Source organism: Coffea eugenioides, chromosome 2, assembly GCF_003713205.1.
Source record: "Coffea eugenioides isolate CCC68of chromosome 2, Ceug_1.0, whole genome shotgun sequence".
NCBI classification, from domain to species: domain Eukaryota; kingdom Viridiplantae; phylum Streptophyta; class Magnoliopsida; order Gentianales; family Rubiaceae; genus Coffea; species Coffea eugenioides.
This window is the reverse complement of record NC_040036.1, coordinates 64,026,025-64,092,299: the sequence shown is the minus strand read 5'-3', so window position 1 is coordinate 64,092,299 and position 66,275 is coordinate 64,026,025. Positions and strand designations below refer to the sequence as shown.

Here is a 66,275-nt window from a genome sequence, read left to right as displayed (position 1 = left end):
TCAACAAACATAGCATGACTGGTTGTCATCTTTACTCCAAGCCGTTAGAGCTTAATCTCAAAGAGACCAAGCTCTGATACCAATTGTAAGTCCCAAAGACAACCAAGAGGGGGGGTGAATTGGGTTATTCAAAATCTTAATCAGATTTAGACAATTTTTGCTAAATGAAAAATTCCTTCTTTTCTAGTAATGATCAACCAAGTAGATTAGAAGACAAGAGCAATATTGATCAGAAACACAAGTATAAACAAGCAATGAGAATTTTATTAAACAGAAAAGTAAATTGGGGAATCAAACCAAGTGTCTACCAAGCTATCCTCAAACTTGAAGACCACACACTAGGAAGAGCAACTTCTCTTTGATGGAAGACGATCAACTAGATGTACAATGGAGGGAGCACTTCCTCCTTGCCCCAAGCCTCACTTAGTCAAGCTAAGAAGTTTTACAATCACTCAGAAAACCCTCAACAAAGCTACACTAAAGATCCTTTCAATCACAAAAGAAATGCTCACCAGAAATTCACACCACTTTAAAACAAATCTAGCTTTGGAGACTATTTTCTAGCTAAAATATCTCTTGAGATCTTGTAAACAAAGTGTGCAAAAGTCCTTCCTTCGTTCAGAACAGTTTATTTTTAAAGGGGAACAGAAATGAGCTTCATTAAAGCTTCCAACGGATAGAAGGCAGATGAAGGGTCAGCTAGCCGTTGGGGCTTTCGGACGTCCGACGATCAAATCATCGTCCGAACCAATCGTCCGAAAATAGCCAAGTTGAAGTTCGGACGTCCGATGAGATTTTTGTCGTCCGACAGCACAGCGTCCGATCGTAGGCCGAGAGCTAGCAAGTTATCTTGGAATTTTTCGGACGTCCGATCTGGTTGATATGCGTCCGAGGTGTGCGTCCGATCCTTCCGGACGTCCGACAGTTTCCTTTCGGCCGTCCGACCTGATTGTCCTGTTTTTGCTTCTCATTTTGGTTGTCTTGCATTTCATGACATATTTGAACCTGATTCTTGGATAGACAAAAACACTTGTATTTGAAGGAGGTTAGATAAACATTTCAAAGTACCAAGAATGACAAACTAGACATACTTAAAAGACAGTATCTTTGATCGGAACAAAACAATGACTAAATTCATTTATATTATTTCAATCTTGTTTGCCACATCCAAAGCATCGTAGACTGGAGTCAATCAAACATATGCTTTCCTTGTTCCATCAGGCCTAATCAATCTTGGTCAGTATAAACGAACTTTTGTGATCATCAAAACCAAGAATAACATGGCCGACCGCGGCGTAGCCCGATAGGACTACAGGACACTAGGGAGTTCTTCTACCCATGATGATCCAACTTGGTGTAGTCGGGTTTTAAAACCATGCAAGAGAGTTCGATTGAAGTTTTCTGCTTGACCGTTGGCCTGGGGGTGACCTACCGAAGTGAAGTGCTGCTTGATGCTGAGGTTCTCGCACCAACTTTTAAATGGATTCTCAGCAAACTGCCTCCCATTATCTAAACTGATAACCTGAGATATGCCGAAGCGGCAAACGATGCATTTTCAAAAGAATTTTTGAACCGCCAGCCCTGTGATGGTCCTTAGAGCCTCGGCCTCAACCCACTTGGAGAAATAATCCATGGCGGTTACAAGGAAGGTATGCCCTCCGACAGCTTTAGGGAAGACCTGACATGTCTGTCCCCCAATACTCGAACGGCCAGGGTGAAGTGATAGGGACCATGAGATTTGAGGGCTAGTGGTGCTTGGGGGCATAGACCTGACAGGAAAGGCAGCCGAGGACAAGGTCTTGGACATCTTGTCAGACAGAAGGCCAGAAATACCTGAGAAGTAGAGTCTTCGTGGCCAACATCCTGTGGCCGACGTGAGCCCCATAGAGGCCTTCGTGTATCTCGTGGAGGACTTGGCGTTCTTCCTTAGGTGTAATGCATCTCAGCCACGGACCAAGGTAGGATCGTTTATACAGCTCTCCATTGCGAAGTACGTACCGAGCAGATTTGAGTTGGATCCTTCTTGCCTCGGCTCAGTCCTCGGGGAGGATTCCCTGGTCTAAGAAGATGATGAATGGGCTCATCCATGTATCTCCTAGGTGTACGGTGTAGGCCGTCCCTTCCATGTATCCTGATTCGTTCAGCACTTTCACTAGAACCATCTTGTTGAGGTCAAAAAATGATGTGGAAGCCAGCCGGGATAAGGCGTCGGCCCGCCTGTGCTGCGATCGGAGTATTTTTTGGATTTCGAAGGACTCGAAATATGCCATGAGTTGGTGAACTTTGGAGAGATACCATTGCATGGTCTCATCCTTGGCTTCATATTCACTAAGAATTTGGCAAACAATAAGCTGGGAGTCGCTGTGGACATGGATCCGCTGAGCACCAAGTTTGCGGGTTAGCTGAAATCCCGCAATCAAGGTCTCGTATTTGGCTTCATTATTGGTGGTCGGGAAGTCAAAGCGGAGAGCATATGAGCACACTTCTCCATGGGAGCCCTCCAGGAGTAATCCTGAGCCGCTGCCATCTCCATTAGAGGATCCGTCCACATACAACGTCCATAAGTGCGGGTTAGACACTTCGGCAGTAGCGAAAGTGGATTCTTGGTTCTTCGAGAAGGTGAGTTCGGCCAGAAAATCTGCTAATGCTTGAGCTTTGATGGCAGTGCGCGGCTCATACGGCAGATCGTACTCTCCTAGTTCGACAACCCACTTGGTGAGGCGCCCGGAAGCCTCGAGACGCATCAATATCTGTCCTAACGGAGATGGGGTGAGTTAGAAAATAAGGTTTCAACCGTCGAGTTGCATGAACTAATCCTAGCACGAGCTTCTCCACCTGAGTGTACCGAATTTCTGGCCCGCGGAGAGCTCGGCTGACATAGTAAATGGACACTTGAGTTCCCTCATCTCGGATGAGTACGGCGCCGACAGTTTCGTCGGCCGCGGAGAGGTAGAGGTACAGTTTCTCCTCGGTCCGAGGTGAAGCGAGAGTAGGAAGGTGGTGCAGATATTGTTTCAATTGGTCGAAGGCTTGCTGGCACTCTTCGGTCCAGGCGAACTGGTCAGCCTTCTTCAGCACCTTAAAGAAGGGTAAGGCCTTCTCAGCTGATTGAGACAGGAAGCAGTTCATTGCGGCCAAGCGTCCGTTTAGCCTCTGAACTTCTCGGAAGTTCCGAGGTGGGGACATGTCCTGGATGACCTTGACCTTGTCGGGGTTAGTTTCGATTTCCCGACGGGAAATCAGATACCCCAAAAATTTTTCTGAGATAACGCCGAAAATGCACTTTTTAGGATTTAACTTCATCCTTGAATCTCGCAGAACGCCAAAGACCTCCCTCACATCTGACGAGAAGGTCAAAGTGGTTAGACTTTTGACAAGGATGTCGTCCACATAGGCCTCCACATTGCGGCTGATCTGATCTTTGAAGAGGCGGTTGACCAGCCTTTGATAGGTCACCCCGGCGTTCTTTAACTCGAACGGCATCGTGGTGTAACAATAGATACCTCGATCGGTGTAGAATGTTGTCTTCTCTTGGTTTTCCTCACTCATTCCTATTTGATGGTACCCCTTGAAGACATCTAGGAAACAGAGGATCTCCTGTCCCATCGTCGAGTCGACGAGGGCGTCTATCCTCGGCAGTGGGTAGCAATTTTGGGGCAGGCCTTATTAAGGTCGGTGAAATCCACACACATTTTTCACCCACTGATGTCCTTTTTGACCATGACAGGGTTGGACAATCAGGTGAAATATTGGATTTCATGGATCATCTTGACAGGCAAGAGCTTATCGACCTCATTGGATATGGCCTTGCTGCGTTCGGGGCCGAAATGCCTACTTTTTTGTCTCACAGGATGGGCCTGTGGATTGATGTTAAGCTGGTGAATCATGAGTTCGGGGGACACTCCGACCACTTCATCAGCGAACCACGCGAAGACGTCTCGGTGGTCTTTTATCAGGTGGATCATCTCTTCTTTTAGGGGCGAGGGAAGACTCGCCCCCACTTGGACCATTTGGTCAGGTCTCGTCTCGTCTAAGACCACCTCCTCCAGTTCGTCCCCGGGCTCAAGCCTGTCGAGCTCAAGCCTGTCGGGCTTTCCGGTCTTCTGAGGATCAATACTGTTTATGGAGAGGACAGTTGGCCTCTTTTCCTTAGCCTTTGACGCAGCACGGGGAGTGACCGCGGCCTGGATGGTGGCGAGGTAGCATTCTCGGTCGGCGTTCACGTCGCTGCTCACCTTGGCCACCCCCGCAGGTGTCGAGAATTTGAAACTCATATGGTAGGTGGAGTACACGGCTCTCAAGGCGTTGAGTGTGGGCTGACCTATTAACATGTTGTAAGGGAATCTACTTTGATAACCGCAAAACTAATAGGTACAGTTCGATAGCGGGGGTGACGTCCGATAGTCACCATCAGGGATACCATTCCCTCTGGGTAGACCACATGTCCCCTGAAGCCGACGAGGGGGGTCCTGACAGGAGTAAGCTGCTCTCTTATCAGTTTTAAATTTTCAAAAGTTCGGTAGTACAAGACGTCTACCGAGCTACCGGGATCGACGTAGACCTTCTTGACTATGTAATTATTGGTGAGAACTTCAATCACGAGAGTTTCGTGGTTGCTGAAGGCGACAGGGACAGGGTCGCCGGGACCATAGGTAATCACCTCGGATAGCCGGGAGCTCGGCTTGGCTAACTCCAGACCGGTTTGACTGTAGGTCCGTTTCCGGGAGTTCTGGTTGTCTCCTCCCGTCGGGCCACTCGCAATTGTATTAATGACTCCTACGATGTTAGGACCGTAGCCCGGGGACCCGTCTCGTGGAGGCTGCTAGTCCTCCCTATGGTCCTCGAGCCCACGGCAGTGACTCTTGGTGTCCTGCCTGTCTTCTCGACGAGATCCTCGGTTATCTCGATGGGAGGCACTTCGGTTGAAACCTCCATCCTTGCGGATGAATTGCTTCAAGTATTCCTGTCTGATCAGGTTCTCGATCTCTCTCTTCAGATCGTTGCAGTCCTCGGTCTCGTGCCCTACATCTCGGTGGTAGGCACAATAGAGGCTGGAGTTCTTCTTCTCCCTCCTTCCCAGAATCTCAGGAGGGGCTCAGCCGAGGTGGTTCTGTCTCATTACCGCTAGAATGTGAGACCGACTGGAATTGAGTGGCGTCCGAGGTGGACGACCTCCCCTTCACGATCCGGTCACAGACACTCCGGCGATGGCGGAATTGATTCGACGAGCCACTAGGGTCTTGTTCGATTCGGCAGGATTCTTTTTTCCTCCGGGACTCTTGCGCAGTACGGGCTGCTTGGGCTTTCCGCTTCATGCGGTTCAGGTCCTCACTTCTGATTCCTTGGTCTACCTGTTCCCAGAGTTCCCGAAATGAACGGGGGTAATTCCGATGTATTTCGGTGTGGAAAATTCTTGCGATCAACCCGTTGGTGAAGGCAGCTATGGTTACCTGCTCATTTTGATCAGGTATCTGCACATTTTCCTCATTGAACCTCTGCACATACGAGCGCAATGACTCCCCGGGAGCCTGTTGTAGGTTCAAGAGGTATGCCGAAATCTTCGTGACTGGGCGAGACGATACAACGCGGTGAATAAACCTGTCCACCAACTCGTCCAGTGAGGAAATGCTCCTTGGTTCTAAACCCCATAACCATTTTCGGGCTGTTCCTTGTAGAAAAATGAGAAAAATTCGACAAATCATGGCGTCGGGGACGCAGTAGAGGCGGAATGCTGAGATGAATGCGCTGAGGTGATTCTCGGGATCACCTCGGCCATCATAGGGTTGTATTACTGGGAGTTTGAAATTAGGGGGAACCATTTCCCCATTGATGTCATCGGTAAAGGGCGGAACCCTTATGTAATCGGCTGCTAGCCTCCCAGGGCGCCGTGGTGCGTCCTCAGCTCGTCTTTCCAGTAGACCCCGGAAAAATGCCCGAGAAATAGAGGCAATCTTGGAGGTCGCCTTGGAAGAGGCGTATCTTGAGGTACTCCGGGAGAGATGCCCATCATCAGAGTCCTCACCTGTAGGTACTTCAGGTGACTTCGTCGATCTCCTCTTGGAGGATTCGGCTTTTTCTTTTCCCTGCCTCTTGAAGTACCTCTCTAGTTCTTCGAAAATGTTGAGATTGTCCGCTACGAACTCTGCCATCCTGGCGATGGCATCTTCGTTGGCGGGTTGGGTCCTCGGGGATTCTTGTTCCTCTGAGATGTGACCTTGCTGGGCTCCAGAGACTTGCCTAGCCTCGGTTGAGGGAACTCTCCTGCTTCTGGAGCGCGTGGATCTCATTTAGCAGTAATCTCGTTCCCACAGACGGCGCCAATTGAGGAGGTGATTTCTGGTGGGTAATAGAACCGACTTGAATCAGTTCTCTCTCGAGTGAGGTGTGGTGAATTCGCTTGTCCGAAGTGAATGGCGGGGCTTCTCCCCTAGGATCACTCCGACGATCAAGTTAGTATATAGGAAGAATAAAGAGTAATGAACAGTAAGGATGTGATAGTAGTCTTACTTGTTGAGAGTGAGTAGGGGGTATTTATAGGGCAGGAGTGGAAGATAGGACGGAGGGCTTATGCTAGTGGGATCCACGTCCTGGCCATTACGGCTCTGTCCCCTACCAGGAGGTCTGACTCTGACACTATAGTAGTCTGGACATGCTGACGGGGAGTCTTGTGCAGTATCCATTAAGAGCATCCAGTGCTTTTCAGATAAAGCACTGGTTCTGTATCGTGTCAGGTGGGTTGACATCATCAGCGTTCAGCCGAAGTGGTATGCCTAAGATGCAGGTCATCCACGCCGGGGACCTGAGCTCTGGCCGGAACCAGGGGTCATGTCTAGGAGACATCAGCTCGGCCTATACGAGGATGACGTGAGATGACCTCGGCCTCTACGACGGCCGAGGTGAGCATCCTCAAGAAGTTATTGTAGTCTTTAAATTTTATGGCGAGAGTATTGTGGGAAAGAAAATCTAATGCACTAATCTACTAATTCAAAAAAAAAACTAAGGAAATTTACCTGAATAAGAACTACCTTACTAAAGTAATTTCTCATCATTGGTATTATATAAAAAGCCTCAATAACCATTAAAGAGGCACTCAACTTTGAGAAGTTATTGTAGTCATTAAATTTTATGGTGAGAATACTATGAAAAAGAAGATCTAATGCACTAATCCACTAATTCAAACTCGTGCTTTCAATATAGTATAGATAGATATAGGTTATGAGCCTACATTCCATAGACCAAAAATTATATGCAATTCCTAAAGATGGCTTTCTTCTAGGAAACAATCCAAGACCAAAATCCCTCTATTTGATTTTGTCTAGTAGAGATTGAAAAATATAAGAAGTTTAAAAAATTGCAGCGGGTTAAACATGCAGATGAACAATGCTCGTATACATGTATTGATATCAACATTTTTTAGTTTAGTTTCTAAACATGTAATTTTCGTAGCTAAATTGTTTCACTAAGAATTTTTAATGCACCGGAATTGCATGTCCTACATCATAATAAAAGATTTTTCAGAATGTATGCTTAACCCTTTATCTCTTTCTAAATCTTAGCTCGACAAAAATCAGGGACAAAGTCAAGAGTTAGCCAGATTAGCCTTTAAAAAAATGAGTTGAGTTTGAGTTTGACTAGGATAAAATTTCTAGTGCATGCACTAACTGATTAGCATTTATTTTACCTATTTTTAGTTATGTTTTAGGATAAGTTTTTGGTGTGTTTTAAGTTAAAATGTAAAAATTGAATTCCTTTATAAGTTACTTTTCATACAATTAGTATTTCTTAATCAAAACATGCACAAATGTGGGTTAATATGCAAATTTGCGTTATTTTTGTCCGTTTTGGTATCTTTTGAATTAATTCAAATTAAAAAGATTTTGACAATTTTGATACACTTTAGTATTATGGATATATCTTGAGTTACAAGTATCAGATTGAGGTGATTCTTAAGCCATTTTGAAGCTAAGACATAACTCTACAATTTTTGTGAGACATCGAAATCCATTTCACTAATTTTCCTGGTCAAAAATTCGAAATACAGTCTGAAAAATATCTGTCAAAAACTGAAACATAGCATAGACTAGTCGGAGGTATTTTGATTATTTCTCAACCTACAGAGTTTCAAATGAGATGATTCTTAATGAATTGGAAAGCTAACTCAAAAAATGACAACTTTCATGCTTTGTACAAGAGTTAATTAAGCTTCCATCATCAAGAAAATTGCAATTAAAATTGGTCCAAAAATATAACAAGATTGAGATTTGAGCAGAAAGTTCAAAACTGTATGACATGAAGATCCATGAGACGATCCGCAAGGTATACCTTGCGGATCCACCTCGTGAATCCCTGAGCAACTTTTGCAAATTGATTATGCAATTTGTACTCGTTTCACACTGCTTTGTGGACCAATTTTTCTGATAAAATCCAGTTGGATCTGACTAAATTTGAGTTGGAAAAGTGAAGAACAATTTCATGACCACAATATAAATACATTTTCTCATCCAAAAACATCTATAAATACCTCTTATATCTCATTTATTTGATCATCTTGAAATATCTTTTAGCAATCTTTTATTATCTTTTAGCATTTTGTAGTGTGAAGCAGAGTAGAAATAGAAGTAGTTTAACTCTAGTTTCATATTGAGAGTTTCTTTCTTAGATTAAGAGCTTGTGAGAATACTCTTGTACCAAGATTATTTGAGAGATCAACTTGTGAAGTAATTTAAGCATTCAAGTTTCAAAACATTGAATAAGAATTCTGATAGGGAGAAACATCTCGAGAGAGTCCATTAAAAAATCCAATATGTAAATTAGAAACCCAACTCTGACCCATAAACTTAAACCGTTAGGTCTCGGACCTTTACTTACATATTAATCGCTCTTTCTCTATCTCTCGGATCAATGTGGGACATAATTCTTTACTTATGAACCTAATAAATCTCTTTCTTCATGAGTAACTCCTTACATTAAACCCAAATTTACAAGCCCTTTTTTTATTCCACCTTATCACCTAAAGTCACCTTATCACCTTATCACCTCAAGTCACATCTTCTTTCAATCATGGACCCACTCTTCTTCAACATTTAAACTACATTCTGGACCCTTACCAACTTTTGACTCATTGGTCTAATACCAACCGGATTCCCTGCTAAACCCATACTACACTTAGTCCAACACTAGCCAAACTCCTTAGCACTTTGGCATTTCGGTCCACCATCAAGAAGAGAATTTTCTCCAGTCCAACTCCTAGAAGAATCTACTTGCCCATAAGTAGTCCAATCTCGCAACCTGAATCTCTGATACCAATTTCATAGGGAGAAACATCTCAAAAAAGTTCACCAAAGAGGCCAATATGTAAGTTAAAAATCCAACTCTAATCCAAAAACTTAACTCGTTAGGTCTCGGACCCTTACTTATATATTAACCACTCTTTTTATATCTCTTGGACTAATATGGGATATAATCCTTTACTCATGAATCTAACAAATTTTTCTTCCTAAATTTTGTCTCTTGTTCTCATTTGTCATACTTTGTTGCAAGTTTGTTCCATGTTTAAATGTTCTTAATATGATATCTAGCTAAACTTTTCATATCTTAGGATAAAAATGAACTTGTTATAGTTTTGATTTGAAATAGTTAGGGCATGATTATGCTTTTTCATGATTTGTTAGTTTGAGAACTTATACTTATGTTTTATAGTTATTTGGGCATCAACTATGAATGATTTAAATATTTGTTGAGCAATGAGGGTTGCTTTCAAATGTATCTAAATTCTTAAACATTAGTCTTATTTTCACGAACGTAGTGAATAAAAATTGGTTTGATTCATATAATCATTTCATTGAGTGTATTTAACTTGTTTCTTATCTTTTCTCTGTGGACATAAGTGAAGGATGATTCAAGGAATTAAAGAAATTGGCGAAAGCAATTTTTAGAGAAATTAGTCAAGGCGATTTTACTTAACAATGTCCATTGGCGAAAGTAAGGACATACATTTGGAAGATATTTGTTGACATTCATGGAAGCATAAGTATAATCATCTTAATTAACTTTTAATCTTGACATAACAAGATATTCTAATCCTTAGTGTAGACACCAAAATTTTACTCGTTTTTGTTTTAATTATCTCAAAATTTTATCTTAGACATTTTTTTAAGCATTTTGGACATCAAATCTTTTAATTTTATTCATTTTTGCTTATTTGTCTGTTAATTTTAAGATTTTTTGAAAAAAAAAGAGAATTGCTCACAAAAAAACATTCTTTAAATTTTTAGATTCAAATTAGGAAGGTTTGTTGTTTATTTTGTTAAAAAAAAAAAAAAAGGGGAACCCGAGAGCGGGTTTTAGGCATTTTAAGAGATTCTGATTTAAAAAAAAAAAAAAAGACGCGGAACTAACAGCATGCAAGAAACAAGAAAATGCAGTTTTTCCAGTGGGTCTTCCGGTCATTTTCGCTGTGTTTTCTGGCTCCGTTGGATTAGGCAAGTACCGGCCATTTGGCTCCATCTAGGAGCTCCAATTCAAGGCCATGATCGATGGCTAGGAGGGGGGCTGGGGTGCTGAAATCCTTTGTGAGCCGCCCAGATGATTTTGAGGGTTTTAGGGACCTGGTGTTCCCATATAAAAAGAAAACAGAGGGCAAGAAAGGAAAAGAGAGCAGAGTGACGGCGGAAAAATCTAGAGCAAGAGAGAGAGATAAGACGTGACGGAAAGAAAATCTGGAAAAAGGGCCGCGGGTTGGAGAAAACTTGGGAGAACCAGAAAGAGAGGAAGAAGAGTTTTGGGCTGATTAAGAAGGCTGGAGAGGAAACCAGAAAAGAAACGAAGCAAAAAGGTCTTGAGGGCTGAGATAGGGGCAGGGAACTAAGAGAGTAAGAAAAAGAGAGGGCCAAGAGATCTAGAGAGCCTGAAGAGAGGTCTGAGAGCAACGGAGAGGAAAGCGACGGGCTGGAAAAGATGAACCTCGCGGGAGATTGAGTAATAGGAGAAGCTGAGGAGAGAAAAGAAATCCGACAGAAGGATTTCAACCGAGCAAAGATCCTTTCTTTCGACCCTTTCAGACCTCGATTTGCCTTTCAAAAGGCTAAAGGTAACATCTTCTAATCTGGTTGTTCTTCCTGTGCATCCTGTTTGTTTAAATCTGTTTGAGATAGAAAATCAGTGAGTAGCGGATAGGGACCTTGGATTTCTTCGTGAGGTTATATCATGAATTCGTGACTGACCCACATGTGTTTAAATCAGCAAAATCAGAAGATGACATGAAATTTCGGCAGTATTTCCTGTTTGACTTGCAGTAGTTTTGGAGGTCCTTGTTTCACTTACCAGTTTTATTTTTGAGCATTTGGTTGGTTGTCGCAGTTGGACCTTAGAATGTTTTTTGAAATGTTGAGTTAGAGGTCAGTAGATATTCATGTTAGTTTTTGCACTGCCGCCAAATCTGGTTGGGTTTGGGAGAATAAGGAGAAGGGACTTGGGGTTTTGACATTTTCCCTGTTTGTTTTGTATTCATTATGCTTAAGCCACCAGGTTTAGTTTGTCTCAAGCGGATAGATACATGTCTTTGGTGTGGTCTAAATTCATTAGAATGATTTGATCTTTACATAACCTACTTGGCTCATAATAAAATGGATAATGCTGATTTTCTGTGCTTGATTAAGAATACCGAGGAAATGGCAGAAAGCCTCCTTGACTTGCATGACCTTTGTTTCTGTTTTGGTTCCCCTGGTTCGCTTCTATTTGTATTGAAGTCTGTCACCGGGTTGATGACTGTTTCCTCATGTTAGCTTCCAGTTCTTCGAGTGCACGAAATAAAAAGGAGACTTTTCGCTGTTTTCTTGCACTTCATTTGCATTTTCCAGTCCGAATCTGTCTTGTGCTTGTAATACTCTATCCAACACTTTCGACTTCACGCCTGTTTCTGCATTCGAAGAGGGTTGAATTTTATTTCTGTTGGGTTGAGCTTCGTGTATAAAATCTGCTGCAATAAACTTAAAGCAATCGACTTGTTGCAACAGCTGTTCTTTTCCTTTGATTGTTTGCTGTTTATGTGAAGCAACCTGAACAATGTTTGTTTTTTTGTTTTGTTAAAGTTTGCATTTAGAAAAGCTATTAGCTTTGAACTAAGGGCACGCAATCTCTTCTTCCCAATCCTTCGCTGTTTGTGCGAGTGTTTTCCAGCAGCAAATGTTTGTTCCAAGCTGTCTTTGGTGTGTCAACATTATACATTCATGAGGAGCTCATGGCTTGGCTTAGGATTGGGATGCTTTCTTGAATGTTGTAGCTTAATGTTTTCAAGCAAAAATAATAAGATTTCTTGCTGCGTATTGGTTGTGTTTTGATAAGCTGCAATTTCGCAGCAGAAGGTGCGAAGTTGCAGAGAAGCTCTCGCTGCATTTTTTCTTTTTCCTTCTTTTTCTTTCTTTTGCTGTTGGTCAGACCAGATTTGCGTGTTTCTTGTTCTGGAATTCTGTTTATCAGATTTGGGGTAGTCGATTCTTTGGTTAGAAGGTTTGTTTCGTTAAAATGGCATGCCATAGTTTCCTACTTTTGCTCTGTTGATGTTGCCATGGATCCGAAAGGTGCACAACTGAAAGTTGTTGAATTGCATGCGAATGTTTGCTAGAGTAAAGCTCCTTCGTGGATTGCATGAGCTGCATGGAAACTTTCAGAAAAATTACATTCCAACCCCTTAAGTCTCCTCTTGTTTCACCATGGCCCCAATAATTAAAAGATCAATCAAATTGGCCCTTCCAATTCCTTTAGCTTTCGCGAACGAGCCATTACTTGTTTTAATTTTTACATGGGTTGGTCACCTTCTCCTTAAACGCCTTGGATTGATTCCATTTCATGCTTATTCATTTTTTCATGAGATTATTTCTTGATTAAAGTGATGCCTTGACCCTTTTATTATTTTGGAGGGTACAATAAGCAATTTCGCTTCGTTTAGGATCTCAATGCAAGGGAGGTACCCTCTAATCCTTATTTTTGCCTTATTTGACCCTATATGCGCACTTACGTGACTTTACGTGCTTGATTGCATGTCTTGTAAATGTTTTCATTTTATTTGTTTAGTTATTTGTTCGCTCGATTTGTTTTAATTTAGTATATTTACTTTATTTTATTTACTTTATTTTATTTTTAAGTTTTTTATCATTTAAAAGGCACTTGAATGCCAATTTGTAATAGTTAGGTATTTCTTGCAACTGTTTATTTTATTTTCCCCCTTTTAGATTGTAGTAGGCTTCCCTCCTAAAAATGTAATAGTTAGGGCCTTAATTTGCCTTATGTGTTTTGCATGTCTATGTGCTATGTGTTTAATCGCTTTCTTAGGTTTTGACATCTAGTCGAGCATGCTAAGTGTTATGTGCTACGTGTTTATGGGTGATTGGCATGTCTACTTGCTTTCTATAGTCATAGATGAATGTGTGACGTCACTGTGGCTAGTCCAACGCTGGCCATGGTCCTTTCCCTCGAGCTCTCGCTAGTCCAATGCTTGCGAGAGAATTTTAGAAAAGAGCTAGTCCAATGCTAGACCCAATAGGCCGTCCCCTCTCGTTAGCACATACTTGCATGTCTCACTACATTTCATACATTTTCCTTAGTTTTCTAGCATTTGGCATGCCCCTCCAATCCTTTCCCCTTCATTTTAGGTTTTTGCATCTTCATGCTAGTTATAGGGTACATTTGCTTGAGAGTCCCCTTTAAGTAAGGGAAACGAGCGAGTGTGGCTATAAAATAGCCTTAGCACGCTAGTTCTTCCTTCTAATCAAAGGAAAAATTAAAATCATGAAGATAGAAGTCATTCCCGTACCCGACTTGATGCATTCCTCTAGGATCATGCACCTCCATTTTACCATATCATTTTTTCATCTACATTTTCTCACTACTTATATTTTTTACTACGCATACCATGTTCACACACTTTCTCTTCTTTCCCTATCACTTATTTATTTTCTACCTCACAAATTGCACCCAATTGTACTTAGATGCATTTACTACTATTATACCATATTTTGATCCACTTGCACACATACACCTTCATTTTCTCAATTGGCACACATGCACTTTTCTTACATTTGCACACATGCACTTTTCTTACATTTGCACACATGCACTTTTATTACATTTGCACACTTGCACTTACATTTGTATTTTTATTTTATTTTATTTTGCATTCCTCTTACATTTTCACACTTGCACTCATATTTGGGTCTTCATTTGCATTACCCGTGACCTCTATGAGAGTTTTCCTTATTGGCCATCACAACTCATGTGATTGGGACCAAAAAGCCTCATAAGAGACATTTTAGATTTAGGATTGCATTTTTTTTCATATCCATTAGTCACATCCAACATGCAACACATATTTTGGGTAGAAGAATTAAGAAAAGAAGGGCTAAGTCACGCAACTAGCTTTGGCTAGGGTAAGGGAGTGCCTTAGGCTTTGCCTTTGCCTTCTCCCTTATCAAATGTGACCCCCGATCCCTTTCTTTGGTTACGTAGACCTAAGAGTTCTTTAAAAAGGGTTTGTTTACTTTTCTTTTCAAAAAATCACTTTTTGGGTGACTTGGTATACCCTACCTCTATACCAAGTGGCGACTCCATTTTCCATTCAAAAACCCTTTTTGAACTTTGTTTGGCCAAACCGTCGCATTTCACAATCCCATGGCCTTTTATTTTCATTTTCACACACGTTCACATACATATCCCACACACTACTTTCACATCTCAAAAAGTGGGGCGCGACACTTAGGACTCTCTCACTTAATTTTTAAACAATTCTAATCTAATTTGTCTTTATTTTTATTTATTTTCTTGCAACATACCGCCTAAATGGTTAGTTTTACCACCTGATGGCCGATTTTATATTTATTGCTTATGTATTATGGCTGATTGTACTGTCTAATCTAACATATTTTATGACCGATTGTACCGTCTAAACTAACATTTTTTATGACTGGTTTTACCATCTAGTTAACTTTCCTTATTTTTACTTCTTTAATTCTGATTGACTAGATAATAAAGTAAGTAATTAAACTCAAATGATTATCACATTCTAAGTTCCTATGGAATTGATACCTATTTTTCCTATATTCAAGAAACGAACCGTACACTTGTGAAAATAGGATAATAAAATTTTAAAATTTGTAATGTGTAATAAGACCCTATCAAGAACTATTCAAGTGAGTTTGGACTTTGGAGTTTTGTAATTTTAACCAGTCTAGAGCGTGTCTATGTATGGCAGAAGGAATATGAAAACATTGAGCCCACCACCACAAACCATTTAACGATGAAATTTCTTTTCTCGAATCTTTTGGTTACTTTCTTGGATCTATTGCTGTAAGAAGCAAAGGACTATCATGGTAAGTTCCTTTTAAATCCCACCAAGGGTGCATTATTGAAATGGCCCAATAAGTGCATTATTGCTTCAGACTTTTGGGCATAGACCTAGTCAATCTGAGATGATAAATGAGCTGGCCACCACAAAAATGAACAATAAATGGATACATTGATAATGGAAAAGGACATCTTTTGTTTTGCAGTCTGCAATGCTTTACTTTTGTCAAGTCTTTTACACTTTTCATTTTCTGCATTGTCTTTTCTTTATTGATTCCTACTTTTTTGCAAATGCTCCTTTGCAAGTCTCTCTACTCGCCGAAAGAAAGCAGAGACAATTACCAAACAACGAATGAGTGTAATTCTTTTTCAATGCTAGCCCGGAGAGTGAATTCAAGCTATTCTTTTTCAGGATTAGATAATGAGAAATTGAATTTCAGCTTTCTTTTTAAATTTTTTCCTTTTTTGATGGAATTGAATTCCATCCTAGACAACCAATCTGTATATCTTGATCTTTAGTAGGCATTTGGATTCTGATTTTCTACTCGTACTCGTAGTAAGATGAATCAAATTTTCTAATCAAAGATAAAATAATAAACGATTTTATCTTAGGTTGGAAAATTAAATACATTTTCCTATGAGAGTAGGATTAGAAAATCATATGCCAATTGTCACATATGACTCATTATCTCTTTCATTTGGATTATTTAGCTTCAAGGAGTTAAATGAAACAGCAGAACATGTCTTGATTTAGTGGTTAAGTTTGAAACTTCACAATTTAAAGGTCTGAGTTCAAATTAAGCTCCCTTTCTCTCTCCCCACTTCTTAAATTTCATTCATTCTCTTTTGGGAAAAAAATTTAGAAAAAAATGCTAAATGAGCCCCATTTAGCCATCTTCTGTGGGATGCAAATCTATTACTTCGTAAAATGAAGTTCAAAGAACTCTGGGATGTAAATCTATTGCTTCTTGAACTCTGGTTCAAAGAAAAAGAACTACCAAAGTAAAATGGAAATTTTGGTGACTATGAATTTTATAAGGGTTTTTTCATGTAAATCACGTGTTTGGTGGAATATTAAATAGCAGAGATTTTATCTACAATTGACAATTTTTCCTTTTTTTTTTTTGTAATTTCAAAAGTACTCAAAAGATTTTCTTTTGATTCAAGAGATAAATGAATCACTTGTAATCCCAAGACTGTGTGCATATTTTCAACCAACTGCTTCTTCTATTTGCTAGATGTTGTTAAAGTGAGCTATCACGAAATAGAGAGAAAAAATCTCAAATTTGACAATCCAATTTTTTTAAAAAAACTCAAATTTAATAAAAGTTATAGATGAATTAGAGAAAACTGTCACTAGAAATCCCTAGGAAAGAGCACTAAGAAATCTAAGAAGAAAAAAAACTCTTACCAGCAAATCTTGGGTGAAAAGAAACTTTCATTAAGAAAATCTTTGGGGGGATTTATCACAAACACAAAAAAGAAAGCTAGGAAAAACTTTTGTACAAACACAAAGAAGAAAGAGAAAAAGACTTAGGAGAAATGGAGACCAAGAAAGGGACCAGAGAAGAAGTTTTGTTTGCAAGAGAAGGAAAAAAATTTAGACACAAAGGGGAGAATTTAAATTTAGATGGAAGAAGAAAATGTTTTCGCTCCTCTCCCCTTGACAATGTTTCCTTTTGACATATTTTTAGTCAATAAGGGTAAAATGCTATTTCTACACCAGATACTCAGTTTTGACAACGATGTAGACCTCAATAGTTTTTTGTTTTATAAATTAACTTGAGAAAATTTTGGTTCTTTTGGTTCTATATAGGAATTTGAGTAATTGAATGTTTTTTCAAATGATTTAATTAACCCATAATTCCAGTTCCATAAAGTATCCAAATCCAAATAGTAGAATTCAAGTCTAATCCTCCTAAAGAATTAAACATTACACAAATGGATTTATAGTTCTACACATACCATACGTCAAAGTAGCAAAAAACCCCCAGATTTAGATTTTCAAAACAACTGGTATTTAATAAGACCTCTCAAGTAAAATGCTATTAAATAGCTAGAATAGCTTTCCAATTTATTTACTTTTCAGATGCTTCAAAGGATGTACTAGAATAAATTAAAATCATTAAAATGACATGCAACCCATTGATGGTAAAACAGTTATAATGTATTGTTAAATAGTTGAGGTTGTTGGTTAAAAAGATTTATTGTTAAAACTATTTAACAATACCTGTCTCAAGATATAATGTATTGTTAAAACTGTTTAACAATACATTATATTTAACAATACATCCTTCGTCCTCAACTATTTAACAGTACGTTATATCTTTTATTTTTTTGGAGTGGGGGGCTTAAAGATCAATTTGTTATATCTTGAGTGTCAAGCTCTCAGCGCTACCAGCTAATTGTAGCTAATGCAAATAGGGATTCGGGTCTGTTGTTCCAGGTCCAACCGGTTTGTGCAGTGTGATGAGCAACCCTAGGGGAAGACCCTCCTAGAACCTCCCAACCTTGTAATTATCAGAGTTGGATCTTTTCTCCCAACAGAAATTGAACTCGATTGTTCTCATGAACTCAAGACCTCTGACACACAAACGTAATCAGCAACCTTAAGCAAATAAGGATGGATGAAGCGACACCACGATTAGGGAACAAGCTAATCGATAAAGTCTGATTTGAATCCTAAGTTATGAACTCAAGAATTCAAGAGTAAGTTCGATTAAGAACTTGAAGGAAAATTCCTCACGATTTCTGGTTGTAATAATCTATCCTTTCGCTCATACAATAGGTGCCTTTTATAGGCTAAAAACTAGGGCAAATCCGGCCCACATAAACCTGGAATAGGAATTCGGTCCGCATAAAGAGCTAGCTCTTTAGGGCTTGCCAATAAGGCCCAATAAGTAATAAAATACTCGACGACTAACAACTACTAAATTAGGCAGTCTTAAAACAACTACTAACTAAGCTAACAAGTATGACATCATTCTTTCACTTCAAACGTACAAGTGAACAAGGTAATTTCATGGGCCATCAAATCTTCAAACTTAGTTTGCTCCTAGCTTGTATGGTGAATGATCAAGGCTTGTAAAGCTTCTTTCACCCTCTTGGATCTTGATCTTGTCATCGGACTGCCAATGTGGACCAAAGGATCCTTGACCCAAGGTTGAAGTTGTTGCGCACCCATATCCGCATCATTCCCTCTTTTCTCAAAAAGATTCGTCCTCGAATCTTCAAGGTCTCCTCTTGAAAGTGATTTGTCCACAAATCGACGGTGCGCTTAAAGGACAGTAATGTTGGAAATAGATGAATGACTACGAGCCATGTTGCATGTCGTTGGGCAGTTTCAGGAAGCTCGCAAACAAGGACATGCGCCAAGGTAGGAAAGAGCTTGTGTAAGGCATGTTAAAATCTCAAGTGGCAATCCAAAACTTTCTAATATAAGGTAGCAAACAATTGAATTCCACTTCATGAGGGTTACTCGAACTAGCTCAAGTTGAAGTTGACAAATTGAGCACTTGGCCACCAGCTTTTGGCGGAGTGAATAAACATGAAAGATCACCACCTTTAGTTGGAATAAGCACAAAATCAGGTTGTAAGTCTTGAATCAAAACTGGAAAATTGTGGACAGCTTTACAACCTACGAAAACAAAATAAACTTCAACTTGAAACAAATTTGAAATCGGGTAAAGAAGTAATTGTACATTATCAACTAAATGGTAAGAAGGTATAGAACAAGTTTTAAGTGTGAAAACTCCCTTTAACACTTCATCATTCCTTTCAACAATTGATTCAATTTGAGAAGGTATTGCTAGCCTTTTACACTTTTCTTCAAAATCTGCATAAGAAATACAAGTGTTAGGATGGAAATTATACTCAAAAGAAGGTAAAGATGATGAATGAACCATAGGTAGCAAATGAGAGTCAAAATTTGGAATTCTCCCTTCATGGTGGATTTGACTTGATTCCCCTTTGGTATGGACAGATTTGAATTGAAATTGTTCTATGAGATGATTCCAAATAGATTCAATTCCTAAAAGACAAACTCCATGGAAGCTAGTGAATTGTACAAGTGACTTTGGAATGGAGCATAGCATGACTAACTTCACTTGACTTTGCTTAATCTGCACAAACGAAGAAACACTAAATAAAGCAAAGGTAAGTTCGTTAGGAAAACAATAAGCCCTCACATTTTTGCTCAAAATCGTCTCACTTTCTCTCTTTTCTTCCTTTTTACCACTCATCTCATCAGATTTTTCCATCTCTTTATCTAGTTTAACGCCCTCGATTGTTTTCTCATCATCAACCTCCTCAACAAATGGTTCAATAGGATGAGATACTCCTTTGTTGGGAATAGGGTCAGCTATCTCCTTCTTAGAAAACTCACTTTGATAGCATCCATTTGACTCCATTTGTTTTTGGTGTAGAAGACGTTGATATGTCTCCCAAAATGACTCCGCATGAGGTGGTTCAACTCTAAGTTTAGTCTTAGAAAATGTTGAATGAACCTTCTTATCACCTCTTGCATAAACCGGCTTTAAAGAGAGAGATTGCATGGAACCCCTCCTTTTGAGAGATTCATTCTCTCACTTGGGTGTATGTTTGTGTTCCCTTGCTTTTCTTTGGCTTTTCTGTGACCAAAATGAGGTGTTGGAATGATATCCCTCATCATCCGCATCATGATCAGCATTCTGAACACTTGAAACCCTATTGTGTGTATCTCCGGTACCTCGCATCTCAATGGCAGCCAACCTGTCGGATAATTGTGAAATCACAAATTCATGTCTCTCCACTTGTTTTCGAAGAGCTTGGAGTACCAATTTGAGTGACACGTCGGTCTCAGACTGCTCGGGTATGTTCTTCTCTTGAGACATATTGTCAAACCTGCAAAACAAGTGTATCCTAGTCTACCTTGCAAAGCACTCGTGTATCACTCATGGAAAAAAATACACTCACTCTCATTTTTCCTTCTCGTAGTTCTTAAAACAACTCAACTCTCAAAAATTCCAAAATTAATTACCCTATAAGCAAGTAACAAGACACAAAGCAGAATTTTGCAAATCTTAGAAAAACTCTACCCGAAGCTGAAACTTTTTTTTTTGAGCTGTTGTTTTGCTGAGTTTCCGGTCAGTACTTTGGAGGGTAAATGGTGCTTTTGGGGTGCTCAAATAATGTAAGAACCAGTCCTCAAATTTCAGTCAAATCGGCTCGCAAAAACTAGCTCAACCGATTTTAGAAATTCAAGAATTCAAAGGCGATTTGGCTAAGGTGTTTGTGGCAGTTTAGGTTTGGTTTTGGAAACTGATTTGGGTGTGTTTAGGGCTGGTTAGGTCGTTTGGGGTCGTTGAAATTCAATTAAGATTGGGAACTCAAGAATTGGAAACCAATCAAGATTTGGCGACTCAAGTTTTGGGAAACCAATCAAGATTTGGAAACTAATCAAGAATTGGAAACCAATCAAGAATTGGAAACCAATCAAGAATTGGAAACCAATCAAGAATTGGAAACTCAAGATTTGGGATACTTGATTTCCTTTGTGTGAGAGCCGATTCCTTCTCTTCTTCATTTTTTTTTTCGTTCTCTTTTTTTTTTTTTTTTTGCTTCGGCTCTTCAAGGAACACAAATTCAGGTCACACCAACAAGTTCAAGAAAACGGATGAAAGGTTATGCAAATTCCAAGAAGACCCTAGTTCTTGATTTATTGTTCAAGAACGTTCAAAACAAGACTTCGTGGTCCAAGAACTTCAAGAATTTGTTCAAGAAGCTCAAGAACTTTCCCAAATTACGTTGTGGTGTTTAGGGTTTGCAAGAACAACAACCAATACTCAAGAAATAGGCAAAACAGAATTTCAGCAATACTCAAAAGAAAATTCCAGCAATACTCTAGCAACTTGGACACTAAAACAATATAAGGTACGTGACTCTTTTTTTTTTTTGTCTTTAAACCCTAACAACCCAAACACAAGTACAACAAACCCAAGAACTTGGACAGAAAACAAAAAAAACAACACCCAAATAGATTTTTTTTTTTACTCGGGTGAACAGTAACGTGAACAGTATGCTACAGTATGATGAACAGTAATTCGATACAAGTAACGATGAACAGTAATCGCTACAGTATTTTTTTTTTTTTACTAAAGACACAAACTAACAAGATATGAACAACTTCAATTAAAAGAGAATTAACCTGATGCTCTGATTACCAACTGATGAGCAACCCTAGGGGAAGACCCTCCTAGAACCTCCCAACTTTGTAATTATCAGAGTTGGATCTTTTCTCCCAACAGAAATTGAATTCGATTGTTCTCATGAACTCAAGACCTCTGACACACAAACGTAATCAGCAACCTTAAGCAAATAAGGATGGATGAAGCGACACCACGATTAGGGAACAAGCTAATCGATAAAGTCTGATTTGAATCCTAAGTTATGAACTCAAGAATTCAAGAGTAAGTTCGATTAAGAACTTGAAGGAAAATTCCTCACGATTTCTGGTTGTAATAATCTATCCTTTCGCTCATACAATAGGTGCCTTTTATAGGCTAAAAACTAAGGCAAATCCGGCCCACATAAACCTGGAATAGGAATTCGGTCCGCATAAAGAGCTAGCTCTTTAGGGCTTGCCAATAAGGCCCAATAAGTAATAAAATACTCGACGACTAACAACTACTAAACTAGGCAGTCTTAAAACAACTACTAACTAAGCTAACAAGTATGAGATCATTCTTTCACTTCAAACGTACAAGTGAACAAGGTAATTTCATGGTCCATCAAATCTTCAAACTTAGTTTGCTCCTTGCTTGTATGGTGAATGATCAAGGCTTGTAAAGCTTCTTTCACCCTCTTGGATCTTGATCTTTTCATCGGACTGCCAATGTGGACCAAAGGATCCTTGACCCAAGGTTGAAGTTGTTGCGCACCCATATCCGCATCACAGTGAGTGATCCAAGATCGAGCGAATAAGCTCTGGCTCAATTAGAGTCGTTTATTTCAAAATTAATGAATTTTGAAATGAATGACCTAGATCAAGTCAAGTCTCGTTGGCCTAATCTTGGGCCACTCACATTATGATGCCTATACCTGGCAATTGGACGGGTTGGGCGGGTTTTGGGTGGGTTAATATTGGGTTTTCATTTAAATGGGTTATACCCAATCCGCTCAACTTAAATTTGGGTTAATTTTGGATTGGGTCATATTGGGTCATCACAAAATCATGACCCAAATATGACCCAATATATTAATTTAATAGATTTTGATACATAAACTCTCTCAAATACATTTTCACATACAACAAAAAAATTTCACACACATAAACACATTTTTATATAAATAGACATATTTTCACACACTAAAACACTCACGATACAAACACACACTCACTTCTTAAATTCATTTGAAATACATTAGTGTGTTTGGATAGTAAATTATTTGAGATAATTTTGTGAAAAAAATACTGTAACATTTTTTTGATGTGATGTATGTGACATAGAAAGGTGATTGAAAAATGTGTAAATGATACAAGCAAATCAGTATGTGTAAATAAGGTGTAAATAATATGCATTTCAAACACACTATTTTTACGCATACAAACACACTAAAATACATCCTAATATACTTTTACAAATAGACGCACATACTAACTGTTTAAACTCTAAAAAGGTTAGTGAAATTGTTAGAAATCTCATCTCAGGAGAGGTTTCTGGAATTACGCCATATAAAAACGATGGCAAATTGGACCAAAAGCAACAGCATAGCCTGCTTCCATACATTGACCGCTTCCAAACTTTGAAATTTTTTTTCTTTTTTTCCCTTTTTTTTTAAGAATATACGGGACCAATTCCCCCGCAATGACAGTAGTACTTCGTAAAAACAGGAAACGAGTAGACATTAATTAATTATTTGGCTATGAAATACTAGATTTAGCAACTAACAAACAAATAATAAGAAACTAGATTTAAATTCTACAGGTCGACAACTTCCTAATGACCTTCATTGAGCAAAAAAATTAAAATTTTTTTTTAACTTAAGTTGGGTAATGGATGCCCAACACAAATACCCAAATCGCCCAAAATATATGTGGGCATTTATTACCCAACCCAAATTTGACCCAACACCCAATCTCTCAAATTAGTGGGTGGGTTATGGGTTTTGGGTATAATTGCCAGCTCTATGCCGATCGCACAGCCTCCAATTCCGCAAATAGGAACTTGAGACAGGTATTTTTCTGTATAACTCGTACCTATTATGGAGACACTATACCAAAATGGACCCTAAAATTTCAGTGAAAACAAATTTAGTGTCTAATTCGCGTGTGAAAACAAATTTAGTGTCTAATTCGCGTTTCTAATTTTGCCTGAGAAAAAGCGGTGACAATACTTGATTGGGAATGTTTTCAATTTCAACATTTAAGCAATCTGTAAGGGAGTAGAGAGGCCTTAATTGCGAGGCCCCTCGTCCTACATAAAAAATGTGGAAAGAAAAGGAGTTCTATAAAAATCTAGATTTGCAAATTCCATAATAACTTGGCTTAACCATTTTGAGCTCTTGATTCGCTCAAAAGTTATCTGGGCCAATCTGTGGATTCGAGATGTAACATATGGTATTATAGTGAACCTCACCTGTTCTTTTGCGGGGCTGAGTTTGGAGCTAGTGAGGTTATGGTCCTGATTACACAAAGGAGTACAAAAAAGTTAAGTATTATGCAGGATTAAATGCAACGTTCAGCTCTTTATAGGATGCAAAGTTCTAGGGGTGAATATGAGAACCCTCGTCTCACATTGAAAATATGGAATAGAAAGAAATTGTACAACAATCTAGGCCTATGAGTTACTTAATAATTTGGATTAACCATTTTGAACTCATGATTCCGTTCAAAAAGTTGCTTGGGTGAACCCATGAATGTAGAGCATTACATCAATATCATGGTTAAAGTTCATATTTCAAGAATTAGATGTCCCAAGTTCGAATCCGTCTTCCCGCTTTCGACTTTTTTAAAAATCAGATTTACATCACTTCCATACTATCATTTGTTGCAGTTTTAATTTGCAAACTTTTTAATAGTATTGTGAGAAATGAAAAATAATTTTTGTAGACAAATTTAATTATTTAAATTATCATTTTAACTAGCATCAATATACTAGTAAAAATTAGTCAAAATCTATCAATTGTCAATTTTTTAGTCTAAATAGAGAAATTAGGTATCATATTATTTTGATTGAATCTGGCTACCAATGTGATCAAGTATAGAAAATAAGAGAACATGTTCGTTTTTGTTGAAATTTGGGGGATTATTTTGGTGAAGTGCCAAGACTGTAAATTTCCCTTTTTTAAGAGAAAGATGAAAGTAAATGTTAGGATATTGCAGAGGGTTACAACAATAGAAGAATGAGTTGAAGTTATCTTTTTCTATTGTCGTCCAATATTTACTTGTTTTGGAAAAACTATGCAAAATTAGGACTTTTGTTTTGCATTAAATTATAATTTCATCTAAAAAAGTAGAAATGAAAATTTAAACGTCAGTGCATAATGTGTAGCATTGTTTTACTCACCTGTGTTAAAGGGACCACGAGCAGGAACGGTTGCAGGGTGCAACCGTTCCTAACGGTTTTGTGCATTTTGCATACCGCGTAACTTTGTTTACACATGGCATAACTTTGTTTGCACAACGTGTAACTTTAGAACAAATTTTTGTAAACCCCACACACGTTGTTAAAAATGAGGTACAAAAAATTATCTGGACCGCACATTTTTTTTGGATCAAATCCTGGCCGTGCACTGTTCAAGGACGGTCCTTCTGATGACCGTTCCTGCCCCGTCTCCTGTGTTAAAGCTTTCTGCAAAATCACTAGTTCAAATCCTCCATTACGATCACACCATCCGCATCAATATGGAGTTGACACGTTTAGTAGATCACATGCACTAGGCGATACAAAGGGGTGGTTGACCAATGTAACAGGGAGAGTCGGGAGGGAGGGGGAGGAGAATACAAGTGGGGATGGGGCTAGCGGAAAGGGTGGACAGGAAAAAGAAAATTTTTAAAATATATTAATAAAATTTTATATTTTAAAAACACCCTATAAGGTACACTTAAGTCTTTACCATACAAATCTATAAAAACACATCTAAAAACACCTAATTCGTAAGCATCCTTAATTTTTGCTTTGAAGTTTTGTATTTCTAATTTGCACTGTATAGCATGGTTTGTCTGACATAGTGTGAGACTCCCCCTCCACATGGGAACTGGGAAGGGAAAGGAATTAATATGAGCCTGTGGCTGTGTCTATGAACTACTAAATAACTTGGATTAATTATTTGAGTAAATATTATATACATTAATAATGTATGTATTATTATGATTGAATATACGATACATATATAAAATTTGAATTTTAAATTCAAATTCGAATTATATGTCACGTATTTAATGATGAAAAAGTACACACAATTACTGTATAAAAAATTAATCCTAATTATTTTGAACCTATAGTTTTCGTTCAAAAGTTATTTGAGCCAGCATGTAGATCCAGTGTGTTACAGTTGGTACTAAAGCAAATCTTGTGTAATCTCCATACAGGATAAGTTTGGGGCAAGTAGTATTATGCTTCCAACGACCTAAAAAAGTGTAAGAAATTACGTGTGTGTTACGTTCGACCTCTAGAATCTACGGAATTTAGTAGCACATTGGACGAGGCCACCCTAACACCTGTACAATGCACTTCGAGAGTTTATGCAGAATGAGCAGATAATTTGAATCATTGTGGATTTCGCGTGAACACGAAAATCTTAAGACGGTGACCCCCGTCCTAGGTTAGAAGTGAGAAAAGAAAAGGAATTAATATATGAGTGTGAGCCCATGGGTTACTAAAACTATTTGATAATTCCATTCAACAGTTATATTTAATATATTTAGAATTTAATATATTTAAACATGTTTAATAATAAAAAAATAAAATATATGAATTAATTAAATGATATTAAGTTTTCTATGTAAATTTGCTTTTAAAAATAATTTATAAATTATTTATTTATCATTTAATGTGATATATATTCAAATATAATTTAATGAATTTAAATTTTAGATTTTAGTTTTATCAAATGCAACATGAGTATTATGGGTTATATAAGAATTCCAAATTTAGAATTGTTTTAACAAAAATTGATTAAAGGAATTTTAAAAAAATAAGAATTATTCTATTCTAAAGCTGATGATCAAAATTTTGCAAAGAATATCTCAAAAATGTCATATTTTGAATTAATACACAATTACGTGTAAGCACGTGGGGTCTAAAAAGCATTGAACCCCACCGCCATTGCTCAAACATAATTGCCATTCATTGGTAGTAGTACCAATCTTGCAACAAATCTCTTCCACCGTAGAGAAATCTTTCTCACATACTCTCCGTCTTTGCAAAGGAAGACCCAATGGCGGATGCATTTCTTGGTGCCACTATACAGTTTCTAGAGGGGAAAGCAATAACCTTGGCTTCCCAGCAGATTAGCCTTTCTTTAGCCTTTAAGAGAGATTTGCCGAAGCTGAAGAAAACACCCAAGATCCAAGCTGTTTTTCATGATGCAGAGCAAAAGAAAGTCACCCTCGAGTACGCGAGGCTTTGGCTGAAGGAACTTGAAGACGTGGCTTTTGATGCTAATAATTTGTTGGATGATCTCAATTATGAAATGATTCTGCGCAAAGTTGAGATTCAGAAACAGGTGAAGAGGAAGGTATACTTCTCCTTGTCACTCTTCAATCCCATCACATTTCGTTTCAAAATGGCAAATAGAATTCGAACAGTCACTATGGAATTGAAAAGAATTAATGAAGAAGCAAAGGGCTTTGGCCTCCAGTCACAAAATGGAGAATTTATGAAGAACAGAGAGACTAACTATGTTACTATTGATTCAAGCTTTGTTGGAAGAGATGATGACCTCTCGATGTTAGTGACAGGGTTGACTGCTGCGAGTAAAAATGAAATAGTCCTGGTTCTTCCTATAGTTGGCATGGGCGGGATTGGTAAGATCACCTTGGCTCGAAAAGCTTTTAATGATCTAAAGATTGAAAATCAAATTTTGACAAGAGAATATGGGTACATGGGTACGTGTATCAAAAGATTTTGATGTCAATAGGCTTTTTAGTTTGATTATATAATCATTGCAAGTCCAAAACCTGAAGCTGAGGGTCAAGAAGCCAGAATCAAGCTACTAAAAGAATTATTGGATGGCAAAAAGTATCTACTGGTCTTGATGATGTGTGGAATGAGCAAGCCACACCATGGAATGATTTTCTTGGGTCTTTGAAAGGTATCAGCTCATCCAAGGGGAATTCCATTCTTCTGACCACCCGTCAGCAACAAGGGGCAGCCATGACAAGAATTTCTTCTCCATGTTCTTTGAAAAAATTGCCAGATGATGAATGCTGGCTCATTCTCAAAGAAAATGCATTTGGTGCTGGGGAAGTGCCGGATGGACTGCAAGACATAGGATACGAGATTGCAAAAAAATGCCATGGTGTACCATCAGCTGCAAATGTACTCGGCAGGATATTGCGCAACAAGGGAAGTGATGAAAGGCTTTCAATTTTGGAGACTGGCCTTCAAAATTTAGGTGGAGATGAGAAATTGAGCGTTCATCATCTTCCATCTCCATTGCTGAAAAAGTGCTTTGCGTATTGTTTAATTTTTCCCAAAGACATTGAAATAAATAGGAGTCAGCTACTTCCAACTTTGGGCAGCAGAAAGATTTCTTCATTCAAATCCAAGAAACAATATGGAGATGGAGGAAGTTGGAGAAATGTTTTTTTCGATTTTGTTGGAAACTAACTTGTTGCAAGATGCTGTGAAGGATGAGTACAGGAATGTCTTGAATTGCAAAATGCATGATCTTGTGCATGATTTGGCATTATCCATCTTCAATTATAAAGCCTTAAGGTTGAAAGGAACTAGAACATATTACGACGAGACCCTTTCTATTCGGTATCTTGCAACGGAGAAAAGTGACGAAGAAATATCATTTCCTTTGCATGAGAGTTTCAGGTACATTACGACATTATTCTTGTCTGAAAGCAGATTAATCACTTGAGCATCTCATTTTATCAAACATTTTGAATCTAATGGAATGGATGGAAGCAGCATTTCATGATGAAAAAGATTCTTGAGAAGTTAGAGATTAAGAATTGTACGCAATTAGCCATTGCTCCAAGTCATTTTCTGATTCTCAAGGAATTCAATCATGGATAAACCATAATAGCAAATATTTGCAGTCGAATCAGCGGTTTTACCGGTCTATCAATTTGGAATGTCAAAGAGCTCACCAAGCTACCAAATGGGTTATTCCAAAATAATCCGAATCTTGCATTTTTCAAGTTGTACAATTGCCATGAGTTGGAGCAGTTGTTAGTTTATGCCCCTTCCTGAAGTCGATTTCAATCCCTAGGGGAGCCCAATATCTCACTGCCTTTCGAGAATTATGTATTCACAGCTACAGTGGGTTAACCCATTTGTCAATCCCTAAAATATGGGGGGCTAGACTCTGAGTCCTGCTCTTCTTCATCCTCCAATGCTTGTTCTTTTCTTGAGCCATTTTAAAACTAACACATAGTTTTATATTCCGTATGAAAACATTGAACTATATAGTTCACGAGTCTTCTTAGTAAAAAAGGAGGAAATATCCGTATTCTAGTACTCCAATTTTATATCCTTTCCAGTCGATTTAGACCGAACACCTTCCTTCTCTATTCTAGACATACTATTGGAAATTAGTTTGTAGTATGAAAATTGATCAAGATTTGTAACATCATTTTTCTTATCATGTCTAGGAGGTTGATTCATGAATTTCCTATAAAGTTCATTAGTATTTTGATGTATCTTCTCAAGTTCATTAGGTCATTTATGGAACCACTTAATTCACGTATTTTGTGTACTAAATTCATAAATGGTTATTAAGTGAAGATACATCTTCACATTGATGTATCTTCTTATGTTCATTAGTTCATGAAACTGCTCAATTAATGTATTTAAAGTATTCAATTCATGAATGGACATTAAGGGTCTGTTTGGTTGGAAGTAAAATGTTTTCCTTGGGAAAATATTTTCCGTGGAAGTAATTTTCCATGAAAATCATTTCCCTTTCATCATTTTCAGGTGTTTGGTTAGCTTATTGAAAATATTTTCTTACTTCATTTTTCTGGTGTTTGTTTAACTTTTGAAATATTTTTACTTTTATCTCTATCTTTACTTTCTACACATTATAACTACATACTTCTTCCCATGCAAAATTAGAAAATTTATCTCATTGTTTAACTTTAAAAAATCTTGGAGAAATGTATATATGAATAAAAAATATCTCCTTAAGCAATAAACAAATTGTTGGCCATTTAGTGTCAAATATCAATCACATGCAATGCTTATTGTGACATATATCTTGCACTCTCACTGCTGAAAGTTTCTCTAGAAAAGAATGTCTCTATTATATATAATTAATTACTAGCATAGGATGAGTATGACGAGGTTTTTTTTTATTTTGAATATACTAGGGGGAGGGTTGGGTGGTACGGGGGAGGGAGTGTAATGAAGAGGTTTTGGGTTCGAGTCCTCCTATTTACACTTAAAAAATATATATATATATACTACAAGATGTTTTCAGTAAGTTTGGAACATACTACAGGCGGAATGCATGCATTTCGGAAAACAACTTCAGTAAGTTTGGAAGGGAAGTTGTTTTCCATAAGATGAGTGAAAATATTTTACATAGGAAAATGTTTTCAGTAACTTTTGTGCAACCAAACACGGGAAATTAGAAAAATATTTTCCTGGAAAACATTTTCACCCGAAACAAACGGACCCTAAGTGAAGATACATTGTTGTATCTTCTCAAATTTATTAGTTCATATATTTGGTGTACTCTATTCATAAATGGACACTAAATGAGATTCATGTACTTTAACTCTTATATTGCCTATAAATAGAGGTAGTTTAACCTCTCTTGTGACAACTTGTGCTTAAGCTATCTTAGATTTGCAAAACCAACTTCTTACATCCTTTTCTTATGTGAAAACTAAGCTTACGCTTGTTGTAGGCTAATTTTCATTTCCATTGTATCTTAGAGGTAATTTACCATCTCAACCCGATTAGCAGGACTTGAAAATTCTCTTGAATTCTCAAAAAAATAGTTTAGTCAAATTGTTGATATTGTTCTTGTAATAACTTTGCAGTAGGTTCATAAACTTGTAATTCCCATATTTCTCCAACACATTCGTCAATGTGACAAATGAATTAATTTCCCCCAAAGGGAATCTTGGTTCTCTTACAAGGTTAAGGGGGTTGGAAATTGGACCCTTCTCAGAAATCATGGATCTGCATTCGGACCACAGCACCACTTGCCCTCCCTTTGGCATTTAAGTTTGTATGAAAACTTCAGCACACCTCCTCCTTTGAAATTCTTGATTTAGAAGATTTTGCAGTAAAATCATTACCCGATTGGTTTGGGAAGCTTTCGTCACTTGTACAACTCGGGCTCTACTATTGTGAAAGGCTAGAGAGTTTACCTTCCAACCAATCAATGAGAAGCCTCATCAAACTAAGATGGCTGCGGATTGAAGGTTGTCACCTTCTACAGGAAAGGTGCAATCCAGAGAGCAGCCGCAGCAGCAACGCCCCCAATTCTGAATGGTCCAAGATATCCCATATTCCTGAAATCACCATTGATGGTTAGCAAATTGAAGGAATCTCTATGTAAAGTTCATGATAATGTAAATTTCCCAATTAAAGATCCTCTGAATTCCTTTATAAGTTTCTTCACCATTTCCTCCTCATACTCTTTCTGCTAAACAATTGCTGCAAAAGATCTTGCTTCGTCCTGTGAACTTTTTTGCTGAGGTGTATGTGTGAGAGAGAGAGATTAATATTTTATTTTTCCGGATGACTATTCATTTGTGGTCTTTACATGGTGTCCTGCTCTGCCAAATAACTCTTTTCCCTCCTACGTTTACTTGTGGCTGCCCAACAACTGAGATTTTGGGAGATCAGATGTAGTTCTTGCAGGATACGTTTTCGTGTTGATGTGATTTATAAATTATGGCTATGTTGAGAATTGCAGCTGAAATTTTTGAAAGTTCAATTTTCTGAGCAACATGAAGTTTCTTCAATTTTGCTCATCTTGTTTTCTTTCTACCCTGCTTATGCACTTAGTAGATACATTGCATATCCAGTCCTGTTTTATATCCAGGACATCTTTAAATTCAGTTCTGGACTTTTGTTTTTCCTACTCTGATTTTTTTTTAATTTTAAATTCAGTTCTAGTTTGTATACAGGAGCGAAACTTCTAGACAAGTAAAGTCGTTTTTTGCTAAAACAAAGTACTAGAACTTGTTATCAATCAAGACTATCTTGGCTTGTCTTTCAATATTCTAAAGGGAAATTACTATTACCCATGGTTTTGCATTTGACCACACCATAATGCTCCTATTGTTCAATATTATTCACTTAACCCCCTGTAGTATTCTGTAAAGTGGAAAATAGACAGGAAAATCACCCGTAAAGCTTCCATTCATTTTTCAGTCATTAGTGCCTTAAATATCAAGAATTATCAACAAATAGTCAAGCTTGTCTTATGGTTGAACTATCAAGTAGTGCCCTAAAGCAATTTCTTCATATATCTTCCAAATGGAACTTCTAGGTAAAATAACAGGCAATCTGGTATTTTTAATTTTACTGGGTATGCAGTGATTGAACAATGAAGTTTCATATCTTCCTTCTTGCAGCTGAATGCTAAAATTACTTGTTTTACTTTGAGGTTGTGCATGCCTTAGTTTTGGAGTTAGTTTTTATCCCCTACTGGGCTATACTAGTCTGTTGAACTATGTTACTAGCTACGAGATTACATTCTTTTATGCTGTTAGTTCTCTAATGCAACTGTGGTTTGTCAGACAGTTGCTCTAGTGCTATAGATCTGATGAAGTCTCTGAAGACATGTGAAGTTTCCTATCTATGAATCACTATGAGCATAAGCTATTCTCCCAAGCTTCGGGGCTATTACAAGGTTGATTGTGAGGACCCGTAATTTCTTAATTTCTAGGTTTTATTTTCTTTTAATTGCACGCTTTTTTCCCATTTTCTTTATTCAAAAAAATTTTAAAAATAATTTTTATGCGTAAATATAGTTGTTAAAATGATTTTTCTAGTATCGGTTAGTTTTTGAGAAATTAAGGGCTTATACCGGACGTGGGACCCGCTAATGCGGAAAGTTCGGTAAAATTCGGCCAGTTAGGTTAAGTTTTGGATACCGGATTTATTTTAGCAGGTGTTAAGAGATAATTAGAGATTATCCAATGGATGAGAGTTGGAGAGACAAAAGGATAGCCATGCATTAATGAGAGTGACAAGTGTCACTTGGAGATTCAATCTTGCATTTGACCACTATTCACCACTTTACCAATTAATACAAAAATTGACCAAAATCATCTTCATTTGCAAGCTTCTTTGGCCTGCATTCTTCAAGAGAAAAGAAGAGAAAACTCTCAATTTTCTTGCCTCCAATCTTGTTCAATCTCTTAGTTCAACCGAGTAAACTTGGATTTTCTCCATAAAAACCCTTAGTTTAGTGATTGTGAGGTTGTTGGATTGGAAGACCAAGGTGCTAAGTTTTCTCCTTTCTTGAGTTGATAAGGTGAGTAGCTAAGGAACCTCTCTTTTCTTCTTAATGATGTGTAATTAGTGGCTTGTAGTAGTCTAAGAGGTGATTTTGTGGGCAATTCCCTGACTTTTGGTGGAGATTGGTGAATTTTTCTATTTATTCATGATTTTTCTGTTTTCATATGTTTAATATTGGTTGGCCATGGATGATGGTTGGGAAATTGGTGTAAAGTGGGGTCTACGGATATATTGGTTCTATTTACGTTGACGGAGAGTCAACGGGTTCGAATCAAGTACTGCAAATGGAAATCTGGCTCCTGAGAGCCACTTGTATCCTTTCCCTTTGAATCACTGTGTCTAAATGCTTTCCTTTGTATCTGGTATATGTATCTGATTGATTAAATGTGAAAGGCCATGATTTTACCCCTATATGTTTGGTACCTCATTGAGCGTAAGCTCACCCCTTTCTGTTGCCTTTGTTTTCCTTACAGGGGACAAACTTGAGAATCACGGTTTTGGAGGAAAAGGGTCAAGCTAGTATATATGTCATGTTGTTAAACTCTTTTGAAAATGAAGCCCTAATTGTATTTTGTGTAATATGAGTACCTCGGATCGCACTGTAGGTTAATTTGTTCAAGACTTCAATATAAATATATGTATAAGTGTTTAACCTTGTCTATTAAATGTATTTCATTGAGACTATGATTTTATGGTTTGGTAGGCATGTTCTCACCTTAGTAGTTTCCGATTGTTCATTTTCTTTGGGTCCTATCGCCCGTACTATGTTGGGTTTGTGTGAATCGACTCACTGAGTTCTGGCGAGAGTTGGGCAGGCGACCCGTCGAACCCTTTGGTTCGCCTTAGGGGGAGGTGGGGCCGTCACAGTTGGTATCAAAACCACTTCGCGTGGTCTCTGCGCTGAGTGAGTTTGGGCCAAGTGGTGTTATGGTCCTGCTTTCGTGAATGCGTCGAAAGGTATGAGTGCTCTTTCAAGCATAAGTTATGAACCGTGCATGTCATAAGTGTAAAGGTCTTTATCATGGGACTTGAGGAAACTAGGTATGTATGTCGGGTAGGAATCTTTAATATGGATGATTTACACTTGGGACCGGCCGGCTCGAGTTGTGAATTATCTTAGATGGGATTCTTGCGCCCGGATACGAAAGAGATGAGAGCCTAGGTTAGAAAGGACTTGGGCGAACTAGAAATGCGATTCTATGGAACTTCATGTGGTTTGTTCGGGTGTTCGTAAGTATGATTAACCTGGATTAAGATATAAATTGTGGCATTCTCGTAGATTATGGACGGAGCCCTATAGGGGGAAAAGCTTCTCGTTAGTTATTTTTGTACTTGTGACCTAGTCTGTCTATAGTACTTTTGGATGACCACGCTACTTTCATGGATCTCTCATATTTGTATCTAATTGACTGCTACTGTGTAACTGGTTCGGGACAGTTGTGTGTATATATGCTTTTGATCTGTATGTACCTCTTGTTATTTGCTTATGCCTATAATTATCTTTAATATTATCTTTGCACCTCGACCTTAGATTGACTTAGATCAATGTAGGGCACTCGTAGTGAACGAGGCCGTGGGCGTGGAATTCGGCAACCCACGTCTGAAAGGGGCACTGGGGAAACCTCGTTTGTACCAAACCCTGAACTTAGGGTTGACCCCAACGTCCAAATACCTGCTGCCATGCAGCAAATGACTGATTTGCTAGCCCAAATGGTGCACCAACAGAGTCACAACCCTAACCCCAACTCTGGAAATCCTAGTAATCACGTGGAGAGCGAGGACCGGGCCCTCGAGAGGTTCCAGAAGTTTGCCCCACCAAAGTTTATTGGGGGACCCGATCCAGATGTAGCCGAAAGGTGGCTAGAGAAAATGGTGGATATCTTTGCTGCCCTGCACTACACGGAGGAACGGCAGGTGACTTTTGCTGTTTTCCAGTTGGAAGGGGCGGCCCGTTCCTGGTGGAACGTAATACGACAAAAGTGGGACCGAGAGCAAATGCCCAGGACTTGGGTGAACTTTATGCGGGAGTTCAACGCTAAATTCTTCCCTCCTTTAGTTCAGGAAGAAAAGAAGGATGAATTTATCCAGTTTCGTCAAGGGACCCAGACAGTGGCCTAGTACGAGAGCCAATTCACTCGGCTATCCAAATTCGCGCCCGAACTCATCGTGACCGAGCAATGAAGAATACGGCGATTCGTCCAGGGTCTGAACGTGGACATCCAGAAAGATCTAGCCGTAACCCAAATTAACGCCTTCAGCAATGCCGTAGAGAAGGCGCAATGAGTAGAGAATGCTAGGCTGCAGGTGAAAAACTTCCAAGCCAAGAAAAGGGGCTTTCCTGGGAGTAGCTCTGAGCAAGAAGGTACAAGTACACCCCCTAAGATTGGAAAGGAAAACGGGGGAGTACGACAACCAAGGGTGTCGAATGATGTCTCTCAGGGGGGACCGGTCTCTACTACTCGTGGTCCCTGTGGATATTGCGGAGGGCCAAATCATACGGAGGCAAATTGTTGGAAGAAATAAGGAAAATGTCTGCGCTGCGGAAGTGCCGATCATCGGATTGCTGACTGCCCAGTTCGATTGCGAAAAGGAAAAGGGACCCCGCAACCAACTAAGACTAACCCTGGACAGTCGGAAAAGGAAGGGGCTGGATTGAAGGTACCGGCTCGGGTATATTCTTTAGAGCACCATCAGGCCCCTGACTCATCTGAAGACGTAGAAGGTACGATCCGTGGGGTACATTAGATTTTGATAGCTTCCGTTGATAAGAAAAAATTTCGAGGACGAAATTTCTTTAAGAGGGAGAGAGTGTGAGGACCCGTAATTTCTTAATTTCTAGGTTTTATTTTCTTTTAATTGCACGCTTTTTCCCCATTTTCTTTATTCAAAAAAATTTTAAAAATAATTTTTATGAGTAAATATAGTTGTTAAAATGATTTTTCTAGTATCGGTTAGTTTTTGAGAAATTAAGAGCGTATACCGGACGTGGGACCCGCTAATGCGGAAAGTTCTGTAAAATTCGGCCAGTTAGGTTAAGTTTTGGATATCGGATTTATTTTAGCAGGTGTTAAGAGATAATTAGAGGTTACCCAATGGATGAGAGTTGGAGAGACAAAAGGATAGCCATGCATTAATGAGAGTGACAAGTGTCACTTGGAGATTCAATCTTGCATTTGACCACTATTCACCACTTTACCAATTAATACAAAAATTGACCAAAACCATCTTCATTTGCAAGCTTCTTTGGCCGGCCATCTTCAAGAGAAAAGAAGAGAAAACTCTCAATTTTTCTTGCCTCCAATCTTGTTCAATCTCTTAGTTCAACCGAGTAAACTTGGATTTTCTCCATAAAAACCCTTAGTTTAGTGATTGTGAGGTTGTTAGTGAAGTGGATTGGAAGACCAAGGTGCTAAGTTTTCTCCTTTCTTGAGTTGATAAGGTGAGTAGCTAAGGAACCTCTCTTTTCTTCTTAATGATGTGTAATTAGTGGCTTGTAGTAGTCTAAGAGGTGATTTTGTGGGCAATTCCATGACTTTTGGTGGAGATTGGTGAATTTTTCTATTTATTCATGATTTTTCTGTTTTCATATGTTTAATATTGGTTGGCCAAGGATGATGGTTGGGAATGATCTAGAATGAAGCTATAGTGCGTAAATTGTAGCGAATTGCGGAAATTTCCACTTTGTGCGGAAAATTCCAGATTAGGGTTTCCATTTTTCCCCATTCTGTTTGGTACTGTTTCTCCTAGTTAGAGGCCGAATTGGCTTTAGTGTAAAACATCAAAGTTGTAAATAATAATGTTTTATAGTTGCCTGCAAAATTTCATCCCAATCGGAGGAATGTAGCCTGTGAAACAACTGAAATACCCATGCTGCCCTGTTTCTGTCCGAAACTGATAATCAGCTTCTGTAATTGGTTAGTTTGACCGGGAATACTACTGATTTGGTTGTCGATGTCTTCTTAAGAATTGTAGCCTTGTATCTTAGATTTCAAATGGCTTTAGAATTACCTAAATCGGATTTGTGTGTGCTGAGATATGCTTGAATGAATCGAGACTGCTAGTTGAATTTCACAGTGAGCTCCGAACTGGAAAATTTGGGGTTATTTTAGTAAATTTGACCTAGTTAGGGTGAGAACTGGACTAAGTAGTCTTCATCAAAGATATAGCCCTCTGTCTTAGCTTCAAAACGATATAACTTGTACTTCAATCCAATAAGCGTAGTTTCGATTATGTCCGATACGCTAAGTAGCAGTGAATCTGTCTTTTTGGTTCCTTAGCTTAAAGCTCATTTCCGGTCATTTTCCTAGTTAAATCTTGTACTTGAATGACTTTGAACCTATTGAACAGCTGTTGTGATGAATTTATATTGCGTATGACTTTGGAATTGATTGAGGAAAATAATGAAGCCATAAGTGGCTGGGAAAATAGGTAAATACAGAGGGCATGCTGCCCAAAATTTTAGGGCTACGCGATTCTTTCAATTGAGTTGATCTTAGTACAAATGAAGGGTTTTGGGGGTTGTTTGTAACCCTAGGACCAACTGTTATCTTTTTGCTCAAAAGTCATATTTTATTCTTTTGTACTACTCCCTCCGTCCCGTTTTGTTAGTCTTGTTTTCCTTTTTCGTCTGTCCCAAATTGTAGTCCACTTTCCCACTAAGGAAGGTAGTAATCTTTCAAATTGTCTAAAATACCCTTATTAAATATCTTGTTATTAATACATTGTTATTAAATACTAACCCACTACATTGAATACATTGAGCTTTTCCAATACATAGATAAATGAAAAGTCTATCTTTGTTATTCTTTGAAATTTATTTATATCAGGAGGGAAACAAATAATGCCATCATTATTTACAAAATCATGAGTGAAAATTTGAAAAACCATCCATATTCTCACAATTTTTCTAATGAAACACCAACAAAAGAATATGATCTCATCTCAACGAGTCAAGAATGTGCACAAGTTGTCTTTGAAATGCAGAGGATTTTTTTGCCCAAGTTGAAATCGGTGATTTAAATCTTCTGGAAGATGATTTAAATCAATGAAAGTATTTTTTTGCAAAGTTGAGGAGACGTTTTCTGGCAAAATATTCAAATCGATGGCACTAATTATGGATGAATTATCCATTTTTAATTGCCTTTGCTTAAGCTTAATTAGTTGCCATATTTATAGAGTTCAGTGTAAAAATTGAAGATAATTTTGGTGGGAAGAACTTGAATCCACTATTGGCGGATGATTGAAAATGAAATGGAGTATTAGCGGCAACTGATATTTATTGGCACTATTGGCGGTAATTGAAACAATCAGGGTGCACTATTGGCGGTAACTGATATTTATTGGCACCATTAGTTGTAACTGATATTAATTGGCACTCTTTGTGATTAGCATAAGGGTATTTTAGGAAATTATTAATCTAAATTTATGTTTCCAACCAAATTAATTACACTTTCTTAATCTGTGTGAAAAAAAAAACCAAGACTAACAAAACGGGACGGAGGGAGTAGTACTTAACCTGGAAAGGCGTACGACATGTAGTCGAGTCTCACTTGTGCATTCCGTTTACTCGATTTTGGATGTGAAACCTTCAATTGTTTTACTTTGATGATTTTAGGGTTTCTTGGCGATTAAAGCCAGTTTGAAGTGAAAACTTTTGAAGTATCTGTACTTGAACCGGTGAGTGTACCACTCTCCTCATTTGCTGTTTAACTTGGTTTCTGCCCCTGTAATCTGCGATTTAAATGACTGCACTATCTGTTTATTCTGTTTGAGACGAGCGTGTACTTTATCACACTCGTTCTCTTGTCTGTCCATATGCCTATTTACTGTGTATAATCTGTTAACTGTATCTGAGTCTGTTCGGACATCGTTTGGAGGCTGGTATCCAACGACCTTTTCTGTAACCTCTGAACTCAACACCTGTGGCTAGTTACTCAAGTCGGGCCGGCAAGGGCCTAGTCGATTAGATAACGAACCACGGTAGTCAATTTTGGGAATATTTGGGTATTGAAACTCTTGATTCCGGTATACTCGAGTATTACCATTACTGTTCCTGAATGGAGTTAGGGCCCGGTAGGGGTATGTTTGGTGGACGGAAATTGGTGTAAAGTGGGGTCTACGGATATGTTGGTTCTATTTACGTTGACGGAGAGTCAACGGGTTCGGATCAAGTACTGCAAATGGAAATCTGGCTCCTGAGAGCCACTTGTATCCTTTCCCTTTGAATCACTGTGTCTAAATGCTTTCCTTTGTATCTAGTATATGTATCTGATTGATTAAACGTGAAAGGCCATGATTTTTCCCCTATATGTTTGGTACCTCATTGAGCGTAAGCTCACCCCTTTCTGTTGCCTTTGTTTTCCTTACAGGAGACAAACTTGGGAATCACGGTTTTGGAGGAAAATGGTCAAGCTAGTATATATGTCATGTTGTTAACTCTTTTGAAAATGAAGCCCTAATTGTATTTTGTGTAGTATGAGTACCTCGGATCGCACTGTAGGTTAATTTGTTCAAGACTTCAATGTAAATATATGTATAAGTGTTTAACCTTGTCTATTAAATGTATTTCGTTGAGACTATGATTTTATGGTTTGGTAGGCATGTTCTCACCTTAGTAGTTTCCGATTGTTCATTTTCTTTGAGTCCTATCGCGCGTACTATGTTGGGTTTGTGTGAATCGACTCACTGAGTCCCGGCGAGAGTTGGGCAGGCGACCCGCCGAACCCTTTGATTCGCCTTAGGGGGAGGTGGGGCCGTCACATTGATGTAAAAGCTAGATTACATGGTTAGTATCTCAAGGTTGCATAAATTTCTCGAGTCTATCTTAAGATATTTCTTTTTTTGTGTCTTTAAAACAAATCAGGGTAATGGACCCTACCTGGAGAAGGCCAAATATTTTGATGTAGGAGAGGTAATGTTTGACGCTAAAACTATACATGAATATGTAATAGATATCATTCAATCAGGTAGTGAATTTTTGAGGGGAAGGATCTACCCCATTGGCAATACAGTTCATGTGGATGGCAATCTCCCAGTGAAAAGGAATGTCCATGCAAATTTCTTGGAGTTATTTTTCGAACTCTGTAAAAATCCTCAAGTCCTTTAAATGGGCAAGTCAAATACCTTGATGGTACTTGCAAACAAACTAAAATTAGAAAAACAACAAACAAGTAAAAAAAAAAAAAAAGAATGTAAGGACTATTCCTATTGAAACCAGTTTTCTTATAATATTTGAGGGATCTGAACAAGATCCAAAGTCTAGATACGTTGTTTAAGATGGCTTGATCCCTTGAATGAAATTTGATTTGGGCTATATTGCAGGTGCAAAAGGTTTTCCAGTGGCAGTAACTTGAGATGCTGGGTTCCACCTAAGCTACTTGCACTCTTATGTTAGTATTAACTTCTCAAGAACTAATTCTACCATTTCATTCCTTTAAAAATCAAGCATTGATTGATGTTATTATCTTCTAAGAATTGAATTTTACTAACTCTTTTTATGCTGTACATTATTCATATTTGTTGTGCTTTGGACTCAGCAAGGCTTGGCATAGAATCAGTAACGTGGAATTGAAAACGCTGTTGAAGGCCTGATGGTAGCTCACTGTTTTTTGCTCACAAGACACACTGTGAATAGCTAAGGCAAGGCATCTTTTGAGGAACCTTTGCTATATTATCTAAGATTATGCGATCCCAAGATTTAGGTCTTAAATTGGCCCAGTTCAAGTCATCCTTTGCAGCTGGACTAGAAAAAGTAGGAAAACTTTTTTACTTGGGGGGATCTGTCCGGGCTTTCTCAAAAGGAAGACTCTTGCACTTTAATTCCAAAATGAGAAGGTTAAGGAACAAGTCTGTGTGAGTGCAATGCTTTCTGCATCGGTTTATTCTCATTGTGCAACTCATTGTCTGATGTCATTTCTTCATATGGTCAAATGCAATTCTAAGTCTAGTTTGAGAGTCTACATTCACATTGGTGAGTCCCTGGAAAATATACGACGAGGACAGATAGAGTTTCTTGAGGCTTAGAGCTCTCGCAGAAGCTGCATGAAAGATGATTCTAGCTGGCTATAGGGATTTTCACTCATGAGGTACTTCTCTTTGTGATGAAGTTATACTGATTCAAGAAAATTGATTTGATTTTCACTGCCACTTCTGATTTATTTGTGATTTCATCAAATTTTCATAATCAATAGAATCAAAGAGGTCTTCATGATTGCCATTTATTTTAAACTTGTGAAATTGTGAATCCCATTGTTTATTTTAAACTTGTGAAATTGTGAAAGAGGTCTTCATGATTGCCATTTATTTTAAACTTGTGAAATTGTGAATCCCATTGCTTACAAGGTAAATTACAAGGTAACGAACAGACAGATGGATAAGCCAATACATGGGAAAACTCCTGGTTGGATTTTTAAGTCATCATGTGTCCTTACTCTATAATCATGCATATACTTCTGAATCTGCTGCTTTCATTTTTTGGAGTGTGTTAATTGCTCTTAACCTTGTGATGATCAAAATGCCTTATCGCCTTGTTTGTCTCCATTTAGATGACAAATGCTGCAAATGAGGCTTGTCAGACCTTTCAATGAAATATAGCCTGATCGAATTGAGAGGCATTCGTCTGAAGGGTTCTAAGTTGGCACATCTGAAATGCTTGAGTAGTAACTTTCCCACCAATCCATCAGAAGACTCCCTATAGGGTGTGAATCTTCTTATCTGAACGGAAAATGATGTCAGGAGGGCAGCTGCCCCAACACTGAGTGGTGTAAGAGTTCAAAGCTTTTTGAACTTTGTGATTTATCATTTTTTAATTGGATACAAAGTTGTCACAATTTGCTCAAATTCTAAGGAACTCTGGTCTACAGCTGTCTCATTCCTTGGATAGGGTATTATTTAAAAAATTATTTGGAATAATTACTGTAGCACTTTTTGTGATGTGATGTATATGAGATAAAAAGGTGGTTAGAAATATAAAAAGGTGAGTTGGGAAATGTGTTTATGATGCAAGTGAAATATTATTTGAGATAATAGTGCTATCCAAACACTCCTAAGCTTGTTTAACTGATCTTTAGATACAGGCTCTGAAGAGATTTCACATGGCCACTTGTACATATCATATATTTATCAGATTATCATCTGCTTCAGTTTAAATTATGCTTCAGATCACTCAACTCTGTGCTACATGCTCTGCCTGAGTATATTTCGTAGATTTGAAAAATCTATTTGGAGTTGGGGCTTTGTTGGATTATATTCTGGGACTGCTTACTAGAATGATTTTGACACTCATTCTCCAGTTTCCCCTCCACAATAACTTGTCTGCAATATGATCTAAATGATGAGTTGGATTTGCAATATTTCAGTGTCAATTGTATTTTGTACGTTTCTCAATCAGGAGGGAATTGTTTCACATAAGTGGGGATTGCTTTCACAAGAACTAGTCATGGTCATAGAGATTGTAGATATTCCTTTTTGCTCTCTTTTTTTTTTGGATCCCAATTCTTTTTGAAATTCTAAATTCTCTCACCTCAAGTGAAATAAGAAATATATCTAGGAAAAAAGATCATTGGAAGTACCTTTTATTTTAGGATTACTCTTTTAAAGATCATTAAAGGGTCATTAGTATCACTTGAAATTAATATTGTAATCTAATCTTTATTGTGCCTTTGTTATCCCTTTGTCTTGCTGAAATGGGCATGGTCACAATGAGATCTTATCTTGCTAGGAACAGTTAAAATGTAGTATTACTAACATTTTAGTACTTCTGCAAAGGCCCAAATCCTGTATATATTATTCTGCATGTGTGTTAAGTTGCAGTTCTACAATCATATGCATAATTATTTTAAAAGAAAATTTACTGAAGCTCATACTTACGTTTGTTGACTGAACAATTACATGAAAACATTTTTTTTAAAAAATTTAAAAAAATAGATGGGGATTGAATTTTTTTTTTTTTTTTTGGCTTCTAGGAAGGATGCTCATAATGCTCAAGATCATTGGTTTTAATTTAAATTTTTCCTTGGGTGGTCAAATAAAATGATAAGTTTACTTCTTCCAAACTTTTTCCGTTCAAGAATTGAGATTGTTTAAGACTATGTTAACGAAAGAAATTTTGGGATATTTTTACAAGTCAACAACTGAAAGGTCCTAAAGTTTCTCCTTTTTCTTAAGGCAAGATCAATTTTGTCAACTCAGTGCTTCGGATTCGTCATTTTTTGCTGCTTATCCTATATTTCTTTTCTATACTTAGCTCAGCTACATGCACTACGTATCACTCTTTTTTCCTTTTTCTTTTCACTGGGCCTTTCGCTCAAGCACAGGATAGCTTTTAAGCAATCAGACTGTCTTGACTTGTTTTGAAATTCAAAAAGCGTTAAATTTTGTATGGATGATTGTCTATCAAAATATTTTACAGCACAAGATGCTTGCAACATACCATTAACACTTCGGAATCATTCTTCATGGCTTATCCTTTATCTCATGTATTCATGTTCGGTATGTTGACTGGCTTCTAGATGGAAATTTGTTGGAAATTTTTTGATGCAACACGAATGTGATTTCTTAACGGGTAGAATGGAGGGGAAATTACATAATACACCATAAGTTATTAAACCGGACTCGACCCAATGACTTGGGCATCAGACTGGACTAGGTCTCTAGTTTGATCAGACAAGGAATTAATTCGATCAAACCCATACAAACCTATTTAACCCGATGGTTCAACTAGCAATCGTTCGATTTTCTAATTGACTCAGTCTCTCTCTCTCTCTCTCTCTCTCTCTCCATGATTGTGGGTCTTTGTTTTTGAAACAAAGTGTATATATGCTTTTGATAAGATTTGTACATTGGATCATCATTTAAATGTACATAAGACTTTACCACTTGCTTAGATTTTATTTGACAACTAAATGTTTTTTAAATAAATTTTCTTACCTTTTTAATTATTCAATTAATCCTTTTAACTTTCAAAATGACAATATTTGAATAGTTAAAAAATTACTTTATTTTTAAACAAAAATAAAATAATGAAAAAATAATGTTATATTTTTTAAAACAAGTGATACAATTTTGTTTTATATTTGACTATATTATTTATTTATGTAAAAGTATGGTAAAATGAAATTAAATCCTCTGTTAATATCTATATATTCATTATCTTTTTTTTAATTCAATAATTAGTATCTAAAAGAACTTTATTAGATATTTTACGTGTATTAAAATTACTATTTTATATTTATAAATATTAAATCAATACTTACAAGTTCAATGATTGAACCAGTGACCCATTGACCCAATCCCTCTATCGGTTCCTTATCGGATCGGATTTAATAACTACATTATAGTATTTTCGAGGAGTTTTATAGTTCCTTTTGGATCTTATAACCGTAAGTTCAATTTCGTCGTTAGATATACAAAAGGAATTAGTCACCCTTTGGATGACATTAAAAGTTTAATCATTGAATAATGTGGCAAGAGTTAAGAGACAATTAGATTATAATCATAGGTAAAGTATCTAAAAAGGTGAGAGAGTGATAGGTTGGATGTTTCGAGGGAGAAAATGTAAGTGAGAAGTCTCAGTTCAATTCCTCTCACTTACACTTAAAAAAATTAAACAAATGATTAAAAAAACAAAAAATACCTAAAAAGGACTATTAGAATTTTCAATCATTTTCATCAGTTTCAATGGTTGCTATATTAATGACTTTTTTTTTTCACATAGTCAAAGACCTGCACTGTAGCACGATGTCTTGATCTTTTCATTAGAGGATTTGGTCATCTCAATTGCTCGCTCTCTCTCAAAAAAGTAGCAGCATGGAGTGCCCTTATTAAACCCGATCCGACCCAGCAATGAACTGGACAGCCACTAGGTCTAGCTGGACCCTTAATTGACCAGATAAATAACAACTTGCTTAAACTCATTTGACCCATCAGTTCGCCCAGGAAATTGGTCGAATTTTGGGTTGACCTGATAGGCCTTTGCTTTTGGGTGGGAATATATGTTTTGTCAAGGTTTTAGCCTTGGACGTCCAACTAAATAAGCAAAGATTTTACCACTAGGCCAAACTTTTGCTTGTCAACCAAATACCCCTTTAACTATATTTGTTTACTTTCTTATTGTACAGTAAATCATATTAACTTTTAACCTAAAAATATTATCATCACATGACAATAATTGTATATTTAAGGAACAATTTCATATTTAGGCAAAAAAATAGTAATAAAAGAACAAGAGTTAAATACTAAACAGTCCCTTATGATTTACCGAATATTCAACTTTAACTCTCTATGGTTAGGAAACCTACATTCTAACCCCTTGTAATTTGTCGAATGTTCAATCTAATCCCCTATGGTTCAAAAACCTACATTATAATCCCTGTGGTTTTAACTAACTTGAATTTGTTGCATTAGCCTTCTCCTAATCTATTCAAACATTCCTATGACAGCTATTTCTCTTGCTAGAAGAATGTAGTCATTAAAGGACTCATTGAAATTGCTTATTATGAGAGGCTATAATGTAAGTTTCCAAATCATAGAAAATTAATAATGTAGTTGTTAAAGGACTTATTGAAATTGTTTGCACATGGGGCTAGAATGTAAGTTTTTGAACCATGGGGAGTTAAGTTAAACATTTGACAAATCACAAGGGGTTTTTTGGTATTTAATCATATTATTTATAAAGGGCAATTCTAACATCGCATGCAGCTATTAGTTTAGATAGTTTTTGTCCAAGTTTTAATTTAGTTAAAATCACAAGGGGCTAAAATATAGATTTCCATATCATAGGAAGTTAATTTGAATATTCAGCAAACCACAATAATCTTTTTGGTATTTAACCTAAAAAATAAAGTTATTTCTTTAAAAGTTTGTTGTATTGTTAAATAAAACAGCTTTATTTTGTTTTTGACTACATGACCTTTATCTGAAAAATGAAATTGAGTCTTTTATTGATGTTTATATATTGAAAACATATATTTCTGAATACAATAATTAATATTGAAAAACACTTTCTTTTATAAACTTTAGACATAATAAGATAATTAATATATTATTTTAGCTACCCAATAGTTCAATCACTTACTGATCGATTGAACCACTCTCATCCACTAATCTTTTTGCTGAGTTCTTTACTGAGTTGGATATAATAATTTGGGCGTGGAACTCATCTATCTCATCTTGGCTCACAAAAACCTGCAAACTACTAATGAAATATCAAGCAACAAACTTCATATTCTAGGGAATTGCCAGGACGGAAGTTGAAAATTTATTTTTGTTTAAAATTTGGTGTGGATTCTTGAAAAGACTTGGATAGGAGTTTATTTGGATGATATATTTGAGATAATTACTGTAGCACTTTTTGTGATGTGATGTATGTGAGATAAAAAGGTGATTAGGAAGATAAAAAGGTGATTGGGATTTGTGAAGCAAATTATTTTTTTTCAAATCATTTCAATCCAAACACACTCTTTATCTTTCAACACTAGGAAAGAGTCCCACGCAATGCGTGGGAGTTGATACTTGTGTTGTGCATGAGTAATTGGAGTAGCAATCAACAAATTTGTAATATTCAGCTGAAAAGAACATGGAACAAAGTAAAAGAAAATTGTTAATATGTAATACTCTAATTTATTTTTCTAAATATATAGAACTCATCATTCATAACAAGTGAGTGCTTTAATCGGTAATTCACTGTGAAATAAAGCATGATTTTGTATAGAATCAAAAACATTGTTTTCTTAAAAATGAGGGAACCTAGTGCCAAAAAAAAAATAGAGAAGATCAAGGCTACTAAAATGATGATATCACATTAGTATTATAATAATAATACCAAACAAAGCCCTTGCATCAAATTATTTTGGAATGAAATGAAACTTTTGAAACAGTTGCATTGAGACTCTCACAAAGTGAATAATAATAAGTTGAGTTTTCAAATGTATAAATTACCTGTAGGTTGTTGCACAGCATACCTGGAACAATATCATCAGCTGAACCAATGATTATAATAGGAAATTTAGGATGAAAGCACATGACTCAAATACTATGGCCTTCAAGCATTCGGAGACAATTTTTGACTTGATCATCCCACAGCTAATTGGAGTAAGACATGAAAAGGAGATCAGAATTGTATATAAATTTAGACTATTTAATATATCATAAGTATATGAGGATATGAAAAGCAAACCTTAATAGTGGGATCATCAGGATCCAATGATTAATTAAACCTGCTTCCACCAAAACTGGAACAATTAAACAAAAGTAGCTTCCAAAAAAAAAAAATACAATCCATTGATATCTTATCATGCATATATAACAATGCTAATATGGAAAAAAGAACATCAGATTTTTGAATCAAAGAACTTAAATAACAAAAGACAAACTTTAACAAATCTAATCAAGGAACATAAGAGGGAGGAGGGTAGCAGAATAAGCATACCTTCACGAAGGATTGAAATGGAAAAAGGAAAGGGAAAGAGGAACAACCTATGGTATGAACCATAACCAGCTGAACCAATGATGTTTTGTATTAACAACCCCCATTATTGTAGCTACCTCAAAAATCAGCTCAACAAATGCTATAGAAGGGAAAAAGTTTTGCAGTTACACTTCAAAGATGCTTTCCAAGAGATTCCTCATCTCTCATGCATTAATCCTATCTTAAAGATGCCATAATTGCTCATTCTAATCAACCCACTCTTTGTATGAGTTCAATTGCACATGTAGAAGTTTAGGAGAGGAAAACGTCTACAGTTACACCTCCACTATGGAGTAGTCAATTAATCATCATCTTGATACATTCATATAGTCTTAATGATGCTTCGATTATTGAATTTAATTAGTCCCACTCTTTGCACAAGTTCAATTGCTTGACTTAGTGTTTGCAATAGTTCCAAGTTCACCCAACTACCTTTTTGTGTTAAATACGGATCTAACGGATGGTTAAAAAGGTAAAACTGTCACTACTACCACATAAGTAAAATTTGAGAATATAATCGTCATCCCACCAAGGGTACGCTTGTCAACTCACATAGCAATCAGTATAGCATGCTTGCACTCAAAGCTGGATCAGTTGTGCTATGCCGACATGTTACCTAAATTGCCCCTAAAAAAGGCAGATGAAAAATAACCAACAGTCAAACACCAACTCCTTTTTATATATATACAGGAGATTTTGTTCAAATATTCAATTTAGGATGCAACTAAACTACTTTCATTTTACATTCAGGAAGGCCTTCAAAAAATTTTGGTACTAATAACTTATTTATGAGGGAATTAAACTATGTTCATGATAAATTTAGGAGGGACTCCAAAACAATTTGGGATCAATTACATTTAGCTCCCTTGTGGTATGACCAAATTACAAGTCAGACCCTCAAGTTCGACAAAATTAAAAGACACCCTTGAAAACCATAAACTTGTAACCATTACAATTCTCCCCTCAGTTAGCTAATGTTGACTACCTCAATTATTATTTTTTCCTGAAATATTGACTATTTCAATTCTAACGAAACCTTTTGAGACTTTTTAGGAGTTCTAATATACTCCTCAAAACCATATCTCTTCTTCTACCTTATGTTGACTGTGCTTAGATTGGCAAGTTTTCCACGAACTAATTTTTGTTTTTTTTAATCTACAATAATATACTTCAAAAATATCTCAAAAATTATTTCAAATACACACAATTTCAAGTACATTTAATAAAAATAAATAAAACAAACCTATTCCTTTTTTCTTGTTCCACATACCATCACTATCCACCACACAGTAGAACTTGCCACTCCATTCCCCTCCTTCCTCTTCCATCGTATCCACCTTCCTCCCCTCTTCTTCTCTCTCCTTCCTCTCATTTCTCCCTCTTCCTTCCCTTATTCCTCCTTTCATCTTCTCCTTGCTCCCATTCCTTTCCCTCTCCTCCCTTCTCCCTTCCCTATAACCCCTCTTCCTACCTCTCTCGACCTAGTTGCAGATGGAGATGTCACGACTCGTAACTAGATCGAGAATGAAAAGGATGGGGGTTGTGGGGAAGGGGGAAGGGAATGGAGGGACAAGGGAGAAGAAGGAATGAAGGGAAGGAAGAGGGAGAAGGAGGAGGGATAAAGGAGAGAGGAGGAGGGGGAAGGGGTGGCCTTAGTGGAGGAGGGGAAGTGTGGTGAGTGGTTGTGGCAGGTAATGTTCAACAAATTTTTTAAAAATATCCCGGTCATTTTTTGAATCTTACATCCCAAAAATACCGAAACCAAATGGAACATCTAAAAAGTTTTTGAAATACAATGAATGCAATAGTATTTTGAAAAACACCTTTAAGAACACCTAATCCATCGGATGTTTTTTAAATCACACACCTAGCCCAAACTTGTCAATTGTAAGGCTTTAGCGAACACCTTTCCATCCTCTTGAATCAAACAAAAATTAGAAATTTAGACCGCCATTGTTGCCTACACTTTATCTCAAACAAAACTAACATCAAATCCAAGAAATCCAATAGAAAGATTTAGATGTCAAGAGCCACCATTCAAAGTTCGATGAAAAATCCCTGAATTGAACAACAAATTGAACTAGATGTGGTTTCTTTCGCAATCAATTTCAAATTCACAAGTGCATTCATATGTACAGAGACGGTTTAAAACCATCCCATTAATTAGTGGAATTTCTGGCTTGACATAAATTTGGGTTTGGCCAAAGTAGGGTGATGGACAAGAGCAAGATGAATGATGAAGGAGCAAAACTTTTATCAGCATTTAGGAATACATCAAGGATAGAGCTAAAAGGGCTTGGATGTGAAAGGAGTCTTAGGTGTTCAACTTTATGTTCTTCCATTTTTTTTGGTTCTTATCTTCTACTTTTCACTTCGTCCAGATTTGGTAAAATTTTTTGAGTATCTTTTTTAGTTTATTTCTAGGAAAGTAATTCCTTACTAGTCTTTTATCAATGGAAAATAATTATATTAGTAGTCTTTCAAAAAAAAATTGTTTCCAAACCAAGCTCTCAAGGATGGAAAAAGAGAATTTCATAGAATCGCACCGTAAAGTAACTTTTTCTTTTTCTTTTTCTTTTGTTATGGATTAAAAATTACTGGGAGTGTTTGAATAGAGTATTATTTGAAATATTATTTGCAATAAGTACTGCAGTACTTTTTATATTGTGATATATGTGAGATAAAAAGGTGGTTGGAAATATGAAAAACTAGATTGGAAAATGTGTTTATGTCGGTAGTTTGGCTAAACCTCATGGGAGGTAAATATAAATGTAATTAATCCAACAATTTATTGTGAATAAATATAATACTTTTTTAGCTCTATTATTTTGTTTAGAAGGATTAAACTATCTAAACAATTATGAAATTAGTGTTTTTTCTCTTTTCCAAAAATTAAATTTTTTAGAAAATTTTGGTGTGAATAACCTTTACCTTTGGCTTTTATTGTCTATTTAGAAAAGAAGTCCAAATCAGACCATTTTATTTGTGAGTTCAAGGGAAAAATCCAAAGAAATTTGGTATAGATATAGGAGAAAACCAAGTAGGTTTAAAATAATTGATTTTAAATTTAAATTCAAATTTTTTGGTGTGATTTCTAAAGGGAACTTCCAAAGATAAAACATAAAAAATAGTATAGTAATAGTAATACACTGTTATGATGATAACGGTAACATATAATATAAAAATAAAGTCCAAATATGGCCAATCATTCAAGGTTATAAGTGTGATTGTATCACAGATTAGAGTTCATGTGTCAACTCTTGACTTTTATCAAGTTACTAATAGGTTAATTGCATCAACTTATGAGTTGATCCAATGAGACCTATTTTGGTACTGAATTGTGAGAAAAAAAATTTTATCTCATGTTTCGATAAGGTTTCTTTTGAGTCATGTTCATGTCATGTTATCATTCCTAGAACTGCCATCCCTACTGTCATGCGGGTGACATGTTATCATGTCATGTTATTCCTTTAATTACACATATATTGTTCTTATTCCGAAGTGTCAATGTCCATCCAACATTTCTCAATTTCGTCCAATTAGTTTATGCAATGTCGTCTATAGGATAGCATCCAAAGTTATTGCTAATAGGTTCAATCAAATTCTCTCACGAATCCTTTCTCCTTTTCAATCAGCTTTCATCCCAGGTCGTCTTATTACTGACAATATTTTAATTGCTTATGAAGTAAATCATACTCTAAACAGTAAAAATTCTGGCAAGGAAGGATCCATGTCTATTAAGTTAGACATGAGCAAAGCTTTTGATAGAGTGGAGTGGTCTTTTTTGAGTAGCATGATGGTAGCTTTAGGCTTTTCTCCTATCTTTGTTAGTTTGATTTTCCGATGTATCTCCACAGTATCATATTCGTTTCTGCTTAATGGAAATAAATTTGGCCATCTTCAACCTCAGCGTGGAATAAGGCAGGGTGATCCGCTTTTCCCGTACTTATTTTTAATTTGCTCGGAGGCCTTTTCTTGCTTGTTGCAGGAGGCTATGCTTTGCGGTAATATTACAGGAGTTCAAGTGGGACATAACGGACCAAAAATCTCACATTTATTGTTTGCAGATGACACGCTATTATTTGCGAAGGCAACCCTTCAAGAAGCCCAATGCGTAAGCTCCATATTGCAAATCTACAAAGCTGCCTCAGGTCAAGAAATCAACTTGGATAAATCTACCATCGTCTTCAGCACCAATACTGATCCAAGCGTGAGAGACAGCATTACTCATTTTCTTAACATCCGAGAAGTTCATGCACATGACAAATATCTAGGCCTTCCCACAATTATTGGTCGCTCTAAAAGGGAAGTTTTTACATCTATTCGCGATAGAATCTGGCAAAAAATAAGCGGTTGGAAGGAGCAGCGGCTTTCCAAGGCAGGAAAGGAAATCATGCTGAAGGCTGTGGTTCAGGCTATTCCTACTTACTCAATGTCATGTTTCAAATTTCCAGATTCCTTATTATCAAATATCCAATCAATGATGACAAAATTTTGGTGGGGTGATGGTGATAAAGGACGACCTATTCATTGGCTAAGTTGGGACAAACTCTGTAAACAAAAGGAGGATGGGGGAATGGGATTCAGACAACTTCGGGCCTTCAATTTAGCTTTGCTTACTAAGCAAGCTTGGAGGATTGCCACACAACCTTCCTCCCTTTTACATCAAGTTTTCAAGGCCAAATATTTTCCTAACTCGGAATTCTTTTTGGCAGGACTAGGGTCTCGTCCCTCATTTACTTGGAGAGGAATATATGAAGCACGTAAATATTTGGAAACAGGAAGTAGATGGAGGGTCGGTAATGGGAGAGGTATCCAGATTTGAAAAGATCGCTAGCTACCTCGACCTACAACTTTTAGGATTATATCTCGTTCGGATAAGTTTCCTGAGGATACTACAGTGGATTACCTGATTGACAGCGATAACAGAACTTGGAAACAGGACCTATTACACGAGTTATTCTGGCCAGATGATATTGAATTGATTAAGAGTATTCCGATTGGTAGCACTCATAATCAAGATAAACTCATATAGCATTTTACTCGAAATGGATTTTTTAGTGTTCGAAGCGCTTACCTTCTAATTACGCAACAATCCGGAAATTGGCAAGACATAGCTTCTGGGAGCAATGGAATGGCAAAAGGAATCTGGAAACGATTATGGGGCTTAACCTTGCCAGGTAAGATCAAGATTTTTTTGTGGCGGGTTTGCAATGACATTCTGCCTACGAATGCCAAACTTAGCACTCGAAAAGTTTTGCTTGATCCCTCTTGTGCCCTGTGTCACTCTCCTACTGATGATATGAATCATCTCTTCTTAACGTGTTCAGTGGCTATTCAATCATGGGCGTTGAGTTTTTTATCTAGTAAAATCAGGTTGAATTCAGCTCATAATGTGGTATCTTGGTTGTCAAATCTCCTGATAAAGTTAAAGAAGGAAGAAATGGAATTGGTTGCTGTTATACTCTGGAACTTGTGGAATAATCGCAATGGGGCTGTATTTGATGGATCTTACAAGGACCCGCTCAGTCTGGTATCCTTTTCGTTACACTTTTTGAGTCAATTCCGGGAGGCAAACAGGAACCCAATGGCTGCTGAGCATACCACTGCCATTCAACAATCTGTTTTGTCACAATGGAAGAGACCTCCTGCGGGCTATGTTAAAGCTAACTTTGACGGGGCTATCTTTGTTGAGGGTGACATTTCAGGTATTGGAGTTGTCATTAGAGATGCCGAGGGTAATTTCATGGCAGGATTGGCAAAGCAAATTCCAGGAATTTTTGCACCAGAGGTTATTGAATCTTATGCTGCAAGGGCCGCGGTTGAGTTGTTGTTGGATCTACATTTGCCCATGATTATTCTTGAGGGTGATTGTCTAAAAGTCGTTAAAATGCTTCAAACTACAGAGACAGATGCATCAGCTTGTGGAATGCTGGTAGATGATATTCTCAGAGATATACAAAGCTTTGCAACATGGGAAGCATCATGGGTGCCTAGACAGCTGAACAATGTCGCACATCGTGTTGCTAAATATGCTTGTTCTATTTCTAATGGCTGTATATGGAGGGACTTCCCTCCAGATTTTATTGTTACCGCGCTTGCTGCGGACATCATCTCAGATTAATAATATTTTTGTCACTTTCTATCAAAAAAAAAAAAGAACTGCCATCCCTACTTGTTTCTTGGACAATAAATAATCTAATCACTTATTTTTGGGTTATTTATATTTATCCCATATACACTAATTCTCAATTTGTCTTCTAACCTTCTCTTGTGTTACTCAACCCCCCCGCAAGATAGAACTTCCCCTCTAATATTTGTTTTTTTTCCCATTTCTTTTTTCTAAATTAGTTTTTCTTTTTTAAATTCTTACTCTTGAGTATAGGTGATAAACAAACCCATTTAGCAATACTCGTCCATGAATAGATAGATATGAGTATCTTAAATTTTTGCATATAGGTATAAATGGGTTACCCAATAATACCAATTTATTAAATGGGTATTATTGGATTATCCATCAAACCCAATTAACCCATTTAGAATCGTCTTCTCCCAAGCCTCCTCTCTTCCCTCGGCTTTTTTTTTCTTCAGATTTTTCATTTTGTTATTATGTTAACTACTTTTGTTTCATTACTATTATTATTTGTTGGTTTATCTTATCATTTTATTTTCTCTTAATTTGTTAACTTGCTCATTTTTCAGCATTACCAATTTATGACAAGTTTTAGCCTTTTTTCCTACCTTTCCAAAATGAAATTTTAAATTTACACAAAAAAATATTAGGGGTTCAAAATTTTTGGATTACGTTTTTATATTAACTTTTATAGTATTTAGTTCAAATTTTTATATTCTTATTGTTTAATTATTAAATAGTATGTAATTTTGCGACATAGAGTGCGGATGTGAAAAAAATTAGTAATTAGACTTATTGAGTATTATAAGTAAATATTTAAAACTAATGATGGGTGCAACGATTAAGTGATTTTTTAACTTGAACATTTCTTTCGCGAGAATATGGTATAAATTGATAATTTAGTTTGCAAAAATGAATTTAAATGAGTTTACAAAAAGTTAAAATAAATGGGTCATAAATAGGTAATTAGGTTACCCAATTCATTTTTGACTGACCCATTTATACCCATCTAATTAAATGGGTATAAATGTGTTGACTCAGTTATACCCATTATCCATTTTAACCAACTCTAACCCGCCCAAATCACCCATTTTGACACATCTACTTTTGAGCAAATAAAAAGTTCCTTTATTTTCATCAAAGGATCAAACTTTAATTAACTTTATTTTCTATTATTACTTTTTTTTTACGTATAGAAATTCTAAATTAACTATCTCTCTTTTATTTGTTGCAATCCATGTTAATCAAATGTTTAGGATGTCTATTCTAATTTACAAACATGAATATACATATATATATATATATATTTTTTCCCTTTGTAACTATTCAATTACAAATCAATTATATTCTATTCAATTTCGTCCATTTTTCAATCTAGGAAATTACAAAATTTTATTTTTTATCCTTATAATTAGATAAATTATTCATTGTTTACAATCACATTCACATGTTGATTAATTGGATATCTATCTATTCTTTTTAACTCTAATGAATTTTCACTTATTGAATTCTTTTCTCACCATTTTTCTAAAAGTAATCAAACATTAATATATTCCCTAATAAATATTACAATGAATTGGAGTGATCAATATTCAATCATAAGTTAATATTAATTGAAAAGGAAAAAAGGAAAATAAAAATAAAAATTTAATATAATATAAGGATAGGTTTGTTCCTCAAGGGATTAAGTTACCAAAAAAATGTTATAGGATAAAGTGAGAATCAATGTATACTTTTGGGGATTAATTATAATTGATCTCTTATTTTATTTCAAATGAAAGAATAAGTTGATACCTCGGTCTTGGGGACAAGTGATGGCGAGCTTCCTAGCTAGTTCAATTCTCAGACCCTACCCTTTCCCCTTTCTTCCTTGTAAGATTTGAAATCTTCTCTTGAATCAAAAAATTTAGCCTATATTTAAAAACATTGATCATTTGAAAGATAAAATATCTTTTTTGCAAGAAAAAATTTATTGAAGATAAAGATAGAGACGAAAAACTTTAGTAAAATATTTCACTCTTGATATCATTTTCCAAACGTCTATACTAATTTAGAGCATATACTATTTACTATCCTTTAGTGTATAGGCAAAAACTTATGTCAGCTCAATCTATAGGTCGAGCTGTAGACCGAGTCGTTTACAACTAGCCACATCATCAATTTACATTTAATATTCGAAATTGTCATCTTTTCTTTTTTTTTTTCGACCATGCCGACTGAAGAAACAGTAGTCTCTTTCTACTTCTTTAAACTCCATCCAACCCTTCTTGTAAAATCTCCACATTCTTCAATCTATTATTTTTTCATCGGCACTTAAAATTTTGCTTTAATTTTGGTTTTCTTCAAACCTTATTTACTTTTTTAGGGAAGAATTTTAAATCCTAAGTTTTGCAAGAGAATAATAAGTATATCAAGATGATCCTAACAACCCAGTTGTGTACAATCAAATCTTACTACTTAGCAAAATCTCACTTAATCCCTATCTCATTAATTCCTTCCCCCATTTCCAAGCACCACTCTAACTCTCTCTAAAATTCTATTATTTTCCATTGCCTTTTTTTTTTTCTTTTGTTTTTTGTTTCTCCACATGCTGTTTCTTATTTCCTTTTTTTTACTCTAAATCTTATATACTTGTCTTTTTCTTTGTATAAAATCTTCAAACAATAGAATGGAAAACAATTCTACATCACATTAAGAAGAACCTAATTTTATCCTAATAATAAACTTCACTTATCACTTTTGACTTATGTTGATTTTTGCCAAGTTTTTTCAATTTTTATCTTTCTGTATATTTTCATAACTACTTAGCTAGATTTTGGAAAGAACAAAGAAAATCTGGGTAACTAATTATGAAAAATATACAAAAAGATTAAAAAAACGTAAGTGTAAATCAACATAAGTTAAAAAATGTAAGATGTAGTTTATTATTAGTCTAAAATTAGTGTCTTTTAATCTGATGTTGAATTTTAGCCAATTTTGTGAATAATTTCTCTAAATATTGGTATTAAAAAAGTTTGAAAAATGAGAAGAGTACAGGGTGTTTCTTATTATAGATCTGTCGTGTGTACCAAACGTGACAGGCTAAGAAATGGATTGTTTTTAACATGCTTGTCTAGGGGTGGCAATGGGGCGGGGTTGGGACGGGGGACCCCTCCCCCATCCCCCGCCCTATTGCCTGTTAATTCCCCCCACCGCTGCCCCTTCCCTCGCCCAACTCCCGCCCCACCCCGTCCCGCTTCCCCCGCGGGGGCACCTATGGAGTTAAAAAATTTTTGTTATATAATTAAATTTTAGCAAATAATCAAGTATTAAAATATCAACACATCACCAAATTATTATTCACTATAACTTCACAATTGAAACTAATAAAAATAATTAAACAAAAGTTATTTGAATACAATCTAATATGATAAAACAAATATAACTAAAATAATCAAGTTTTCACTTTTGATACAAATACAATCACTAAATTATTATTGTGTTTTTTTTTTAGAAAAAAGTGTTATTGTATTAAGTGTAGTTAGAAATTAAATATAAATGTATTAATAAATTTAGTATAAATAATTAATAATTTTTATTAATAGACATGTATAATTAGTAGTATAATTGATAATATCAATTATATTACATATACAAATATACATTAAATGATGCATATAACTAATAATATCATTATTATAAATTTATAACTAATTAAATTAAATATTATATATATAATTATGTACATATATATATCTCTTTTTTTCAAATGGGTGGCAGGGCAGGGGGTAGGGCGGGGGAGTATGCCCCGCCCCCACCCCGTTTTTAAACGGGGGGAAAAAGTTCCCCCCTGCCCCTGCCCCAATAGCCCGCGGGCACCCGCCTCCATTGCCATCCTTATGCTCGTCATGTTTGTCAAATGCGGTGGGTAATAAATTTTCCCTCAAAGACAGATGCAATGAGGACAAAAATTGCAAATATTGGCATATGCAATAGTCTTTTTTTATTTTTTAAATTTTAAATTTTTTGTTTACAGTTGCATCTATAATTATTCAACTAATATGATTACACCTAATATTGAATTAAAAGTATTATCTAAGTTTAAGTTGACATTATGAGTATCTAATTTAAATTATAGTTATGCATAAGAAATAAAATAGTTATTTAATTGTAAATGAAATTATACTAAATAAAAAAGAAATAATAGAAAAAAATGAGAAAGTAATTCATTAAATTAGATATGTAAAAAATGATAGCGAACTAATTCATTAAATTAATTAAATAATAAACTAAATATCAAATAATCGAAGGGCAGAAAATAAACTAATTCATTCTTAAAAAATGGATAGAAAATGTTAAATTCAAGGATTTCCATACCTCTTGATCTTATTGTGAAAATTTCTTGTGCTTCTTTTGCTTGCTTTATAGTTGAAGCCATTGCCCCTCAGACTTCCTAGGCACTCTTAGAACCTAGACCGATGGCATATCATCCTCGATCACATCATTCTTTGACGCATCATCCTTGTCAGGCGATGCTGCAGTCTCACTACTACCTTCACTGTATGCGCCACTATAAGTGTGGTAGTCTTCTTTCTAGTAGTGGTTCTGAGTAGATATAGACTAGTTTGGAATAGGAACAGGCAGAGGATGATTGAGAATGGAGTAGTTTGGATGGACCACGGGAAGGAACAGTTGCAGGTGTAACCGTTCCTAGCGATTTTGTGCATTTTGCACATCACGTAATTTTGTTTGTACACGGAGTAACTTTGTTTGCACAATATGTAACTGTTATTCTTGGTTTTGATGATCACAAAGGACTTTGAAATGGTTATCTAACTCTCTTCAAATATAAGTATTTTTTTGCCTATGAAAGAATCAGGTACGAATATGTCAAGAAATGAAAATCAACCAAAAGAAGAAGCAAAAACAGGACACTCATGTCGGACGTCCGAAGGAATCGGTCGGACGTCCGAAAGGATGAAGAACATCAAGAAGGAAATTCTGTCGGACGATTGTGAGGAAGCATCGGACGTACTCTTCGGACGCACAGTGATCGTGTCGGACGTCCTAAAAATTCCACAAAGTGTTGATGACTCTCTGCCAAGACTCTGTCGGACGCTCGTAAGGAAGCATCGGACGTCCTGAAGGATCGGACGCATGCTTCGGACGTACATCAATCTCATCGAACGTCCTAAAAATTCCACAAAGATTTGATAACTCTCTGGACAACGTTCGGACACAGAAGCTCGGACGATAAAATCCCATCGGACGTCCGAACAACAACTTGACTGATTTTCGGACGATAGGATCGGACGATGACTAAGCCGTCGGACGTCCGACAGCCCCAACGGCTAGCTGACTCTTCATCTGCCTTCTATCCGTTGGAAGTATTAATGAAGCCCATTTTTGGTTCCCTTTAAATACAAACGATTCTGATTCAGATGAGAACTTTTGCACACTTTGTCTACAAGATCTCAAGAGATATTTTAGCTTGAAAATAGTCTCCAAAGCTAGATTTGTTCTCCAAGTGGTGTGAATTTCTTGTGAGCATTTCTTTTGTGATTGAAAGTTTCTTTAGTGTAGCTTTGTTGAGGGTTATCTGAGTGATTGTAAAACTTCTTAGCTTGACTAAGTGAGGCTTAGGGCAAGGAGGAAGTGCTCCCTCCATTGTACATCTAATTGATCATCTTTCATCAAAGAGAAGTTGCTCAACCTAGTGATTGGTCTTCAAGTTTGAGGAAAGCTTGGTAGACAATCGGTTTGATATTCTATCTTATTCTTTTTGTTTAATAAAATTCTCATTGCTTATCTATACTTGTTTTTCGAATCAATATTGCTCTCTTCTTCTAATCTACTTGATTGATCATTACTAGAAAAGAAGGTAAATTTTTATTAAGCAAAAAGATTGCATAAATTTATTAAGATTTTAATCAACCTAATTCACCCCCCTCTTAGGTTGTCTTTGGGCCTTACAGTAACTTTAGAATAAATTTTTGTGAGTCCCACACATGTTATTAAAAACAAGGTGCAAGAAGTGATATGGACCTTATAATTTTTTTGAACCAAATATTGGCCGTAAACAGTTCAGGACCGCTCCTGCCCCTCATCCAGTTTGGATAGTCTAGTGCATGTGATATACCCATGAACCACTAGGGAAATCAAATATAGGGTAGAAAGAAGTCATCATCTCCTGGGAGGAATTCGCCTTAGCCTCACCTAAAAAAGAGGCAAAGGCAGTGGCAGTGTACCTAAATACTGGAATGGGATTACGTGTAGAGAAAGAGTCGTATGCATTATACCTATATGTTGAGTTGGGCAATAGCATGAACTGTGCACCAGCCTATGTGTGATGCGTTTGAGGGTTTGCCTGAGTGTCCTACTAAACTAGTTCTAAGTCGTCATCATCACGTAGGTGTGTGCCTTGCCAATGATATGTACCTCCACAAGCATAACATCGTGCTTGGCTAGGGACACGTTCGAGTGGCATTTGGGAGGAGATATTATGAGATGTAAATGGATTAGTGTCCTGCCACTAACTAAGGCCAACTGCCATGTGGGTAATTTGTTGGGGGTATTGCATCCAATTAGATTGCATGTAGTACAAAACTATCTAATTATTAATGTAATTAATCCTAAAAATTAAAATGATTGCTTATATTTTACCAAATAAATTATTAAGGAACTAATTACATGCTCAATTCAAAAATTTAAAACCAATAATTATTATTGCTGAAGTAATTAAATCTTAAAAAATGTAAAACAAGATACATGTCATATGTGTAAGAAATTTAATATTATCAATTACGAAATACATAACAACCTAACACAATATTAAGTTAATTATAAACAACATTAAATAAATCACATGTTAACACTATGTTAACTTCACCTATTTCTTAAAAATACGCAACAAAATATTAATACTAATTTATTCTTAATCATATATTTCACTGAATAAATTATCAACTAACTAACCATATGATCAATTAAAAAATATAAAACAATAAATGCTACAACTTGATTAATTAAATTTTCAAAACAAAACACATGTCATATATGTGCACGAATTTTAATATTATCAATTATGAAATAAATTACAAGCTAACACAAGATTAATTTAATGCTAAACATAAATAAATCATATGTTAATACTACATTAATTTCACCTATTTCTAAAAGTATGCAACAAAGTATTAATACTACATTAATTTATTTTTAAACACTATAAATGAAATTACATTTAATATTGGATTACTATAATCTTATGAACTATTAACCAAAATACTAGGACTATATTAATTTAATATAACAATTAATTACTTATCTAAAAAATAAGACAAGAAAAAAAGTAATAATGCATACATAACAATAGCATATTAAAACAATATATTTAAGAGAAAAGGTGGGTGTATCACTTACCTTTAGACCTGGGGCTAGAACTATAGAGATAAAGCTCCTTGTGGCAGTTAATACTATAAATGCGGCAAGGATGGAAGCCAAAGAAAGAGAAATATTAAGTGGGAAGATAAAATATGGGATGGCTTGTTGAAAGAGAGAAAGGGAAAGAAAGAGAAAGAATAGTGAAAGTTGAGAGAAAATTTTAGAGAGAAAGCGAGAGATTGGTGTGAGATTGAAGTTCTTTTGATTTTGTAGAGATTTTTTAGTCGTTGGAGTTGTTGTAATGGTTGATAAAAGATTCGTTAAATCCAATCTAGCTGTTGGATGGAAAGAGCCCTTGTGGTTTTTTTTTTTTAATAAAAAGGTCAGAACTGACAAGCCAATATTTACAAAAAATAGTCCCTATTAACAGACGCGGTGGGTATGTTTAAAAGAAAATTTTCTTGGCTTGTCATGGTTGACAGACATAACAGTGAAACACCCATGTACTCTCTTCATTTTTCTGAACTTTTTTTAAAACAAACAATTAGAGAAATTAGCTCAATTTTGTTTTTTTAAGAGTTCGTAAGAGAAAAAAAAGAATCAAAAGATTTGGAGTGGAACATAAAAGAAAAAAATGGAAACATGAAGCGGAAGGTGTAGGAAGAAAAAGAAAACAAGAACAGAGAGTTAGAGCCAAAAGGAATGAATGAAATAAAGGGTATGTATGGATTGACGATTTTTTCATAAACAAATTTTTCAAATACAATGATAGTGAAAAAAATGTTTATTGATTTGGATAAATGATATAACAATACAATGCCTATATTTATAGGCTATACATAATGAATCTAGACACTTAGAATATTTATGGTAAGATCCTAATTGATGCTAATAATATAATTGATATCCTAATTGATACAAACAAAATATTTACAAAATATTTTTCTCAACTCATTAACTTGATTTTCTCAATTTGATTGTATAGTTTTATTATGCCCTCGCAAGATGGACGACCGTGGAGCAAGTCCAATCTTGCCTTTGAGAGAGTCAAATTGAGAACGAGTAAGAGGTTTGGTAAGAGTGTTGGCAAGTTGATTAGCAGCAGAAACATGTGATACTCATAGGAGACTATTTGGAACCTATTCACGGATAAATTGATAGTCAAGAGCAACATGTTTCATGCGTGAGTAGAAGACAAAATCAGAATAGAGATTTGTTGCACCAACATTATCACAATAAATAACCAGTTGCTAGGGAAGAGTAACACCGTGTTCTATCCGGAGAGAGCAAATCTAGTGATTCTCAGTAGTAGTGGAGGCTATCGATTGATATTCAACCCTAGTCGAAGAGTGAGCCACAACATGCTGTTTCAGGATTGTGACCCACATAGACTATATATGCACCAGCGGATGTGAAATCATCTTTGTTACCCGCCCAATCGGCCTCTGAAAAACTCATGAAGTGCTAGTGAAGAGGTACAATGAAGTATGATGTCATGTCCAAGGTGCCACCTAGATAGTGCAATAGATGCTTGACTACATTTCAGTGGTCAGTTGTTGATTGATGCATAAACTAAGAGAGTTTATTCATTGCATAGGCAACGTTTAGCCGAATGAGATAGAGATACTGAAGTCTATCAACAACTATGCAATACTTAATTGAATCGAGCAGTGGAGTTCCCAATTGCAAGGTGAGAATCGGACTGGTTGCTAGTGGTGTGGGAGCAAGCTTTGCTTCAATCATGTGAGTTTTATAAAGAAGATCAGCAATGTACTTGTGTTGACTGAGGAAAGACAATTGGTGTCGGAGATAACTTCCATTCCAAGGAAGTATGCTAAGGGCCAAGGTCTTTGAGAGAAAAGTACTGAGAAAGTTGTTGAATGAAAATCTCTGCAGTTTTGGCATTGTTTCCAATGACAATGAGATCATCTACATATATTAGAAGATAAAGAATGGTGTCACTATGGTTGAAGATGAACAAGGAGGCAGAGGCAAAAGAAATAGTAAAGCCAAATTGAAGAAAAAATTGCCGCAATTTGTGATACCAAGCATGTGGAACATGTTTGAGACCATAGATAGCCTTATGGAGCTTGTAGACATGATGAGAATGCTTGCGATCAATGAAGCCTAGAGGTTAACAGATGAACACATTCTTAGTGAGAGAACCTTGCAAGAAGGCATTGTTGACATCAAGGAGTCTGAGTAACCAACCCTGACTAACGGTGAGGCTGAGAACAAGACAGACATTGGTGGGTTTAATGACAGGACTACAAGTTTCAGTGTAGTCAACTGACGTTGATGGAAGCCTTTAGCAACTAGTCGAACTTTGTACCTGTTAGTAAAGCCATCAGGTAGTACAAAATATCCACTTGCAACCAATCACATTTTGAGTGGGATGGGAGGGTACTAGTTACTATATTCCATTGTAAAGTTGATGCGGTCATCCAAGCTACTACCAAGGACATGGTGATACCATCCGGACCAATCACTAGAGCTTGTGCCAAACGAATGAAGGAGCAATTGAATATCTTGGTACACACGATACAAGAGGCTAGAGAAGGTAGCTCGATGTTTGAAGGTAGCTCGGAGTACGTGACTTTCCTCCAATTAGAGGATCAAGACCTATGACACAAGGCATTTCGAGTCACAAGATGAATCAACCTTCGCAAGTTTTAAGTTAATCAGTTTTTCGTTTTCAATTAGTCGAATAAAGCAAGTGACTTAAGTGTTGTAGTCCTTGCCACTTTTAGTCATTAGTTTGTCTTACTTTAGTTATTATTTTCAGCCATATTTACTTATTTAGTTTGGCCATAATGGGCCATGTAGGGCCGACTCCTAGTTTCTAGTCTTATTAGGATTTGACTTGTAAGAAGCTATAAATAAGCTTCAAACCAACAACAATAAACAGATGTTTGCTTCTTAATAAAATTGAGAGTACTTCTCTTGACTTCTTGCAAGCACCTCTTGAACATCTTAGAAATTTCCTAAGAGAGTTCAACTTGGCTTATCAAACAAGAATCACACTTGTTTGTGACGCCATTCTACCAAATTCTTTGGTTTGCTAATTCGTTAAGTCACGGGTTGAGATCGTATTAAGAGTGTTTGCAACTTAGAGGGTTAGTTTGGGTCGAAAGGAATTCTGCCAAGCAAACCTAGAAAATTTCCATCAAGATCGTGAAAATCGCAAGGATGAACTTCACCAACATGGAGGAATCCATATCAAGAGTAAAGCATCAAACTCATTGAACATAGGTTGGCACTATTTGAGAGTCTTTGAGGGCTTGGGTAATAGTGGTGAGTTCAAAGATAGGTTGTTGGAGTTGGGCAGTGAGGTTAAGTTTTTCAATTGGTTTATAGATATTGTGTTTGGAGCAAGTGATTATAGCATGAGATGAGGGTGAGATGTCAGGTGAGTGATTATGGTCGGTTTGATTAGGTGGGAGCAATGAGTCATTGTTACGATCTCTTTCAATTTCCGATGTGAGTGTGGGTGCACTGGAATGGATGTCAGGTTTTGGTAAAGGTATGTCTCGAGAGGCAATATTTTGAGGTGGGTCTGGGGGTTAGCTGGGAGTGATAGGAGTTGGCAAATTTGATGGGGAAGCAAAGTCTACATCTAGGGATGGTGTGGTCACAATTGGTAAGTTCATGGAGCATCACTTAGAGATGGTAGATGGAGTGACACAAGAAAAAGAAGTATGAGAAATGGCAAAGGGAAAAATGAACTCAACAAAGTAGACATGGAAGGAAGTGTATAGATGAGTAGTAATGTATTAAGACATAGATAGGCACTTCGAGTGGAAGCATACCTGACAAAGATACAAGGAAAATAACAAAACTCGAGTTTGTGGGATGTGTATAGGCGAAACCTAGGATAGCATAGACATCCAAAACTTCGAAATTTGGAATAGTTAAGAAATGTATTAAAGGGTTTGAAATATGACAAGAGGTCGATTTAAATGGGTGTAGGAAGGCGATTGATGAGATAGATGACAGTAGAAAGGGCAAAAGGCTAGTATGATAAAGGCATAAATGCATGGGTAAGGAGAGAAAGACCTGTTTCAACAAGGTGACAATGACAATGTTCAAAGTACCCATTGTGTTCAGCAGTGTGAGGTGGAGAAGTGAGGTGTGAGACCCCGTTGATAGTTAAGAATGAAGAGAGAGCTTGATATCCTCCCCTCCCAACTGCCAAAGAAAAGTTTTTTCATTGGAAGATTAAAGAATTTATTTGCTAGAGTCTTAAAGCGCACAAAGACATCATGTGTGTCAGATTTACATTTGCGGGGATAAACCTAGATGTATTTTATAAAATGGTAGATAAAGATGATGTAGTATTTAAAGTTATCAATAGAACGAATCAGTGATGTCCATATATCAGTGAACATAATTTCAAAAAGTGAAATGGTAGAGAGAGTAGAAGCAAAAAATGGTAATTTATGACTTTTGTTACATTGACATGAATTACAATTAAAATTGAAATTGAAAGTGATGGAGTATCCAAGGCTGTCCAAGCTAATCTGAATGCTCAAGTTGGGTCAGTGGTTGTTCCGGTGGGTTCGATGGCGCAAACTCAATCCAAGCGCCTCAATGAGTCACTTCAAGCCCTAGTTTGAGTTGTCGAAGAATCAGTTAGAGCACCAAATATGGAATCAAGTCTCGTTACTTCGCTCCAAGCTACGGTTGAAGATGATTCTTGAAGGGCCGAATGTTAGTTGTTATTTTGTGCTTACTTAATAGCTAAATAAAATGATCCAGTCTTAAACTTGGATTAATTTTTAATTACTAGGGTTTTGGACGACATGTTAAGGTCTGCTTAGTTGAATAAGCCTAAGTTGTTAGGCCCAAGTTTAGTTAAGCTTGTGTATGGGTACTTTTGTGTCAAGACGATAAAAACATCGTTTCTCATGGTGAATGACAAAATATGATTTTTGAGAACATCGTTCTTGAAAGAACTCTCTCTTTGGCTCTACTAGCTTCCATTGAACATCTAGAATCATCTAGTGTTCATATTCAACTTATCAATCAAGAATTCTATCCTTGATCGTGGTGCCTTCTAACAAATTTCTAGGGTTTGTTAGTTCGTTTGATTGTGGGCCAAGAAGGTTTGCAATCACGGATATTAGAAGGGTCCGGAGTAGGAAATTCCACCCAATTCAAACCTGTGAATATCACCATCGGTCTAGGGTTCTTTGTCACGATTCTCGTCATCAACGGGATACGTATCAGTTGGTATCAGAACTAGTTGGTGAATTTTTTAGGTTATATCCTTTGTTTTTATTTGCTTCGTTTGTCTTTGTTGGTTGTTTAGACAATCCGTTGCTGTTTTAGGAAGAACTGCTAG

The 66,275-nt window shown here is 36.6% G+C and overlaps 2 protein-coding genes across 2 annotated transcripts; both read left to right on the top strand.

Moving 5' to 3' along the window:
- Positions 1-26,754: 26,754 nt before the first annotated feature.
- On the top strand, positions 26,755-28,148 carry LOC113760027 (putative disease resistance protein RGA3). The gene is made up of 2 exons (XM_027302605.1): positions 26,755-27,424; positions 27,559-28,148. The coding sequence occupies exons 1-2, from the start codon at positions 26,755-26,757 to the stop codon at positions 28,146-28,148; spliced, it is 1,260 nt and encodes a 419-aa protein (XP_027158406.1).
- A 23,039-nt stretch (positions 28,149-51,187) lies between these two features.
- On the top strand, positions 51,188-53,563 carry LOC113760026. Its single transcript, XM_027302603.1, has 2 exons — positions 51,188-52,250; positions 52,770-53,563. The coding sequence occupies exons 1-2, from the start codon at positions 51,188-51,190 to the stop codon at positions 53,561-53,563; spliced, it is 1,857 nt and encodes a 618-aa protein (XP_027158404.1).
- The last annotated feature ends 12,712 nt before the right edge of the window (positions 53,564-66,275 follow it).

What these genes read in the sequence shown, in the direction of transcription:
- LOC113760026 (XM_027302603.1), top strand. Translation starts at nt 51,188, where the DNA reads ATGAGCAAAGCTTTTGATAGAGTGGAGTGGTCTTTTTTGAGTAGCATG. An exon ending in GAGGGTCGGTAATGGGAGAG is followed by an intron (nt 52,251 to 52,769) that starts GTATCCAGATTT and finishes TAACGTGTTCAG; the next exon opens with TGGCTATTCAATCATGGGCG.
- LOC113760027 (XM_027302605.1), top strand. Translation starts at nt 26,755, where the DNA reads ATGGCGGATGCATTTCTTGGTGCCACTATACAGTTTCTAGAGGGGAAA. An exon ending in AAGAGAATATGGGTACATGG is followed by an intron (nt 27,425 to 27,558) that starts GTACGTGTATCA and finishes GATGGCAAAAAG; the next exon opens with TATCTACTGGTCTTGATGAT.